Source organism: Budorcas taxicolor, chromosome 3, assembly GCF_023091745.1.
Source record: "Budorcas taxicolor isolate Tak-1 chromosome 3, Takin1.1, whole genome shotgun sequence".
In the NCBI taxonomy this organism is placed as follows: Eukaryota; Metazoa; Chordata; class Mammalia; order Artiodactyla; family Bovidae; genus Budorcas; species Budorcas taxicolor.
Window position 1 is genome coordinate 76,037,140 of NC_068912.1, and position 72,089 is coordinate 76,109,228.

Here is a 72,089-nt window from a genome sequence, read left to right on the forward strand (position 1 = left end):
ACTTGGATTTATCACTGACATCTGAAATCTAGCAGGTCCAAACGCAGGATGCCTCCCATAGCTCTCTTCCCCATTTCATTAAATGGAACCACTGTTCATCCAACTGACCAGGGTTTATACTTCAGAGATGTCCTATGCTCCTTTCTTTTTCTCATCCTTTAAATACAATCTTCACCAAGTCCTAGTTGCAGTCTCACAATATGTCCCTTCCTACCAACTTCATCACTGTTTACCAAGTAAAATGGCCTGAGTTGCTGCTTAATCCTTTCAACTAATGTCCCTGCTTTTGTCCTTGGGATATACTTCCATTCTTACTGTACCAGCAAAGGAATCCATCTTCTAAACATGTAAATCCTATCCTATAACTCCTTAGCACAAAATTCTCCAATACTTTCCTACTATGGTCAAAAAATATCCTTTTCACAGCCCACAACTAAAGTCCATCACCCTTTACCCTCCATCTGGGCAAACTGATTAGCAGGCTTAGCTGCACCTTCCTTTGGTGCAGGTACAAGATTCAAAACACACAATATCCTGACAACATGAGAACTATTGTCCCAAGCCTCCTCCAACCACAATGAAAACACTAAGTCAATTTCCTGTCTTACATTGTCAAGTCATTTTTGAATCAGCTCAGGAAGCCTACCCTGTTCTTCCAAAGAGCTATATGAGGAACAAATCTTCTCATACTCTTTTGGTGTGTGTATGTGGTCATTGGTCTTGACAACCCAAACAAATTTCGAGTGGGGTGGAGTTCCATCCTTGCAGTGCTACTATCTATCAATCTATCTATCATCTATCAATCATCTATTTATCTTCTCTCCTCATCATCTGGAGTTTTTATACGTACCTCATTTACTTTTAGTGGTGTGTATGCCTTTTGTTCCAACTTCTCCATATTTAAAATTCTATAAAAAGACCCCCATCATTTCTACATATAAACTTAGAGTTTAGGCCTTTATTCCTTCTCCTAAGAACTTTCTTTATATCATTTATTACCAATTAATATCACTGACAATGACTCTCTCCTGAACCAAACTCTGATAAGCTCCTCTGAGCCTGACTCAGCCGCATCTTTAACATGTTTTCAAGAACCTGGTTTAGTAAAAATCCTGTGTAATCAGTTTAGCAAGGATTCCCCTTCCCCCGGTGTTTATACTTGGTAGTTTTCTATCCACAGACCCCTACCCTGATCTTTGGCTATAAATTTCTCTTTTTCCTTTATGTCTTTAGAATTGAGCTCAATCCCCCCAATATTGCAAAAATCCATTGCAGTAGTTCCTACACCTACCAAGATAGTTTTGAATAAACTCTGTCTTTCCATTCTAACAAGTGTCAGAATAAATATTTCTTTAGCAACCACCCTTGGATATTTTGAGAAGAGACAGAGACTTCTCTTCCATTTATCAACTTGCTTGTCATTAAGAACAGTTCATTTGCCCTAATGGGAATTTGACTTCTTCTATTTATCTCTGTCAAATTTTCTAGCTTTTGAGAAATTAATTTTAAGTACTGTCATATTACGGTCAGAAAACACAATGTCTGTCACTTTATTACAATCTCTATTTATACAAACTCAATCAATTTTCTTGGTGATCACTTCACACTTTTGATAATACTGACCACCTGTATGAGCACAGATACTCAAATCCAGAGTCTCTAATAGTATTCACCTACAAATAATACTTTAATGCATAGTTTCTTTGATTGTTTTTGTTTATTTCCAAACCTGGACACCAAGAGTAAATGCATTTACTCCACATTCCATACTTTAAGTTGTACACAGAGCAAGTGCTATATTTCCTGGGAAACTTTCCTCATTTGCATTTGTAAGGAGCATATAATCCCAAGTCTTATCCTCATCCCTTCATAATAGCTGTAGTTTCTGTTTAGACATTTTTTATCTTTCTAAAATAAACACAAAAAATATCACTCCCCTCTTGGTTTGGTGGTCAGGGCTTTCCCATCAGTCATGGCAGACTTACTGTCACATGCTTTCCCTTTCTTCATGGTAAATGTCTCTTGTGCTCTGAATAATGCTTCAGAATTCACTCAGAACAGTTTGCCAGGTGGCCATTTCAATATATTTAAATGATCTCAAGAGATAACATCTATTTACCATTCAGTATCATTGTCAAGAACCCTTAACATCATCTCTTATCAAAATATTTCTCTTTTTTCTTCTATCTTTTGTAGTTAATGACTGAGATCTGAGACAGGTATGCTGGGCTACTCAGTCCAGCTTTATGATAGAGCCTGGATCAGAATCCAGGAACCAGTCTTCTGCTTGGTTAGTTGAAGTACTGCTTTATTGATACTCTCAGAACTGAGAAAGCTAAAAATTCCACTGACCAAACTCACAAGAAATTGAAACATAAAACAAAATGTTCCTCTATTAATAAATAAAACATGATAAAACTAACCAAAGGCCAGAATGTTTATACTGTTTGATTAGCACATTCTATTTCTAAAATGAAAACAGCTATATGGGAAATTACAGTGTTTTCATGTGAACCTGATATGACAACAAAGTTATAATTAAGGCTGGTTCAAGAGACCTACCATATTGTGATGAACCATCTCCATGCTCAGGAACAATTCTGACAAGCAGAGATTCAGACCTTCCCTTGAATGGTTTTCTTCTACCCTAGTCTCTAAGCAGACCACTTTCTCTCCATTCACATATTCCTTCATGGGACAATAGCTTCAAAATAATAGCAATCTTATATTAAATGTCTATAATGCTCCTAATGTTTTAAGAAAATAATAATAATGATAATAAACATATTAATTCCAAATTCCAGATGCTGTTTGAAGCAACTTGTTTATCCTCATAGCAACCTTATGAAGCAGAGGCTTCTTACAATCTTTATTTTGAAAACTATATTGGGGAATACATGTTCTTTACAAAAAGTGTATAAAATGTAAATATTGGTAAAAATAAGGGCTTAAAGCTTAACATTCAGAAAACGAAGATCATGGCATCTGGTCCCATCACTTCATGGGAAATAGGGAAACAGTGGAAACAGTGTCAGACTTTATTTTGGGGGGCTCCAAAATCACTGCAGATGTTGACTGCAGCCATGAAATTAAAAGATGCTTACTCCTTGAAGGGAAAGTTATGACCAACCTAGATAGCATATTGAAAAGCAGAGACATTACTTTGCCAGCAAAAGTCCGTCTAGTCAAGGCTATGGTTTTTCCAGTGTTCATGTATGGATGTGAGAGTTGGACTGTGAAGAAAGCTGAGTGCTTAAGAATTGATGCTTTTGAACTGTGGTGTTGAAGAAGACTCTTGGGAGTCCCTTGGACTGTAAGGAGATCCAACCAGTCCATTCTAAAGGAGATCAGCCCTACGATTTCTTTGGAAGGAATGATGCTAAAGCTGAAACTCCAGTACTTTGGCCACCTCATGCAAAGAGTTGACTCACTGGAAAAGACTCTGATGCTGGGAGGGATTGGGGGCAGGAGGAGAAGGGGACGACAGAGGATGAGATGGCTGGATGGCATCACTGACTCGATGGACATGAGTCTGAGTGAATTCAGGGAGTTGGTAATGGATAGGGAGGCCTGGCGTGCTGTGATTCATGGGGTCACAAAGAGTCGGACAAAACTGAGCGACTGAACTGAACTGAACAATCCATTACCCAGCTTAAGAAATAGAGCATGCATCTCCCTCCTTTCCTACATTATCTCAATGGACCAGTATCTTGATTGTGTTGTTAGTAACTCCCTTTCTTCTCTCTGGGCTTATTCGATTAACTTTTTATCTTATTGATTTGGAAGGCTTTTTTCTCCACTGTATTCTGAAAATCAGTATTTTGTTTCCTATAAGATGCTAATATCTTCTCCCAGTTTTTGGTTTTTGTTTTCACCATCTTTACTGTATATTTTGTGATTAATTTTAATGTGATCCAGTTTATCATTGTTTATAATTTAAAATTATTTTTTTCTTGTTGAATAAAAACTCTTTTTAATCCTGAGGTTATAATAATATTATTCAGTATTGCCTTCAAACAATTTGGTAGTTTGGTTTTCACCATTTAGAAATGTTTTTATGAATATTGTAGCAGGGAGGTAATTATTTACATATTCTAGATAAACAGAGGCAAGGACATTGTCTAACTCAAGATTTACAGATGTTAATTTGTAGAGCTAAGATTTAAACCCAAGCAGTCTGCTTTTGAAGTCCATACGTCTATATCTGCCTCTGAGGGTATTATTAGAGAAATTATATAGACATGGGAACTGAGGCCCAGCGAGGTTAGGTGACTTGCTCAAGGTCACAGAGTCAGTAAGGGCTACAGACAGTATGCAAACTTCAACACTCTTTAGACCAGAGTTTGTATATTTCCCTTTATAAGTCCTGTCTTCTAAGGACCACATGCTGGTCTGTGGATTCTATTCCCACAAATGAATGTTTTGCTCCCTGTTTTATTTTGGGAGTCATTTTCTTCTCTTCTGCAAAGAGCTGGCTTTACTTGTACTCTTTGCACTTCACTTGTTTAACCCACAAATTAAAAAAATTATCTCCTGGTTTTGTATTAATCTTATCTCAGCTTTTTCTGATTCATCACATCACTTTATTTCTTAATCTGAATTGATATGTAATTTTCACTTCTTAGAGCCCCATCTGCTGACCTTCTAATATTCTGCATTCAGATTCTATTTATAGAGGATAATCTTACTTTGAGCTTCAGGTTACCACTTTTTCAGTGATTGCAATTAACACTTCAAGGGTTTCTTTGATCTTGCTTCTTCCCTTTATCCTTGGGCTCATCTTTTACTATTTCTTCTTAATTTTGTTTCATTCTTTTCTTCCTTCATTCAACCAGCACACACTCAATTCTACATTCCAAGTCTAAGGCACTGTTCTAGATGCTGAAAAGAAACATGCTCTCACCCTCATAAAGCTTGCATTCTAGTGGAAAGGCAAATAATAAGCAAACAAGTAGATGCATAACATATCAGATGATGTAAAGTGCTATGGGAAAGGAAAGGAAACAGGTCAGCTTGAGTTGTTTTTCTTAATTAATTGATTTATTGGATTGCTATGCAAAAGAACTAACAATTGACAAATATCCTAAGTCCTAGATTTGGCTCACTGTTTTATTTAGAATTTTATTACTTTTCAAATATTTTCATTCAATTTCACTTACACTCAGCTGTTTCTCTAGAGTCATTGACAATAGCTGACTTTTCCTTGTCATGCCTTGCAGGGAAATAGTTAAAGGTAAACTTTTTGGTAAAAGTCAACTACTGTTTCTGACTCTTGAAGATAATATAAATGCTCCCTTTTGTGGTTACTGGGAGTTCAAAGGATGCAAACTTGTCACTTCTGGGTTTTTAGGGGGTCCTTGATTCAGCCTAAATTATCTCAAAGTACAGCCTTTATGTATACAAGTGACTCTTTCTATTTTACTGATATATATTCCTCTGCTCAAAATGCCATTTGTTCTATTGTCACATATTGAAATTCTGCTCATCTTTCAAAATCCAAATCAAATATCATCACCCCATTTCTTGCAATGAATACTTCTCTGACTATCTGAAGCAGAATCCAAGTGCATACCCAAGCATGCTTCATCTCTCTCAGCTCTTTATACCTACTCTTGCAGTATTTTGTATCAAACACATGGAGTCCCTTAGTATATGCAATTGCAATTTCCTTAGGGTATAAAAAGACTGACTTTAGGTAACCTTACTTACAATAATATTTTTTATTTAAGACTAAGTTCTCCAACAATCACAATCTAATAGCCTTATTTTATAAACTTTTAGATGTATTTATTGGACCAAGTTGAATGGCATGATTAGTTGGATTGAATAGTTTTTCCTTCTTCATGAAATCATTTAAGATCTTCTCTATGCCTTGAACTGTGTCATGAAGTAATGATAACATGAATATAACAGAGATCCTGTCTCATAGACTGGTGAGGGAGACAGACGAGATGACAACATTCAGTGTACTGGAAATGCAGAAGCAGAGAGCCAGCACAATTTCTTAGTTACCAGCTTTGACACTTGCTTTTTGTGCAGCTTTGGATATGTCTCTTAATCCATTGGTACCTAAAATTTTTCATTTACAAAATGAGAAGTGTAAATTCCCATCTTTCAAGGAGATTTTTAGGTGTAGAGATAAAGTCCAACATAATTATCAATAAATGGGAGTCATTATCATTGTTGTAGTATGATCTTGCAAAAATGTGAAAGTGTTAGCTGCTCAGTCCTGTCCAACTCTTTGTGACCCCATGGACTGTAGCCCGCCAGGTTTCTCTGTCCATGGAATTCTCCAGGCAAGAATACTGGAGCAGGTAGCCATTCCCTTCTCTTCCTGACCTAGGGATCAAACCTAGTCTTCTGCATTGCAGGTAGATTCTTTGCCATCTGAGCCACCAGGGCATATCAGCTAATTTGAAAGCAGACAAGACTGTTAAACCAGTTCAGGCTGGAGGATAAATCCAGATGATAAAATCAATACCATGGTATGTCCACTCAAACCAGACTTGTTCTTGGGGGCACAACACTGCTTGTAGAGATGACCACTGTCAAAATGACCTCAAAATTCATGTTTAAGAGAGTGAGAAAGCAGGTAACAGTTATTGAAAAATCGTTGTTTGTTAGATTCTTATATTTCATGTACATTATTTCATTTGATCTTCACAATAGCCATTCAAGGAAGTGGGCATTGTTATTCCCTTAGTATAGGCATAGAAAGTGAGATTCAAAGAAGTTAAATGTTTGCATTTCTAACATTATAGTCTAAAAACAGCCAATTATACTTCAACAGATGTGTACATATGTGTATAATGTTTAAAGAAACTATAGCCATTTTACTACAAAGCATGTTATCAAACAGTGATTCTTCAATATCTGCCCTCTAACTGTAATTCAGATGTGTTTATAGAATAATGCAATCTTTTTGCCAAGTCAAATGATACATAAGGTACTGTCTAACAACTAAAACCTAAGGTGTCCTTTGAAAATTTCCCATCTGACTTTTCACGATGTAGGAGACATAGGACTACTGTCCAATAGAAAAGATAGAAGAGTCATCTTTACCCTCTCACATAAGTAGACAGTTACTGTACCTCCTAGGTAGTAAAATAGTAGAACATGATTTCTAGATGGAATCATCTATGTGTTGAGATCATCACTGTTTTACATAGTCTATGTTAATACAAAAAGCATCATTAAACATTGTTATGAATTTTGTCTGTGCCTCCAGTGGCAAATCAGAGGCTGCTCTCTTTGCTTCTTTTTCTTTGAATTACTAGAACATTGTTCACTGTACCTTGTATTTCATATATCCTGAGAGATAGTCAAGCCCTTGATATTGTAGTCCTTTAAGAAAATATTTAAAACTGCTTTTATGAAAGAATATTGCTGTATATTCAAGATTGAACATTAGTGTTCTTCTGCTCTGCCTCAATGATCTTTTTAAACATGTAGATTCATATCTATGTATGATATATATATTTAATGTTGTTTACTGATGTTTTTGAACTTTGGTGCTGGAAAAGACTCTTGAGAGTCCCTTGGACAGCAAGGAGATCAAGCCAGTCAATCCTAAAGGAAATCAATCCTGGATATTCTTGGAAAGACTGATGATAAAGCTAAAGCTCCAATACCTTGGACAGCTGACTCACTGGAAAAGACCCTGATGCTGGGAAAGATTTAATGCAAAAGGAGAAGAAGGCAACAGAGGGTGAGATGGTTGGACGCCTTCCCGATTCAATGGACATGAGTTTGAGCAAACTCTGGGAGATAGTGAAGGACAGGGAAACCTGGCATGCTGCATTTCATGGAATTGTAAAGAGTCAGACGTGACCTAGCAACTGAAGAACAATGTTCTTTATGTTAATAAATACTTTAAGTGTGTATGTGTGAGTGCATCCATCAATGATATTCTTCCCAATAAAACAAACAAGATACTAAAAATGAGGATACTTTTATAAAAAAAATGAGCACAGTGATAAATGCTTACTTGATGATTCAGTGGTAAAGAATCCACCTGCAATGCAGGAGACACAGGGGACATGGATTCAATCCCTGGGTCAGGAAGATACTCTGGAGGAAGAAATGACAACCTACTCCAGGATGTTTGCCTGGAGGATCCTGTGGACAGAGGAGCCTGGTGGACTACAGTCCATAGTTGTGAGGAGTTGGACATGACTGAGCGACTGAGCACACACAGGCGCATGCACGCGCACACACACACACACACACACACACACACACAGAGTGACCAATGTGCCCAGGTCTTCAAATTTAAGGATCATTCAGCTAGCATTTTTAATATCAAAGATAAAAATGACAAGTAAAATAAATATCTTTTTCTACGATAAAAAGTAGATGACTGTTTCAAGTCGAGATCTGTCATAACTGAAGTGGCCTTGTGGTATTGCATCCTTATGCCTTGGCAACAAGGAAGGTGAGAAGAATTTAAAAAGACAGTGCCAGGCTCTGGGAGACTGGCTCTCAGCATTCAAGCCCTAGCATGGTTTGGGCAGACCTCACCAGGCTGTGCTCAGGGGAAGAGGAGGAAGAGGAATGTCCAACCTGGCCTGCGAGGCACAGCATGGCCTCTGAACAGTGTGGGTGGTGGGCACCTAATATCAATTCTGCTGTCAAGATGCGTTAATGACTCTCACCATCTTGGACAGAAAATCAAGGGACCACTAAAGAAAGGAAAACAATCAGCTTGTAAGGGCTGGACAGTTTCAGAGCAGTTCAGGTTATTAAGCAAATGGAGAAGGCTAAGGAACCTTCCTTGTCTTCTGGAGATAAAAGTATTAACACAATATAGAGATTGTGGAGCAGAGAATACTGTGACTCAGAAGCTTTTTGGACTCGACCAGGAGCTTTTCCATGTATGCTGACACTGGGCCCACTGACTTCATAATGCAGTTCAAAGCCCCTCACATGACAGCAAGAAAGCTTCTTCTATAGCCTCTGACTTTGCCACCATTGACTCAGAGAGATAGAGAGGCAGGCAGAGAGCTTGAAAAGGTTAAGTTGAAATTAGATTGACCTGTAATTGTAGTCTTTTACTGACCTATCAGATAGGTCTGCCTTGAGAGGCAGAAGGAATAACTGCTATTCTGCATTAAGACTAAAGGTATGCCCTTTGCAGCTAATATTTCAAAATTCTTCATTAGGGATTTTCCAATTTGAAAAACAAAAATCTTCCTATCCATATGTCCAACTCAGCATTTTGGGGGACCATAGTTACCTGAAGAAAGAATAACAGAGTGACTGTCAAAAACATAATGCCTTAGATTAAAGGGCAAAGGCAAAGACAAACTTCATTTCCGTGATGTTTTTCACATAACTGAATGTCCCCAAATACTTCACAAAGCATTTAATTACATGCTAGCAGCAGAGGAAATGCTGGCATTGCTGTGTGCCAGCTTCAGCCCACGTGAAGCAAGGAATGTCAAGTTAACTCACTAAGTGTAAGGAATTTGCAGAAAGCTCATTCCCAGCCTTTTCTCTTGAAAGCAAAGCACAGCTTCTTATTTCTTATCGCTTACACATTTCATGCGGGATGAAGTAGCCTATATATACTGCTTCCTAGCAGGCAGTCAAGGGATGGTAGTCAAGACAAAGTGGTAAAAGTGGGTGCTATCTGCATCCTAAGATTCCACAGAAAAAGACCTGAACATCTAGGAGTATGTAAGAATGGTGGGGAGGAAAGCATTTGAGAACTTCAGCTGGAGAGAGACAGAGTTGGCAAGGCCGGGTATATATATATACAATAGGCTGGAGACATTTTAGATTTTGCTTTAAAGGTTGGCCTACATTTCAACACACCCACTCTCTTTAGATCCATAGGTAACAAAGAGTTCCCATGAACTCTTTGCAGGAGCCCTTAGGGCAAGGATGGCATGATTGACCAGACCCTGAAATAGTTCAGTTATGGACCTGGGTGACCCATGGCCTTGAAGCCTGAAACTCTAACACCCTTATATAGAAGAACTTCTTATATTTTAGTAGAATGCATGCCTAGTCACTCAGTCATGTCTGACTCTTTGCAACTCCATGGACTGTAGCCCACTAGGCTCCTCTGTTCACGGGATTCTCCAGGCAAGAATACCGGGGTGGGTTGCCATTCCCTTCTTCAGAGAATCTTCCTGATCCAGGGATCAAACCTGTTCTTCCTGTACTGCAGGTGAATTCTTTACTGTCTGAGCCACCAGGGAAGCCCTTAGTAGAATGTGATCATGAATAAATATATAGATAGCAAAGAGTCTAGACTAAGCTAGAACCTTATGAGGAAGAAACTGATATCCCACTGAAATGAGTTCAGGGTTTATTTTGTAGACAAAGGGCATCTATTAAAATATTTTAAGCAAATGACAAGATAATTATGTATTCAATTTCTTAGAAAATATGTACTAAATATCTGCTTGTGTGCCAGACACTGGGGATAAGTGAAAAAGCCTTCATGATAGCAGGCTTCCCTGGTGGCTCAGACCTTAAAGAGTCTGCCTGCAGTGTGGGAGACTATGGTTCAATCCCTGGGTCAGTACAATTTAGTAGAGAAAAATTTTTGTGTAAATAAATATGTATGGTTAGATATCAGTAGTGCTATAGTAATATTATATTTTATGTTTATTTAAGGATTACAATAGTTAGAACTGGACATGGAACAACAGACTGGTTCCAAATAGGAAAAGGAGTACATCAAGGCTGTATATTGTCACCCTGCTTATTAGCTTATATGCAGAGTACATCATGAGAAACGCTGGGCTGGAAGAAGCACAAGCTGGAATCAAGATTGCCGGGAGAAATATCAATAACCTCAGATATGCAGATGACACCACCCTTATGGCAGAAAGTGAAGAGGAGTTAAAAAGCCTCTTGATGAAAGTGAAAGAGGAGAGTGAAAAAGTTGGCTTAAAGCTCAACATTCAGAAAACAAAGATTATGGCATCTGGTCCCATCACTTCATGGGAAATAGATGGGGAAACAGTGGAAACAGTGTCAGACTTTATTTTTGGGGGCTCCAAAATCACTGCAGATGGTGACAGCAGCCATGAAATTAAAAGATGCTTACTCCTTGGAAGAAAAGTTATGACCAACCTAGATAGCATACACGTGTACACCCGTGGTGGATTCATGTTGATGTATGGCAAAACCAATATAATATTGTAAAGTAAAAAAACAAAAACAAAAAGAATGGAATGTCTTCAAATTAAAAAAAAAAAAGCGGAGACATTACTTTGCCAACATAGGTCCGTCTAGTTAAGGCTATGGTTTTTCCAGCAGTCATGTATGGATGTTAGAGTTGGACTGTGAAGAAAGCTGAGTGCTTAAGAATTGATGCTTTTGAACTGTGGTGTTGAAGAAGACTCTTGAGAGTCCCTTGAACTGCAAGGAGATCCAACCAGTCCATCCTAAAGGAGATCAGTCCTGGGCGTTCTTTGGAAGGAATGATGCTAAAGCTGAAACTTCAGTACTTTAGCCACCTCATGTGAAGAGTTGAATTACTGGAAGAGACTCTGATGCTGGGAGGGATTGAGGGCAGGAGGAGAAGGGAACGACAGAGGATGAGATGGCTGGATGGCATCACTGACTCGATGGACATGAGTTTGAGTGAACTTTGGGTGTTGGTGATGGACAGGGAGGCCTGGCGTGCTGAAATTCATGGGGTCGCAAAGAGTCGAACATGACTGAGCTACTGAACTTAACTGAACTGAAGTGAAAAAAGTCAATCTGAAAAGACGGCATATTGTGTTACCCAAATACATGACATTATTAGGAAAGGGGGATGGAAAGGGAGACAGATGACAGAGGATTTCCAGGGCAATGAAACTACTCTGTACAATACTATAATGGTAGATGAATGTCATTTTGATGTTGGGTTCAGTTCAGTTCAGTCACTCAGTCATGTCCTACTCTTTGCAACCCAATAGACTGCAGCACGCCAAGCTTCCCTGTCCCTACTATCTCATGGAGCTTGTTCAAATGCATGTCCATTGAGTCAGTGATGCCATCCAACCATCTCATCCTCTATAATCCCCTTCTTCTCCTGCCCTTAGTCTTTCCCAGCATCAAGGTCTTTTCTAATGAGTCAGTTCTTCACATCAGGTGGTCAAAGTATTGGAGATTCAGCTTTAGCATCAATCCTGCAATGAATATTCAGGACTGATTTCCTTTAAGATGGACTGGTTGGATCTCTTGGCTGTACAAGGGACTCTCAAGAGGCTTCTCCAACACCACAGTTCAAAAACATCAATTCTTTGGTGCTCAGCTTTCTTTTTGGTCAAACGGCTTCCCTTGTAGCTTAGTCTGTAAACAATCTGCCTGCAGTGCAGGAGACCAGGGTTCGATCCCTGGGTCAGGAAGATTCCCTGGATAAAGAAATGGCAACCCATGCCAGTATTCTTGCTGGGAGAATCCCATGGACAGAGGAAACTGGTGGGCTACAGTCCGTGGGGGTCACAAGAGTTGGACATGACTTAGCGACTAAAACCACTAAAACCATCTCACCTCCATACATGACTACTGGAAAAACCATAGCTTTGACTCTATACATCTTTGGCGGCAAAGTAATGCCTCTGCTTTTTAATGTGCTGTCTAGGTTTGTCATAGCTTTCCTTCCGAGAAGCAAGCGTCTTGTAATTTCATGGCTGCAGTCACCATCTGCAGTGATTTTAGGGCCCAAGAAAATAAAGTCTGTCACTGTTTCTATTGTTTCTCCATCTATTTGCCATGAAGTGATGGGACCGGATGTTGGGAAGGGATTGAATATTGTGTCTGTGATTTAAATCTTGAGTATTATGAATATTTTTGAATCCTGAGTAATATGTAATTTAAGTATTATGCCTATAATTTGTATTTGATTCTGATTCACAGTCTAGTGCTTACTGCACTGAACCAAAATTGCCACTTTTTAGACAGAAGGGAAAATAAAGATAACAAGCCATAGTCATGTACCTAGGATTGATTTCATCTAACCACATGTACTCTGGGTCTGTACTTACGAAATGGTAATATCTTTCTCATGAGGCCATTTTATGCTTAAAATGAAATGAGATGATGAAATGTCCCAAAACATAGAAGATATTCAACATGTTAAAGGAATCTGCTTTGATCACATGTTGCCCTAACTTATGGCAATTCTCCACATTTTTCATTCTTACCAGTTGCTACTACTAATGTAGTAGATGACTACTGCAGAATCTAGTCATTGCAGTATTGCTAGATACGATGTGGAATGGCTGTTTAAAACACTCTTCTCTCTTGTACTCCTTAAGCAAACCTGAACATTAACAAGTTACATAAACATGCCTTAGATTAAATTTTGTAACAGATGGTCATCTACTAGCAGGCAGACATGCTGATGGCCACACACGTAATATATGTGAAAGGTAAAAGGAAGTCTCAGGTCTCTATCATTCTAGGTTCTCTAACAGTACCTGAGTAAAAGATAAACTTCAGAGAGTTATGAAAGATCCAGTGGCAGGATTCTAACCTTATTGTTGTAGTCTTGTGTGGGAAAAAATTCATCAGAAAAAGTGGTCTAACAAAGAGTCAGTTATGAATTTTAACCCTTGGCTACTCTTCTGCCTGATATAACTATTGAGTTCAATAGGCATCATACATGTAATTAGGTTTAATATACTTAACATTTAAATTTAAGAAAATCACAGACTACAAAATAAAAGGGAATTTCCATGAAGCAGATGAAAAAAGCTCTGTGGAATTAGAACATGTGGGTTTTGATCTCAGTCCTGCCAAAAAATGGGCAGAATAACTTTGGGTAAACCACATTGCTTCTCTGAGCGTCCATGAATTTTATAGCACATTGCAGTGAGTTATAGAATGTAATATAATATCCTGTGTAAGGGAGCTTTATAGTCTGTAAATTTCAAAGTAGTTAAAGATGCTGTCTTTGTTGTTGTAATAGTCAACATCATCATTATCACCTCAAACTGATTAGATTATTAGTCAAAATTGGAATGTAACTCAACATCAGTAGGGATGGTCTTGAACAACACAGTCCACTAGAAATATTGTGCAAGACACATATAAAATTCTAAATTTTTTGGTGGCTGTAATTAGAAATGTAAAAAAAATTACATTAAACCTTAAAATCTTGTATGTATTTTACACTTTATCCAGTCTCAATTAAATACTAAATATTTCATCAAAAATACTTGATCTGTATTTAGACTTCCTAAAATGTAGAGAAAAGGTAAAATCACATATCCAGCTGGCCCCAAACATAAAGTTTACTTGTAACTGAATTTAGTGTCAGTCTCATAACTACTGAAAACTTATTTTTCAGGGTAGGAGGGAAATCTTAACCTATTTCAAAATGAGAAATTGATTTCAACACTCAGAATGTGCCTGGGCAGGGTCAAAGTCCTTTCGGCTCTGGCAGAGAATTCCCTTAGGAAGAGCCACATCCCATAAGAAGCTTCCCACGTAATGAGCTTTCTCAGTTCCATTGATCACCGCAGCTTATTTTCTTCAAGAACTTGAAGCTATCTTGCTCCATGTTCCTGCTATCAAGCACATCTATTTGCTATCTCTGGGCACATCTGCTCCACTGCTCCAGCTGTCTCGAGTGTCTGATCAAGAGGCAGGTGTGAGTATCAGGACTCTCTTTCTATGGCAGGGAAGGCTTATTCCTGTAGTGGCCATGCTCCTCTCCATCTGACAGCCTGGCCTTGTTGGTTTTGATTCTGTGACCCTCCACATAAATCTAAATCATCATTTCCTTGTTCTGAAATAGCAAAGAGAGAAAAAAAAAAGAGTAGAACGTTTTTCTCATTTCTCCTCTATTTTATATTCATTGGGCTTATCCACATTGCTGTGCTGAAGGTTACACTTAAAATATCGTATAATACAAAGTTTCCTGCCCATTGAGAATGTGTCAAGAATGTTACTTAGGGAAAATAAATTTCTTCTGGGAAAAAATAGATATAGAACTTAAGAAATGAAGTTAAATTAAATGGGGTGGTTTAATTTATACGAAAGTTCAGTTGTGTGATAAAAAAATAAATATTTTGTTCTGAATTTCATCATCATGGTTTGTATCAATTTTTTCTTTGTGTTATATAAGAGGGGGAAAAAAAAAGGACAGACCCAAAAAGGAAAAAAGGATAGGAAAAGAAGAAATAAAAGAACAAAAAAAGTAGTACTTCAGGATCTTAGTTACTTCCATCACGTTTTATTCTAGCACTGCATGTTACTTTTTACAATCAACCTGCCCCTGTTCCATGAGCCTTCATAATATAAAATCAAACATCTAGTACCCCTCATAAGGACCTCATCCTAAGCCTCTTTTCCTGACTTAGGCTGTACATCATACTGAACTTTCTCCAAATGGTCATTTTTGGATGAGATGCTTTAGCAAAACATTTATAACTCATGGTTTCTTCTCAAATTATGAATAAAATAGCCTTCAGACTATAATGCCTCTGCTTCTCTTTATTTCCCCTTCCTTTTACAGCTCTGGACCTGCTCATCTGCAAGGACTGCTCAGTGTAATTATACTGAGAGACCCTCCTCTGGGTCAGGAGATATTCCATTTGTGTGTCCCCAGATAGAGGGAGAGAACACTCTGTGGGAGGTCTTGGTATTGCCAGTGCTTGATGACTAAACGAAGGGTGAATGGATGGAAGGATAGACTGATGCTTGAGTGATAGGATATGCAGATCAGATTGGAAGAATGAAGCAAAACACAAAGTGACTATATGTGCAAGAAGCTCTTTGTTACCCAGTATTCTATTACTTGGCACTTCACCACTTCTGCAACACAGTGATAACTGAAACAGCCAAAAGTAGCCCTGAGGCTCTGAAAAAGCTAAAGTGCTTTCTGAATTCTCAAAAGAAAAGTGCATTCAAAATAATTCCATGCTCAGGATATTGGGTTCAACTCAAAACTGAACTGGTAATCCAAGTAAATATGAGGTATATAACATAGATATGATTTTAAAAATCATAGAAATTAGAGATGAAAAGGTAATTTGAAAATTATTTAGCCCACCAGTCTTATTTAATGAATTATCTATATTTCCTGTGTCTACTTGCTCTTTAATTATTCACAAGAAAGAAAGAGAAGTCGCTTGTGTCCGACTCTTTGTGACCCTATGGACTGTAGTCTACCAGGCTCCTTTGTCCATGGGATTTTCCAGGTAAGAGTACTGGAGTGGGTTGCCATTTCTATCAGCTTTGTCCCCATTACTCCCTCAAGTCACATTTGTCATGGATATCAATACCCTGAACAGTACCCTGAACAGTACTTAATTCTAGGGTAAAGTCTCAGTCCTCATTGTATTCAACCTATTAACAGCTTTTGAAACAACTGATCACTCTTTCCTTGAAACTACTTCTTCACTTGGTTGTTATACCTATTCTGTGGGTCCCTGCTTCTCAGTCTCCTCTGATGGTTTTTCTCTGGCTTGTAAACCTTGCTTAGGACCCTTATCTTCTCTGCCTTCATTTCACTCAACTTTAAACTCTATGGCTGTAAGTTTATCCATGTTTAGGTCATTTGCAGATTTTAATTTCAAACTTTGAGCTCCTCTACTTGTAGACTCAATTATCTTACTGCTGACTTGAGATTTCCACTTGTATCTACCTATGCCTGTATCCACATCTCTATCTATGCCATATATGTGTATCTATGTCTAAGTCTATGTCTGTTTACATCTAAGATGGATCTTTTGTTCTTATGCTTTTCTCAGTGTTTTTCACCTCAGTAAATGGCCAAAATTAAATCATCACAGATTATTCTATTATATATCTCACATCCAATTCATCAGCAAAAAAACTGTGCTATCAAATCTATCTTCAAAATGTATCTGAAATCTATCTGTGCTCTCTGCTTTATGGGCTCCCACCCTAGCCTGAGTCATCAGCAGTGTTTCCCACCTAATCTTGCCTCTAGACTTGTCCCCCTAACAACGTTTACTCCATAGAAGAGTCAGAGTGCTTTAAAAGAGCAATCAGATTGTACCTCAAATCTGCTCAAAATCCTTCAATGGGTTTTTCTGTAACTCAGAATAAAAAGAAAACATCTCACCACTTGCTACTGAATGGCTTGGTCCTGCCAACTCTGACCTTGTCTCTTTTCACAAGCCCCTTCTTCACTCTGCTCTGACCACAATGAGAGTCTTACTGTTTCTGGAACACAATAAACATGATCTTGCCTCAGGCTCCTTGACCTTGCTGTTCCCTTTGCCTGGAATGCTCTTTCTCCAAAAATGCACAGGCTCACTGTTCTCTGCTCAACTCTCACCGTATCTGAAATGCCTTCTCTGACCATCCTATTTAAAACTGTATCCTCTTGCTTCTTTAACCTCCTTATCCTATTTCACTTTTTATAACTTACAGCAACTTGACATATACTATATGCCTATCCATTTGTTTTTGTCATCTCAAATACAATGTGAATTCCATGAGAAAGGGAGTCTGCCTATTTGGGCCAACAAGGGACTTCCTTGGTGACTCAGTGGTAGGGAATCCACCTGCAAATGCAGGAGACGTGGGTTCGATCCCTAGGTTGGGAAGATTCCCTGGAGAAGGAAATGGCAACGCACTCCACTATTATTGCCTGTGAAATCCCATAGACAGAGGAGCCTGGAGGGTTATAGTCCATGGGGCTGCAAAACAGTCAGACATGATTTAATAACTAAGCAACAACAACATCCTCAAAACCTTGAACTGTGTTAGCCCCTAATAGTGACTCAATAAATAAACATTTTAAGGTATGTGAATGAAATAGAGGCTCAGACACTAGCTTGGAAAGTCAATAATAGGAACCTGACTTTCTGACTCTTAGTTTGGTGGTATCGTGCCTGAACACTAATATACCAAAAACCCAATCTCTGACCTGGTGGGATTATAGAAAGGGTATTGTGCACACTCATATACTGAGTGTCGAATATCAACAATTCGTTCAGTAATCATTGTAGCAGATCAGTCCTGGGTGTTCATTGGAAGGACTGATGCTGAAGCTGAAACTCCAATACTATGGCCACCTGATGTGAAGAGTTGACTCATTGGAAAAGACCCTGATGCTGGGAGAGATTGGGGGCAGGAGGAGAAGGGGACGACAGAGGATGAGATGGCTGGATGGCATCACCGACTCGATGGACATGAGTTTGAGTGAACTCCGGGAGTTGGTGATGGACAGGGAGGCCTGGCAAGCCTCGTGGGGTCGCAAAGAGTTGGACACGACTGAGCGACTGAACTGAACTGAATCATTGTTGTGTGCTCACTTTGTGTCAGGCACAGAAGAACTGACATGAATAATACTGAGGCCCTTCCCTCAAACTACAGATTCTCAGCTACTTGTGGTGTAGTTGGAACGCAGGCAAAACATTCTTCCAGACTCATAGGTGTTTGTATCATCAAAAATGATGTCTGGTACGCTGTGCAGAATAAAGAAATAGTGGCCTGGTAGCCAAGGAAAAAAGGTATCCCATTTAGAACAATGACACACATGAACCCCAGAGTCATGAGAGAGCCCAGCACAGTTAGGAAATTATAAGTATGGCTGAAAGGAAAGCTGCAAGGAGAGGAGTGAGACTGAAGAGATAAGTAGGGACCACAGGGTAAAATGCTTGAGGGGATAAATCTACAGCATGTGGACTCTAATGCTAAAGGCTGGTGGAAGACTCTGAAAGGTTTTAAGTAGAAAAACAGCATGCAAAGATTTGCATTACAAAAAGAAAATTCTATTTGCCAATATTGAGGCAGGAAGGCCAGTTAGGAGACCACTGTCATAGTATTGGCACAAAGTAATGGGGATATAAAGCAATGACAGTGAAATTTATTCTATTATACAAATTCTATTGGGATTACAGAATTTCCAGTAAACATCAACATGATTCCTCTATGTTCCTGAAAGGAAGCAAGGATGGCAAATAAGGATCATGATAAAGCATCCTTTATGGCCAGCATCCAAACTTTCTCTCATTCAGAGAGCAGAGACATATATATATATGTATATGATAAAAGATTTATATGATATTAAAAGATTTCATATATATGTATGAAAAGATTAACATCTTGATGATCATCTCTGACAGCAGAGGTTGGTAGCAGTGACAAAAGTAGAAAAGATGAGGAGCTTGTAATGGTATATCTGAGAGAAGCACCTAGGTTTTTTGAAAAGACAGAGACAAGTAGAGGCAATTCAGACACCAGCTTGTAAGATTAGGGTGGACTGAGGTGTGGTAAAAGAGGTGAGACCTTTCCAGGGAGGTTTGAAACAAGACACTGAATATGATATACTTTGGGGGGCTGGAAGCACCCCAAGACCCAGTGAGAATGTTGTCACCATTTGTACCCCCTTGATTTATGAAAACTTTGTATCTTTCTTTCTTTCTTTTTTTTTTTTTTTTTTTTTTGCTGTGCTACATGGCATGCAGGATTTTGACTGGGAGTGAATCCATACCCTCTGCAGTGGAAGCCCAGAGTCTTAACCATTGGACCACCAGGGAAGTCCTCACCTCTACCATTTTTAGCCTTGCATCTTTTTTTTAAAGAAAAATAATTGCAACTGTGAACAAAATCTTACAAGGGGGAAGCAGAAAGATTGACAAAATAATCTTCTGACTGAGAGAATGATTTTCCGTGATGTAAGACTCATTGGCAAGTGGCTTGCTTCTTCCTAATAAAGACCAGATTTTTGAAGCTTGAGTTCTGATGTCTAATGATATATGGGTGAGCACAGGGAGAGAGATTTGAAGAATGTCAGAGAAATTAGAGGATGAAGTTTGAAAGGTTTGTCTTCTAAATCATAAACATCTTTGTTCCTTTTTCATCTCACATCTAAAGTAAGGGTCATAGACTCTACCCTGTCTGCCACAGGGTGTGGGAGAATTAAAAGAAAGATGAAGCCACTTTGCAAAGTGTATATTATTAAATAGCTCCTTTGGGAGATCTTTCTAAATGATAAATAAATCATGCTGTATGTTAAAAATTTAAAGCTCACATTAAGTGATACTTTTTCATTTCGCTTTTGTTGCTCATTTTCCCTCATGAAATGCTAAAGTCATACTGAATTGTAAATGTTCATACACACACACGCATACAGTGAGGATCTGGCTTCCTGGATAAGTTGCTGCTCTATTTTCTCTTATTCTTTTCTTAGCTACTTTAAAACTATTTGTTCAAAGTGATCATCGGCCAGCAGGTACATCTGAATAGGACTTTGTAGCTTCCAAGATGACAGGCACACAAGATGAACAATGAATAAATGTAAAGCAAATGTGAATAAACCTCAAATGTTATCTTTTCTCACAGTCACTGGCTATAGGATTTTCAATATTGACTGGGACAGATGCACACCAGCGACTATACAACTAGGACTCAGATGCTTAGGAAAAAACAGACTGATGCTAAACCCTAGGATTCATGGAAGTATCCTGATTCAGTTTAAAGTTTTAAGTTCAAGAATTCTTAAAAGTTTGCAGGCACTAGTCCCTGCCTGTTCCTGCTTCCTTTACAAGGTGCTATTTCCAAAATATATAAAATATTGGGAAATGTAATTGAGAAGAAACATGTCCCTAATGTCAGGGACAAATATCAAGACTTGGTTAGCAGAGAAAATTGCTGATCCTATAGTCAAATCTCTGGCTGTATAGGTGCAAGGCACCAGGTAAGCTAGTTGGGACATCAGAGCACTGATGAGAAGAAAAGGGTGGACAGTGTATCTTGGGCAGAGATACAGCTGTGCCCTGACAGCACACCTGACAGCTGTGTAAGCAGGTTACTTTGCAGAAATTAAAGCAACTTAGTATGTGTGGAGCCTAGACTAAAAAATAAAGTGTAAGAAATAAAGATGGGACTAGATGTACAAGAGAAGCAAGACAGATGGGCTTTCAATCAGTCTCAATGGTGGCTATGGGCATATGTGTGTGTATGTGTGTGCTCAGTCATATCAAACTCTTTGCAACCCCACGAACTGTAACCTTTAAGGCCATTCTGTCCATGGGATCCTCCAGGCAAAAATACTGGGGTGAATTGCCATTCTCCTCCAGGGGATCTTCCTGACCCAGGAATAGAGCCCACATCTCCTGTAGCTCTTACATTGCAAGCAGATTCTTTACCACTGAGCCACCTGGGAAGCCCTGAAAGTGGAGGCTTGTCCTGACTATTTTGGGGCTGGAGCAATGTGTCGACTGTGGTGTGCAGAGCAGCTCTGGCTTTCAAACACACTGGATCAGGGCCTGAATGGCAGCTGTTTTCAGGATTTGTTGGTGATTGTGACCTGTCACTTAATGGTTAGGAAGCCTTGTGAAAAAGAGATACTTTAGCTTGAAGGTTAAAAATCTAGTTTCTGGAGTCAGATGGCCTGAATCAAAATTTCAGTGAGCTGTGCAGCTTTGAGCAGTTAAGTAGCTTCTTAAGTCTCAATTTCTCAAAATGATGGAAATAATAGTGCCTATTTCATTCAGTAATTGGGGAGGTTACAAGAGTGTTTAGCCCAGTGATTGGAACACATAGGCAAAAAGCAAACATGTTTGCACGTATTGTTACAGTTATTATTTTTGTGACTTCCATAGTTTTCCCATCATAGAACATACTTGTGTGTGTGTGGTTAGTTGCTCAGTCATGTCTGACTCTTTGCGACCCCATGGACTGTAGCCCTCCAGGCTCCTCTGTCCATGGGGATTCTCTAAGCAAGAATACTGGAGTTGGTTGCCATGCCCTCTTCCAGGGGATCTTCCCAACCCAGGGATCAAACCCAGGTGTCCCACATTGAAGGAGGATTCTTTACCATCTGAGCCACCAGGGAAGCCCATAACATACTTATTGAATATCTAAAATGGGTAAGGCCTGCAACACACTGAAAACTACCCACTCGTAGTGTAGAACAGCTATGCAATACAGTCTGCCCTCTGTATTTATGGATTCACATGCAGGGAGTCAACGAAGTATGAATGAAATATGCATATAGCAAACCTGCAGATATGGAAGACCTACTATTCATGGTACTTTGTCATTTTATGTTAGGGACTTGAGCATCTGTGGATTTTGGTTTCAGAGGGGGCTCCCTGTACTTAGGAACAACTGTTCAGGCCTTTGGTTTGAATGGAGCTCAGTATACCGTTGACACTGCTTTTTATCTACAGAGTCTCAGGAAGCTTCTAGGAGTTTTATTTCTGTTTCAGCCAGTCGACAGAAGCTGACTAAAAGAGAAATTAGATTTTGTGCGCCCAGGTACATGGGAATCTAAGGGCAGGGGGACGTGTTTAAGCAGGATCAGGTGGTTTTCAGCTCTGTCTCCATTGGGATCTTAGGCCTTATATTGCGTCTCTCCTGCAGAGTGATCTGAGATTAGTTGCAAACTCTCTTCATTATGCCTGATGGAAGTGTAGGTCCACACTCAAACATTTTCCTGATGACCAAAATATTTAGAAATTTTTTGGAGACAAGTTTGTCTTTTGCAGTAATTATGTGTGTGTGTGTGTGTGTGTGTGTGTGTGTGTTTGTACACACATATATACACATCTGAGAGATTTTGTTTTTCTCTCTGTCGAGTGGATAAAATTAACATTTACTATGCGTCAGGTATTGTGAAAAGTACTTTCTATACATTACCTTATTTTACTCTCAGACTTTTCTGGTCTTCACATTGCTTTTATAAGTGAGATCTCACGGCTTTTAAAGGGTGAAGCCGGATTACAACCTAGACCTGTCTCATTCAAAGTTAAAGCTCCTAACCATTATACTAGAATGCCTACTGTGCAATTTCCTGTTAGGATTATAATTCAGATCCCTATAAAGACTTCTATTTGCATTTCTCTCTTTGGGATTACCATCCCCATAAAATATATGGTACTATATATGCTCATATAAATCTAAATGCATTGTCTTTCAGGAAGAAAGACACCTTTACTGAAGACAATCACAACATACAGTTAAATATCAGTGGTGGTCAATAAACCATGTACATGCAAACTATTAATAATTAATACTAATCATTAGTAGAGTCTTCTATCTACAGTGAATTCACAGGGAAATTCCTTTCATATAGCCATGAGAGGACTTTTTCATTTTATGAGTCTCAATGATTTCTCATAATTTCACATCTTGTCTGTAGAATGATATTAATATCCTCAATAACAATATCAATCAATAATATCAACAACTACAACAATAATAGTACAGATTACTTATTAACATCGATACTGTATGATTTATAAAGCAAGGTATGTAAGATTTATAAAGTAAGGTATGCACTACCTGAGCATATTATATATGTCATTATATATGCATAAATATATATATGTATATAGGTAAAAACTATCTCCATTTACCATATGAGGAAACTAAGATTCAAAGTGCAATGTGCATGGGGTGATACAGGCAGCAAATGGCGAAGTCAGATATCAAATATAAAGGGAAGTGAATCCAAAACTATATGTGTTCTTTCTACTGCCTAGACTCTACCAGAAAGGTTTTATTTTTTTTCATTCAGCATCATTTGCTGTTACTAGTAATCATACCTATTTTACTCTTCAATGTTCTGGAAGTATTTAGAAACATTGTTTTCTTCAATCTCCCTCTTCTATTATAGGACTAAAGGAAGGCATAGCCCACAGGGTTTTATGAGGCTAGAGTTAGAGAAAACCTTGGGCAAGGGGAAGGGAGGGGTGTAGGGGTGCTGAAAATAAATTATAAAATACAGTAGGTTCCAAGTAGAATACCAAAAAAATCAAAACAGTAAGTCTCAAAACTCTGTGAAGATTCGAAGAAATGGAGTCTTTCTTGCCATATCAATAAACAAGACTGTCAGAGTCATCAGTGATTCTGGCCCCCAAATGCGAATTCCTGAGCCCTAAGGGCTCTCAGGAAGGAGAAGAACACCAGTACGATCTGCTGGCCATCAGGCTGCAGTCACTCCTTATGGTGAGGACTGAGGAACTCAGGATATGAAAAGCAAAGGGTACTGGCACCTGATAGCTGAGATGTATACGAAAGGAATGATTTCAGTAAGCTCGGACTCTTACATCTTCCTATACATAGTGCAAGTGTGCATGCTAAATTGCTTTAGTCACGTTTGATTCTGTGTGACCCTATGGACTGTAGCCTGCTAGGCTCCTCTGTCCTTGAGATTCTCCAGGAAAGAATACTGGAGGGGGTTGCCATGCTTCTTCTAGGGGATCTTCCTGACTCAGGGATCTAACCTGCATCTCTTCTGTCTCCCACACTGGAGGGTGAGTTCTTTGCTATTAGCACCACCTGGGAAGCCCTCCCATATGTATAAAAGCCCTGAAGTCCTTAACTTGGGATATCTGATTTTCCTTTAATTCACAATAATCTTTTGAAGTTTAGACTACCTGCCCTTTGTGCAAAACTTCTATGTAACCTGGTTCCTCCCTTCGAATTCTCTGAGAAATTCTCTAAGGGTTAGTTGAGATGCTGTCACCTGGGCTAAAAATTTCCGCTAAATAAAACATAACTCTCAACTTTTAGGTTGTGACTATTTTTTAAGTTGACAATTCAAAAAAGCTGAGAGAGCCAAAAGATTTTGACATCTATTGTATGTATGCAATTTATAAATTTGAAGACAGTATGCGTGTAAGTGCGTGTGTGTGCGTGTGTGTGTGAGATGTATTTGAATTTGTAATCTAGAGGTAGTCATTTCAGGAATTCATAATTCATAGGAATTCAAGAGCAGGAAGGCCTTGCTCCAGAGGTGGTTGTTACATGAGTTAGCTATATTTTCTTTCTGATCAATACCGGAGGATTTGCTAATTAACTTAATAAATATTAAAGAATGGGTTTTAATGGTGACAAATTAGTAGTATTCAAGATCTATGCTTTGTCTAAGAATTTGGAGACATTCCTCACCCTAGCATAAATAGGAAGTCCAGTGAAACCTCTATTCTTTACTCTTCAGGATAGTGCTGGAGGCTAGATTCTGAAATTATAATGTCAGAAAAATCTGTTTACCTGATGGTAATTGTAAAACTAATTGAATCCTGCTTTTGTGTTTCACATCATCTCAGTGAACCCAGAGACAACATGTTATGCTCACAGAATCTAAAGATCAGGGAACTGGTACATCTTTGAATTTACAGAGGAGGGCTGTTGAGCTGTTGTATAGCTTTTTAAACAAATAGCATTTCTAAAAAATGTCTCCAAGTGTGGCTGAATCTTCTTTGATACTTGCTTTTATAAGTGTCAGGTTTTGATGTCAGAGAGTAGCTAACACTCATCTCTAACCATAGCAGCTACCAAAATCTACCACAGAAAATCTAATAAATGTACACGGACAACTGGCTTAGGCTAGTTCCCAACAATAACAAAATTCTAAACCATAGAAATGAGAGCAGGGATAGTGGCTTGAATATAAATAGAGAATGATCTCTGGCAATTTGTCAGAATAGGTATCAATGTCTTCTTTTTGCAATTTTGGCACCAGCTGCCCGTAAACACCTGAGCTATAAAAAGTGGGGTAAAGTTGATACCTGCTTATAGCCAAGATTTCCTTATTGATAATCTCAATTTGCTGAATAATTATAAGAAAAATGAATTATCAGCAGCTGTTATCTCTGTCATATGTCAAATGCCTGGTTATTTCCAAGAACCCAACGTTTTGTCTCCTTGCTGACCTAACAAGCAAGCTGCCGATTCTTCACCTTAATATCTCCCTAGACCAGCTTCACTTCCTTTCATTAAACTTATCAAGTACCTAGTTATGCTGTATGTGTATCACTGATTTCCTTAGTGAAAAGCCTCAATAAACTTAGCGTGGTTCTACAGCTTGTTCAGATCAGATCAAATGATCATTTAAAACAGAGTTTAGTTCACTGTAGAAGTTGATGCTGTGCTCAAACTTCATGCTGACTTTCCATTTCCCTAAATACAAGTCACATTTTGGATTCCCTTTTCCATGTCCTTTTCCATTAATGTCATCAAAGATTACAAACTTTCTAGAGAAAACCAAAATCTATGTGAGACTTTCTGTAACGAATGTTGGTGAAACGTGCTCTCACTCTCAACTCTTAAGATTGCTATAAACACATCAACACCTAAAGGAACCATTTTTCCTTTCCATTTTTTTTTCTTTCCCTCATAAAGCAAAAATAAAGCAAATGAACAAACAAACAACACACAGACAATACACACAAGCAAAAACAAAGAATCTTTTCTTAACGACTTTCTCTGAAATGCTAGAGATCTTTTGCTATAATATTGAGAGAGGGCTAGAAACTGATCAGCTTCATGGCCCTTTATTGTACTGTTCAGCAGGTATAAGTCATACTGCATAAATCTGATCCTCTTTCTTTAGTATCTCTAAAAAAAGAAGCAGTAAAACTCATTAAAGTATGTTCTAAAGACAGCCAGTTTTCTGTTACGGTTCTACCTGTTTGTGCCTGTGCTTACCTTTGCATTCAGCACAGAAAGGTCAATATTTGGAAGAGAACAAGAAGGATATTTATGAAACTATAAAAACACACATTTCATTTAGAAGTGCTAGTTGTGCCTTCCATACTTTTCTGAGTCATCGCCATAGGAAGCCAGCATAAATGCTACCTATTATTTTTGGGAATTGAGCTCCTAATTTGCATCTGTTTTCTATTGGATCACTCCAGGAAATTGAGATCACAAAGTTTAAAAAGGAGAATACCTGTTTAATGTTCCATGGCAGTCAGATTTTGTGCTTGATGCTTGCTCACAGCAAAAGCCTTGCAGGCAAGAAGCAGAATGAGCAATTTAACCAATCATTGACTGCTCAGAGTCCATTATGTAAATGGAAAATAAGGCCATTGTATTAATGGGGAAAAATGGAAAAATAAAGTCCTATCTTAGCAGTTCATTGTTTAAAGAGGGACTTATTTTAATATCTGTCATATAAAATGGGTCTTCACATAGCTAGTATAAAAATGCAAAAAGGAAGTCTACTCTGGAATTATAAACATACATGAATCTAAAGTTAAGTTTCTAATACAGCATTTCTAGTTTTCTTTGTTGTATCTAATAAATACTGTAGCAATCACAAATATTAAAAAATATTGCATTTTGAAAAGTTTATAGACCTTTATTGAAAGTTGACTTCTTCAGTCTCAAAAACCAGCCCTTAGTAAGTGCTGCTATAATGCCAGGTGCTTTGTATGTTTGTTTTAATCCTTGCAATAACCTTGTGAGGCAGTACTTTCTTTCTCTCCTGGTGAGGGCATGTTATAACTATCTGATGATCTTTTGGTTACCTGTTGTTGAGTAACAAATAACCACAGCTCTCCGTGATATACAAAACAGTTGATAACAGACGCATCAGGAGCAGCTCTCCAGATCTTGGCTGGCTTTCCACACAGGTATAGAGGTGCCTGGCTGTCAGCTAAGGTAACTGGAGCAGTTTGGCTCTGCTCCACGTGTCTCTCAAACGGCCACAGGCTGCCCAGACATGTCCTTCTCATGGCAATAGCAGCGATATAAGAGGCCCAGACTAGTGGAAATGTGCAGTTCTCGTATAAGCTTCTGTTGGCTCATTCCTATTAACCTCTCATTGGCCACAGTGATGCAGAGAGAAAATCTATTCTGGCTCTCGATAAGAGGTGCTCCGAAGTCCCAGGGCAAGCGGTAAAAAATTGAGTCCATTAAAACAATCAATCTTAAGTAAAGCAATCAGTCTCAAACAGATGACAATGGCTTAGTATTTGTTTATTTAATCAAATTGCTGTTCATGTTCTATTGATTTAACTCTGAAGATACCTGTAATACTTGCAACTTTTCTACACAAACTAAAAAGCTAGAAACCAAACCAGACTCGAAACAGTTATTTCAAGGATCATTTCATTTTTCCAAAGCTTTCCCAACCCACTTATTATTTTTCTTAGTAATCAAGATGATGGTAGTGGCCATCACCATTTATTGACATTTACTATATGCCAGACAGTAAGTAAACACTTATAAATCTTACAGTGATCCTACTGAATGGGCACTATGATCCCAGTTTTATAGATGAGGAGGAAAATGAGCTGTAAAGAGATTGAGGAATTTGTAGAAGTTTGTCCTAATAGTAAGTACTGAAACTTAGATTGAAGTCCGGGTCTGTTGGATGTCAATACTCAGGCTTTCAACAGCCAGTCTACCACATTTTAATCTATCCAAATGCTAATAGTTGGAATTGTCTACATATTGTTATCACCTGTCATCCCTCTGTTAGTATGATTATAAATATTTCTGTTTGCTTCTGGACTATTGAAAAAAGGCTATGTTGTTCTAGTGACACACAAATTCAAACATATTCTGGGCATAATAGTATCAGAAATTTTTTCTCAACAGACAGCATTTGTTCTAATTATGCAAAGCACTCAACTGTGACCTGCAGAAGTTTCCTCCTTCCTTCTTTCCTGTCTTTGTTCAGATTGGCTTGGGCCCTTTCTAAGAGTATGGCCATTTAACCATCTGCCTTCAAGATATCTCTCATTCAAGGAATCAAAATGTCTACTCCAGTTAAATGACACTTTCAGTTTGTAAAGCCATTAAGGAGTTTACAGAATGATTTTACATTTATATATATATATTACTCACTTCACTTTTTTTCACACATTTTTCAATTCTTAGAACAAGTATAAGGGCAGATAAAAATAAAACAATAATAGGCTTAATTCTCTCTATTGAAAATAAGGGAGGATATCCTTCCCTTCTTTTATTCAGACTGTTTACTTCAGAAAACTTAAACTTATAAGTACTTTCTCTTCTTTTTGAAATGCATATAAACTCTTTGAAAAAATAGATAGGTCCTTTGTCAGCTTGATGACCAGGAATGTCTTTCTCAAATACCTGGGAACCATTTACTTGGAATGAAAACATCAAGGGAGATGGCACCACTACCCCTTGGTTTCAGTGGTAGGGTAGGAACCCAACTTCCTGGGTTGCTCCAAGTTGCATAACTGCTTCCTTTATTACAGATATGAAACATTTGTTTTTCTTCTGCATAAAGTCAATTAACTAATACAGATGGTTACTCCAACTGTGAAGTGAAATTGGGATGAACTATGTGTGGCAAATTGTATTGTGAAGTCTTCTTACTTGAGGACTATTTATTCTTTATCTCAAACACGGGTATGTAAGATGAAAGGGTGAGATTTCTTTCTGTCTTTGCAGTCTCTTAGCATACTGTCTGTGATGTGCAAAACTCTGTTTAATGTGTTTTTTTTTTTTTTTTTTTTTAATAACAAAACTGTTTTCTTTCCCTCCTAACTTTGTAGAGAGGATTTTTAAGTTGGGAGAAAATTTTGTCTTTAATTATATTTCTCCAGCACAATCTGCAAGCTAAGTATTACTATGGTCATTTTACAGGTTAGGAAACCAAGGTTTCAAGAGATAAAGTAACTTGCCTATACAGACAGTCCTACAACTTATTATATTGCAGAACTAATGGGTTTATAAATTCATGAAGATTGGAATCATGTCTATCTTGCTGATAATTTTATTCCCAGTGCTCCATGAAAATTTGGCAATATGAATGCACACTTAGTCTTTTTGGAAGAATAAATATCCCTAAATCCCAAGAGCCTTCCAGTATTATATTTGATACTAATTTGTAGCAATTTAGAGTTACAGTGTGGTATCATCAACAGTTAGGAAATTAAAAAGAAAGATTATTATCTGACTGGGAACTAGTGAGAATGAAATATAATTGATCAAAGTAGAGATATTCTAAAGCTCTCAAAGAGAATACTTTAACACCTAGAACTAAACTATACCTTAAATATAAAAAAAGATATAAAGAAATAATGCAATAACATTTGGGGATGGGTTGTGCTCAGCCATGGGATCACTGAAAGACAATAGATGCCAGTTTTAACAGCACCCATCCTATTTTTGGTCACATTGGTGAAAGCAACTTCAGCCAACAGTCCCACTGGCAAGTTCACCCCTAATGTGAAATGAGAGGATAAGATGATCTTGTCTTGATTCTGTTAAATTATGTTACTAATCCCTGTAGTGCCATTAAATGGATTAATCAATAAATTTCAAATTCTTTTAGTCTCTATTATTTTATTTTCTTATAGTAAGTCAGTTAGTAGTTTCCAGTTCATATCTGCTTTCTCATCAGGTGTGACTAGCATAAGATAATATTTGACATGTCATTTTTATGTTGTCTCAGAACCATTCTAGTTTCACTAGCCCAGCTTAGCCAATCACTCTGGACCTAACCCCTTCTGGGCACTGACATGAGTGAATTTCTGGGACTTCAAAGAGGAGAACCAGATTAGAGGGGCCCTCTCTTACACCACCAGGTCTCAGTCCATTCTATGAAAGACATACATGGCGAGATGGGCCAGGCACCTGAAACCCCATCTCCAGGAACCATTCCCTTGCCTCTCCCTTTCTCGCCCACTTGAGAAAGTTAATGGGAACATAAATAAGAGAATATCACAACTCAGAGCAGACTTTCACAAGGACATGCCCCATAGAAAATTTCCACACTTAACCGATAAGCATGCTATTAGACAAAAGATGGGGAAAGCTGAATAAGCTTAGAAAATTGTGGTATGACAAAGCAGTAGTTTGTTGGAGTTGGTTCATACTAACTCACAAGAGCTAAAACTGATTTGTCTGTTTCTGTCTCTGCACTCAGTAATGTCATATGGATTCTTTGAAATAGGCCAAGGCATGAGGGTATCTGACATCATAAAAATCTGCAGATACAACAAATTGGAGATTTTTTTTCCAGAGAGCAGTTTATCAGCATACGTTAGGATGATAAATTTTTATGCAATTCCTTGGATGAGAGATTTTTTAATCATAATACCCCTGATGTCTTTAAGATACTTGGCCATGAAATACTTTCGGCAGCAATGCCATGTTGAGACAAAATTAGACCCTTCATAAACTATAAGAAAAATGAATTAACTTAAAAATTATATTATCAAATATTTACCGGTTAATTTTATGTGACATACATACCACCCTTCTGATCATATCTTCATTTATTGATGTATTTATTCAATATTTATTCAAGAGCTTCCTAAGCAACAGATACTATAGCACCGAGATACAATAGCTGAATACTGTCCCCTGATGCCACTTCTAGCTGTTAGAATATTCTGAGTTTTACTGTTTCACTGTTGAGATACTCATTCACATGTACCTGAAAGCACATCCCCTTTTAGGCATGGGCAAACAGTGGGATACTCTATGACCTCCCACAGGACTTAGTATCCTAAGCATCATGTTAAGTTCTTTATATGCATTATCATGTCCCTTCCTTGGGTTTCCCTGGTGGCTCAGATAGTAAAGAATCTGCCTGCCATGTGGAAGACGGGTTCAATCCCTAGATTGGGAAGATCTCCTGGAGAAAGGAATGGCTACCCACTCCAGTATTCTTGCCTAGAGCATTTCATCCAATCCTTATCCTTTGACGGCTCTGTATTTTATTATCCCGACTATTACAGCTGAGGAAACTCAGTTACATAGAGATTGAATAATCTGTTTAAGGTCACATGAGAACAAATGCTAAATGTAAAAATTCAAATAAAAAAAAAGAAAGATAGCTCATAGGTATACTTAACACTATGCTTTGTCACCTCTTGACAAGACATTTAAGTTTATATTTCAACACCTCCACACACTTAGAGGGGAGGAACAGGCTGAATATGCATTTACCCAGTTCATTAAGCATTTACCCAGTACTTACCTTGAGTTATGTTAATCGTGTTTTTCAAAATACATTGTATATACCAGGCATGCTCAGAAGTGTTCCATGGGGGCTCCATGCAGAGTCTCAGAAGAAATACAGCTCATCTTCCCAGAATTCCAAATTTCTAAGGAATGGAGAATATATTCTCATGTTAAAACCAATGAAAGATGCATTGGGAAAAGAATGCAGAGTTTATATAAGTTTTAGGAACACTAGAAAATTCTTAGATTTTACATTTTGGAGTAGCAGCTACTTGGTCTGTGTCAGAATTTTTGTGGTCCACTACTGAGCTGAGAACACTTTGTGACTGAAAATCTAACTGTTATGAATGTAACAAAAGAGAAACATAGATATAGAGAAGAAACCAGTGGTTACAAGTAGGGAGAAGGAAGGAAGAGAGGCAAGATTGGAGTAAGGGATTACAAGACACAATCTATTATGTATAATATAAGATACAAGGACATATTGTAAGAACAGGGAAAGCAGTTACTATTTTATGACTTTAATCATAGTATTATCTATACAAATATTGAATCACTACTGCTGCTGCTGCTCCTGCTAAGTCGCTTCAGTTGTGCCCGACTCTGTGTGACCCCAGAGATGGCAGCCCACCAGGCTCCCCTGTCCCTGGGATTCTCCAGGCAAGAACACTGGAGTGGGTTGCCATTTCCTTCTCCAATGCATGAAAGTGAAAAGTGAAAGTGAAGTCGCTCAGTCATGTCCGACTCTTAGCGACCCCATGGACTGCAGCCTTCCAGCCTCCTCCATCCATGGGATTTGCCAGGCAAGAGTATTGGAGTGGGGTGCCATTGCCTAAAACTAATACATGGGTCAGTGGTAAAGAATTTGCTGCCAACGTAGGAGTGATTTCAATCCCTGGGTAGAGAAGATCCCCTGGAAAAGGAAATGGCAAGTCACTCCAGTATTCTTGCCTGGGAAATCCTATATATAGAAGAGCCTGGCAGGCTACATTCCATGGGGTCGCAAAGAATCAGACACAACTTAGTGACTAAACAACAAAATTAACTATACTTCAATAAAAAATAATTTAAAATAAACTCGCACTCTATTACCATATCTATGTAGTTTAGAGCTATATATATATATATATAAATTATCTCATTCATTTTATAATTGTTTTTGTTTTTCGTCTCTATATCTTAAAGGAATTTAAGCATTCTAAGACTGAGAACTTGTCTGTTTGTCCAGTTTTATTCCTAATCCCCAAAACAATGCCTAGTATAAAAAGGTATTTAATGCTGCTTGTTAAATGAGTGGATAAATGATGAAGTGTATAAACATTTGCTACTTAATTAACTCTTTTCCCTCAGTTTCTATATCTATTAAAAGAGGTAAAGTATGACATTTTTCATAGCGTCATCATGAAGATTTACAAAATATATAAATCATGCCTATAATCATGACCAGCATATAGCAAGCACTTAAAAAATTTAAGTTATTGTAACTGAAAGACACATAAGGATCAATGTGTGTACAACAAAGAAAATCACTTTTCTATAGTTTCTGTATTTCATTGGGACTGTATTGAAGAGACATTCTAAATAAAAATACTCAGATTCTTTAAACCCACTTCTTCAAAACACAACTAAGCATCAGGTAGATTTATGTCCGTCTTGTCACCATAGACATAAACTGCATTATTGCCAAAGAGTAGTGCAAATCATAAGATTCTTCCCTCAAAAAAGGCTATAAAGTGTTAGCAATAACATAAAAGATGATGGCCATAGTGATTCATTGCAAGGGCATGGGCAGAAAGCTGTGTCATCTGGTTAGTATGTTTTAAATGTTTATGAGTTGTGGATGTATTTGTTTATGCTTTTATGTATTTGGTGCTGACCACTCACATAGAAAAAAATGACAATGATGCTTGTCCTTTTTAAAATTTGAAATCACAAAAATTTTCATTTAGGCTGCTTTACTGATATAAAAACTAGCCTGTGTTTTCATTCTAAAAATCTTTCATTTTTAGATTATCTTCCATGTTAATAGAAACATTTTGGTGTAAAGTAGGCATTTTACCCTAAAATCCTATTTTACAAAATCTATCCAAAAATTGGGGTTTATTTAACTGTTATAATTTAAGAGTTACAGGTTAAGTTGGGATTCTTTTTCACAAGTTGATAAACAGTCATATCTAGTTCATTTGTGAGCATTAAAAAATGCTGTTGATTAACCTATATAGATAGGGGAGGGGGAAGCTGCTTATATGGTAAGCCAAGTCCTGTCAATAATGTTTACATTCTAGTGTTTGAGAGAGGGACAAAAGAAAGTAAGTGTCCAGAGCATTCTGAATTTCATCTCTGGGTCAAGTGGTCTGGTAGATCTGAGGGACAGTTTTGAAGTTTTGGCATCTGAACTGATATGCAGCCAGAGTAATTGCCAGGTTATCAAGCACTGCTTTCTAAAGGTAAGTTAAAGAAGCTTCTGTCTTAACACAGTCCACCAGCTACTGAGTAGCTGGTACTAATTAACTCTGTGTATTTGTCTTTCATTCAGTAGTAACAAGAGTCCTGACTGCCATTTTTCAGCTATCTCCCCGGCTCTCGCACCTGCTATTCTTGTTGTCATATTATTTCTTTTCTATGTATGCGGTTCAGTCTTTTCCTACTTCACCATCTCTGTGCTCTGTATACACCTACTTTACTGTGAACAAATTGACTTTAATTTTTACAATATCTTTTTCAGATCATGAAAGAAATACATATTCAATATAAGATACTTATAAAATTATATATATATATTAAAAGGAACATTAGCACTGACCCAAAAGCACAACCCACATGTAACATTTTTGGTATGCTGTGTTTGTCTACAATCTTTTCCCCCACATGTATATCATTACTAGGTAAATGATCTTTTTGAAATTGCTTATGTTTTCTAAATTGTTGAGGAAGCCAATTACTATATCACTCTGTTTCTTTATTTATCTATACACTGGTTCTCACTCTTCTTAAAGGAGGAAAAACCAGATCAGAGAGTTTAGAAGAGGAAACTGATACATGAGTTGTCCAGCCCCTTCCTCTTTTCCTCCTCTTGGGACCCAGTGGCCTAGAAAGGAACACACCGCTTTATTCCTCCATGCGGTAAGTCTTTGGGATTCCCTGGTGGCTCAGATGGTAAAGAATCTGCCTGCAGTGCAGGAGACCTGGGTTTGATCCCTGTGTTGGGAAGATTCCCTGGAGAAGGGAATGGCAACCCACTCACAGTACTCTTGCCTGGAGAAACCCAAGTCTTGGTGAGGTGGTTATTCAGTGGGAGGCCTGTCCTAGCCCAACTCTGCTGAAAACTGAAAGGGAGACTCTGTCTAATTCTAGAGTGTTATAAAGACTACATGCCATTTTCTTCAATAGCATTTTTTTTTTTTTTTGGTAATAAAGATGTTATTTTAACCTTGATCATGGGGAGCCTTTAATCTTCCTTTTTTAGTTTGCTCAGTACCTACACAGGAAAGAAGGATGTTGCTTTATTCTTCACACAGAGACCAAACACACATGCTCTATGATGGATGCTGTGATGTGCCATCTAGATGTCTCTTTCATGAAGCCTTATTCTCTCAACTTTTGGAATTAGCACCAGCATAGGATGGAGAGCCCCTTCAGGGACTATCTCAGGTGCAAAGAGCATCCCATCCAAGGTTGTGAACTTGCTTTGGAAGCCTACATTCAATAACTGATTGATGTGTGTGTGTGTGTGTGTGTGTGTGTGTGTGTGTGTTAGTTGCTCAGTTGCGTACAACTCTTTGCGACCCTATGGACAATAGCCCACTAGGCTCCTCTGTCCATAGCATTCTCCAGGCAAGAATACTGGAGCGAGTTGCCACCCTTTTCTCCAGGGGATGTTCCCAGCCCTGGGATCAAACAGGGGTATAAAGTCCCGGCCCATCCTTTGAGACATTAATGATCATTCTAGCTCCAGAGCTCCCTGAGCATCAAAAAGACTATCACTGGGCATAAGCCAGTGGTATTTGGCTTGGCTTTTCCTTTTCCTCACAGCTGCTTCCTTTTTCTCTATTATGATGTTCCCAAGGGCTCTCCATAACAAATATGCCAATTTTGTCTCTGAGACTATTGAGTCTGCTTACTGAGAAACTTAACCTCTCACATTTATACACAAATACACGCATATCATTCTATTAAAGGTATTTGTTGTAATAACCACATATTGTTAAAGAGACAGTCTAATAATAGAGGAATAATATTGTATTCAATAATGATTCCATAATTATTCTAACTCTTGTTCTTGGACATTCATTGTATTTCCAATTCCTACTGTTTTAAACATCACATCACACAAAAAAAAATTGTTTACAAATATTTTTGCACATATCTAATTAATTGTGAAGGATAAATACATTCAAGAAAGAATGAAATTACTGGGTAAAAGAAGATGCACATTAAAAAAAAATTGACATTATTGTCAATTTACTCTCTGAAAAAATCTCACACCAATATACACTCTCACCATCAAGGAATGGGAAAATATATTTCAAAGCACACTTACTAACATTGATGTTTTAAATTATATATTTTCTAGTTATTTAATTATGTTTTTATTTTCCTTATTAATGAAGTAGAAAATTCATTTATGTATTTATTAGCCAATTACTATTATTTCTTTCTTTATGGATTATGTGTCTACAAACTTGTTTATTCTTCTAGATTGTTTTTTTCCTTAAAAAAACTTTCTAAAACTTTTCAAAACTGAAGAGTATTGACATTTGTATAGTATGAGCTTATCATGAAAGAAATTGACCGTGCTCTCCATTTAAGAGGGTTCGTTCATGATATAGTGTATAACAATGATTCTCACCTCCTGCCAATTTTGCCTCCCAGGGCATCTGGCAATGTCTGGAGACAATTTTGATTGTCATCAGTTTGGTGGGAGGGGAGGAAAAGGAGGTACTACTGAAATATAGTTAAAACCTAGTGAGTAAAGGCTAGGGAAGCTGCTAAACATCTTACAGGAGGGGAGTCCACTAAAACAAATACTTATCCAGCCCAAAATGTGAATCGTGCCAAGACTGAGAAACCCTAGTCTGGTATATACAGAGAGTTCTGCAAACTTCCTGCATGAGTTTATTCATGGGTTTGTCTGTGTGTGTGTGTGTGTGTGTGTGCATGCGTGCATGCACAAGTACAGACGTATACATTTTTTTTCAAGTATATTTTCTGACTTGTTAATGTTGGTTGAAATAAATCACTTTTTATGGGTATGTTTTGAAACTCTAAATCTTTTTTTGGTATTTTCACACTTTTTTTTTTTTTTTTTTTAGTCTGCTGGGTTTTCTATCTAATGATTTTGTCCTTGATAGTAATATAGGTGTTGCAATTTTGAAATTATTTTGTCTATAATTTAGGTAAGAAAAATAACTAGGTGTATTGACATTATTGGAAATCAGAGTTTTCAATTTCTCTAGGACCCTACATTCTGTAAAGCACAATTGCTACTTTATATATAGTATAGCGCTATTTATTTCTCATATAAAGGCTTTTCTGGTGGCTCAGATGGTAAAGAATCTGCCTGAAATGCAGGAGACCCAGGTTCAATCCCTGGGTCAGGAAGATCCCCTGGAGAAGGGAATGGCTACCCACTGCAGTATTCTTGCCTGGTGAATTCCATGGACAGAGGAGTCTGGTGGGCTACAGTCCATGGAGTCACAAACAGTTGGACACGACTGAGCGACTAACGTTTTCACTTTCTAATATAATGGTATCGCTAATAACAGCTGCTATTTATTGAGTCTCTCTGATGTCTGCCTGGTGGTGTCACTCTACTCACTGATACACATGCAATATTCCATTTGTTCCTCATAATAATTCTATGAAGCGGTTATTACTTCCCCTACTTTACCAAAGAAGTTCAGGGATTATAAAAACTGTATCAAATGCTTGTGCTCAATTCCTAGGCTATGATCTTTCTATTTAAATATCAAAAGTGAAGTTAAAATAGCTTAGTATTCAGATCCTTAGTGTATAGCTGATACTATTTGTTCTTGCACAGGAAATTTGAGGATCCTTTTGCCAGATAGTGTATACCTCTGAGACTTTGATCAGAATTGGACAAAGTATATTTATTTTCAATTATCCATTGATCTAAACAATAAATGTTTCCTGTCAGATCAGTAATAAGAGACACTGATTCTTATCTTTCAACAGCTTCATGTTGAAAGGACAACAACTGATATTGATCATCAGTGTGAACATTACTTCAAAGTCACAAATTTCTCAATAGTTTTTTGGGTTTTATTGGCATGGATTGTTTGTTTACATATATCATTCTTATACAAGATGTCAATTTCTAGCATATTTATTTTTCTCTTAATCTTCCTCAACATACATAAAATGTCAGTCTGGAATAATTATAAGTAGAGCAAATTACAAGTCACTGTAAGTGACAGGCACCTAACGGCTTCTAGGACCTGGTCATGTCATAATCCTTCTCTGTTGATGTGCTTTTCAGCTTCCAGGGAAAGTTCTGTGAGGCTGAAGCCGTTCTCTCTTCCCAGTTTGAGAGACAGCAATGAGAAGGTTAACTACTACAATTATTTGCAAGTATAATTGTTCATTATTTGAATAAAGCAAATATCCTGCTTTCTGAAGCTTATAGGAAAGAGAGGAAAGATTAACTAAGAGAGGTGAATGGGCTTCCCAGGTGGCACTAGTGGTAAAGAACCCGCCTGCCAATGTAGGAGACATAAGAGACGTGAGCTTGATCCCTGGGTTTGGAGGACACCCTGGAGGAGGAAATGGCAACCCAACTCCAGTATTCTTGCCTGGAGAATCCCATGGACAGAAGAGCCTGGTAGGCTGCAGTCCATGGGGTTGCAAAGAGTTGGACACAACTGAAGCGACTTAGCACAGCACACAGCACAAGAGAGATGAAAGGAGAAGAGGATGAGGTGATTACACAGCCTCACCAACTCAGTGGACACGAATTGGAGCAAATTTTAGGAGATAGTGAAGGACAGGGAAGCCTGGTGTGCTGCAGTCTATGGCGTCACAGAGAGTCGGATACACCTCAGGGAGTGAACAACAGCAGCAAAGGGAGGTGAGCTTCCTTTGTCATTTCTCTTTCAAGGGAGCTTCACACTTAGCACTGAGGGGAAACAGAGGTGTTAGACCATTAGAAAAATAATTGCAGAATTGAAGCTAAGGACTGTCGTGAATAGTGGCAAGTGGAGAGAACTGATAGAGGCTCAGGACGTTCAGCAATGGGGTCCTGTCTTGACCAGTTTATAATGAGCCATGTTAAACCCTAAGCAACTCTCGAAGTCAACTGGACTGCATGGTCTCAGTTTCTGTGAACTACCCCTAGAATCTCATCATAAATTCTGTTTCACTTCAGCTAGTTCAAATGGGTTTATTTCATTGAAACTAATTAAAGACTACAGTAACCAACTCAGATACTGGATCCTCTGGGAAAAGGTAAATTCCCTGGTTTGAATATTAAACCTTAGGCTCTGGGAGACAGGCAAAACATACATGTTCCCTCAAATGAAAAACTCAGCTTCTCCAAGAAATCTATCTGGTTAGCTGTAGAGTTCCTTTGCCAATCAGTATACTGAACAGCTAGAATCTATGAGCCTTTTTCATGGGGCAGGTTGCATTTCTCAATAGGTCAATTAGACAATGAAAAATCACTTCTCAAATCTAATTCAACACACCCCACTGTCCTGATGTTGGTTTCAGCAGAATGTCTAAGATATATATTTATATGCCTTGAACAAAAGGGTTCAGTAATTTGTCTTCAGCTGTTGGTCGCTATTCATTCAGTTCAATTCATTTTAAGTGTGAATGTATACAGACTATTGTGTGATCTGATTAAGGAACCAAAAAAGACATGTAACTTCCCTTGGGAAATTTGCATTTTCGGGGTTTACATTTCTGCTCTGAACTAAATCAATAGGTATTTGGTTACTTCACACCTTTATTTTCATTGAATGAATCATATTTTGGAGTCACAGCCTTTAAATTCCAGGTGATACTGCCTAGGTAAGTAAAAGCCATGTGGCTAGTTCAGTGATCCAGAGAAAATCAATTTACCTTCCAAACTGAGAGATCTCAAAAGAAAACAAAGCAAAAAATGGATGACTATAAATGAATCAGACTTTTAAAGATGTTTTCATCTCTAATAGCTATAACTCAGTGACCTCAAAAGATAAATGTATGAAAACAAGAAAGAACGACTTCACCTGAATGAAAAAAAGTCATCCCCTGAAGATGAATGATTCATGAAATATTTTCCCTATTTCTATCTTTAAATACTGGTCTTCAGTAAAAATCTTTCTGAATGAAAAACTACAGTTGGCAGATCTTCTTTATGGACTCTAATATCTTTTTTCCCTCTTATTTTGGTTCTTTGCAAATGGGTCTAATCCAGGTAACTTCTCCAAAAGGTAGCTTGAATAATATTAAAATGATGGGTGCATCAATAATGCAGCTAGTGGGTAGTCATTAAGAGTTGGGTTTTGGAGTTGGTTTGGTTTGATTTCATTTCAAAAAACTGTGTAATATTAGGCAAGTAACTGGAAAATTCAGATTTCTTATCTGTAGAATAGGAATGAAGTTAAGTGAAAGTCATTCGGTCGTGTCGACTCTTTGTGATCCGATGGACTATATAGTCCATGAATTCTCCAGGCCAGAATACTGGGGTGGGTAGCTGTTGCCTTCTCCAGGGGATCTTCCCAACCCAGGGATTGAACCCAGGTCTGCAGCATTGCAGGCAGATTCTTTACTAACTGAGCCACTAGAGAAGCCCAGAATGGGAATAACAGTACTTATATCTTAGGGCTCATGTGAGAAGCAAAGGAAATAATTCATGTAAAAATATTTGAAGTTATAACCATTTTTATTAATATATGTTCATTTATTCATTCAGCAAGTATCAATATTTACTGAGACAGCCCTATGTGTCAGGCACTGTTCTGGGTTTCTAGGTTTGTCAGGCACTGTTCTAGGTTTTGGAGATGTAACAGTGAGCAAGATAAGATCCATTACTTCAGAGATCTTACCTACTAGTGAGAGACAGATATTAAAAATAAATAAGTATATGTTATAATATTTAAAAATGATTTTTCCTATGAAGAAAAATCTTCATTTTAGTAGACCTCTTTAACCAAAAGCCTTGACATATCAATAGGATTTCATTAACAGGAAGGATTAACAGATATAGACGGCAGGGTAGAATGATCCTAATGGAATCATGATGTTATCCCACTAACCAACAAACTTGAAGTTGAAGAAGACAGTGGAAGTCAAACTACTAAGGGTTAACTATATTGTGAGTTTTGAAATCTTTATCAAAGTAAAAACTGAAAAACAGGTAAATTGTTTATCTATTGTTTTTTAAAGAAAGGTTGTGAATTCTTGACTTGGTAATCTTTTTGAAGTAGGTTAAGGAAAAGAAAATGTAATTGGCCAATATTTCTGAAACTCAATATTCTTTCTGTCTCTAAAGCACATATTAAAGTAGCAATTATAATAGTGATAATGGTTAATACTTATAAGAGAAGTAACAATTGTTAACATTTATCAAAAGCTTACAATGTATCACATTTTTGCAAAGCCCTTCAAGAGCATAATCTCATTGAATCTTTAAAACACTGTGAGAAAACAGAATCACAGATGTAGAAAACAAAATTATGGTTACTACAGGAGAAAGGGGTAGGAAATAAATTAGGAGTTTGGGATTAGCAGATAAGACTACTATATATAAAATAAACAACAAGGTTCTAGTGTATAGCACAAGGAACTATATTCAGTATCTTATAATGAACTAAAATGTAAAACAGTATATATATATATACATACACACATATATATGTATAACTAAATCACTTTACTATACATTAGAAACTAACACATTGTAAGATAACTACATTTCAATAAAAGAAAACACTATGCATTATGTGCCATTATCTCCCTCAATTTACAGGTAAAGAATCCAAGACTTACAGAAGTTAGGCCTTCTTAAGGATACATAGTTGGTAGAGAAGCATGTCATAGGCTGCTCTATTGATTTCAGAGCTCTAAAAGAACTTTGCCAATACCTTTTGTTCTTACTGGGTTATGAACTTTTCCATCATTACCTATTCTGTATAATTCATTTGGCATCCTTCTGTATTGCTTCCTTATATGTCATTATTTCTTAATTATCTAAAAAATATGATAAGGTATATTTTAGCCATTTGTATATAGCAAATCATCCCAAAAATGAGTGGTGAAAACAGTAAGCATTTTTTTTTTTTTCTCACTCATGGATTTTTGAGACAGACTGGGAGCCAGCTAATCTAGCTTGGGCTCAGCTAGAATTGGCTCCAAGTCATGGATCACCCAGATACGCTCTACATGCCTTTCATTTTCTTTGGACCATTCAGCTAACATGAGTATACGTTTCACACAGGTATGAGAGAAACATAAGAGAGAAAATCCCACCAACCTAGGCAAGCAAATGTCAAGCCTCTATTCTCATCATATCCAATAAAACTTCTTTGGTCAAAGTAAGTTACATGGGTAAGGCCTACATCAACAGAGTGGGAGAATACACTTGGACTTAGGGGAAGTAATTGCAGAGGCATACGAAAAAGACATGGATACAAAGATGATAAAGATTTGGTGACTTGGTGATAATGATGTAATCTACCACAAGTGTCTACAATATTACCTACTACATATTAATATCTAAATAGAGTCATATTGCATATAAATAACATTACAATATAATATTTACAGATATTATTAGAGATGAAGGATTAGAGACTTAGGTTGCTTAACAAACTTGACTTTGGTTCACTAGCTCTTAACTGAAATAGTAAGCTTTTTATTCCCATTCTCAAAGAAAACCTGCTTTCCAGTAATGAAAGATGTTAAGAAAAAAGAACTTAGGTGAATTTATGGCATATGCCTCTATTCATTGTCTGTCCCTTGCAATACCTAACCTTGTTCCTGACCCACAATGCATGGTCAATAAATGTGTGATAATCAAAAAGTAGCCATCAAAGACTCCAATTAAACCAGAGCCAAATGCACAAAAGTGATAGTGTTGAGTGGGACATTTTTATATGTTCCTTTTCTATATTAATGGTGTTCATAAACAGGAATTTTAAAGTAATGCAAAAGTAGAGTAGGGCTTTGAGCAAAGAAATAAATATATTTTAAGACAGATAATCAAAATGAAACACTGGCATTACTTAAGTAGCATTATTAAAACAAGCTATTTAGCAAAACTATTATCCTCCCCAGTTTTTACTAGGAAAAAAAAAAAAAAGCAAAACAAAAACAGATAAAACCTGATTATAGAACTTGTGCTTCCCAAATGGAGGTAAATTTGGTTCTTTGTTTCCTCATTTCTCTAGTGATGCAAATTTGTGCCTTTTAATAGATAGTATTAACTTGATATGCTTCCAACTCAGTAGTTTTAAGTTTAATTGATGTCAAGAAAACAAATGTTGCAGGGCAGGTACAATTCTTTTACAATTAAGAGATCACTTGGGTCCACTGCACTGTAAACACATTGAAATTAGTGATGATATATAAAGCATGTTAACTCTTCTAAAGTAAATGAGAAGCCAGAGATGCCCTATGAAGAATGTGCCAATGACTACAATAATAAGAGGTAAAATTTATAAAATGCTTGCTATGAAGCAGTCAATAATGCACTATCATAATCTGTGTTATCATTTTCAGTCCTAATAAGAAGTCTTCCTTTTTTCAGGCATTCAATAAATACATGGTGACCATCTATTATTTACTAGAACTTATGTTGGCTGGTGGCAATAGAGTGAGGGAAAAAAATAATCATGGCTCTGTCCTTGTATGACTTATAGTGATTATAAATAATCACAAAAATAATTATAACACTGAAACTGTGTCAAGTGCTATACAGATGAATTTAATCAGTAATTTAACCTGACTGAAGAGGTCAAAGAATGCTTCTTTGAGGAAATAATTTGAGTTGAGATCTGAAGGACAAGGATGACTTAGTTACAGAGAAGAATAGCATTTGGTCAGAGGGAAAAACAAAGATGAGGCAGGGAGCAGAGATGAGCTGACCTCTAGAATGCAGAGTGAAGAAAAGCAGAGAAGGATGAGAAGAAAAGCAGATGAGGCTGGAGAAGAGATGTGGGCCTGACCATGCAAGATGTGGTTGATAGAGAAGTTTTGTCTTTATTCTAAATATGATGGGAAGCTATTGAAGGGAACCAGAGGAAGAAACCTAGCACTAGTGACATTATTGGGCTTCCTGTTAATGTCTAACCTCTGGTGGCTCAGAGGTTAAAGCGTCTGCCAGCGATGCGGGAGACCCGGGTTCAATCTTTGGGTCGGGAAGATCCCCTGGAGAAAGAAATGGCAACCCACTCCAATACTCTTGCCTGGAGAGTCCCACGGACGGAGAAGCCTGGTAGGCTACAGTCCATGGGGTCGCAGAGTTGGACACGACTAAGCGACTTCACTTTCTTTCACTTTCAGTGACATTATCAGATTTTCAAACTGTCTGGCTACTAGGTGGAGATAGGATTGGATAGAAGGCAGGCAGGATGAATACAGATAGACTGCTTCTATAACTATTGAGATTGTATAAGAAATGATGACAGTTAAGACTATTGTGATGGCAATGGAGATAACAAGAAATACTATCTTTTGAAATTCTAAGGCACACTCGAAAACACTTTAACATCTCTGAAATTAGGACGCTTCTTATAGTCTCTGTGCCATATTAATTATCCAATTGCCATTGCCTGTGTAAGTGCATGGAAATTTGCAAAATCAAAAAGATAATAGAGATATTCTCTTAGAAAGGATATATAGTGAAATTTTGTGATGGCAATAATGTGTATAAACACCTGGTGCTCCAGATCTAAGTCAAACAATGTGTCGATGCATTCACTGGCAGCAGTTTTTCTTTGATATGGGTACTTAAAGTAACGGTGCATGTTACAATTGATGGGTTGTTATGGCTAGTTATGGATTGACTATGGACATGACTCAAAATCACTGCAGATGGTGATTGCAGCCATGAAATTAAAAGACGCTTATTCCTTGGAAGAAAAGTTATGACCAATCTAGATAGCATATTCAAAAGCAGAGACATTACTTGCCGACTAAGTTCCGTCTAGTCAAGGCTATGGCTTTTCCTGTGGTCATGTATGGATGTGAGGGTTGGACTGTGAAGAAGGCTGAGCTTCCAAAAAATTGATGCTTTTGAACTGTGGTGTTGGAGAAGACTCTTGAGAGTCCCATGGACTGTAAGGAGATCCAACCAGTCCATTTTAAAGGAGATCAGCCCTGGGTGTTCTTTGGAAGGAATGATGCTAAAGCTGAAACTCCAGTACTTTGGCCACCTCATGCGAAGAGTTGACTCATTGGAAAAGACTCTGATGCTGGGAGGGATTGAGGGCAGGAGGAGAAGGGGACGATGGAGGATGAGATGGCTGCATGACATCACCGACTTGATGCACATGAGTCTGAGTGAACTCCAGGAGTTGGTGATGGACAGGGAGGCCTGGCGTGCTGCGATTCATGCGGTTGCAAAGAGTCGGACACGACTGAGTGACTGAACTGAGGCAACTGAACAACAACAACAACGGAAAATAAAGGAGATAGAAGACTCAAGTTCCTGTTTGGTTAAAAATGCATATAACATTATGAATAAAGAGGTGTGTATGTGTGTGTTAGTTGCTCAGTCGTGTACCACTCTGTGTGACCCCAAGGACTATAGCCTACCAGGCTCCTTTGTCCATGGGATTCTCTAGGCAAGAGTACTAGAGTGGGTTGCCATTTCCTTCTTCAGTGAATAAAGAGGTACATAATACCATACCAATATTATTCCCATTTAACTGGAAAAGTAATTGAAAAAAAGGAATTAAGAAAACTGTCAAAGGCTATACCATTTACAGTTGGCAGAAATTAGATAGGTCTGACTGCAGTGCCTGATATCCTAAGACAGGTACGAAAAAAAACCTCGACCAACAAATATCATCAAAGAGTAAATGGTTGATTAGCTAACATATGGAAGTATATTAAATGTTACTTGATCTCTCAAATAATTAAAGAAATATAAACTAAAATAATGATGGACCATTATGTTGTATGCTATTCAAAACAAAACAATAAATTATTAATTTAATAAATTAAGTCATCATCAATAATTGTCAATATTGAGTATAAATTCCTTTTTATAATGTAAGTGAAGACAAATTAATGTTTAAGAACAATAAAACTAAGGTAAGTGTGACAGAAAGGAATGCATAGGTAAAAAATATGCAAATAATTAGTAATTATACATTGCTAAGTCACTTCAGTCATGTCCGACTCTGTGTGACCCCATACATCAGGCTCCTCCGTTCCTGGGATCCTCCAGGCAAGAACACTGGAGTGGGTTGTCATTTCCTTCTCCAATGCATGAAAGTGAAAAGTGAAAGTGAAGTCGCTCAGTCATGTCCGACTTAGCGACCCCATGGACTGCAGCCTTCCGGGCTCCTCCGTAGGCAAGTGCTATTTTGACATTTTCTAGCCTTGGGTAGCATCCTACATTTTTTTCTTCTTTTTTTATTCTTTCCCTTTTTCTTCATTTCTTTTCACATTTCTTTTTTGAGAGGGAGTAGACAGTGGGAAGAGAACACTAGTTGTCTTTTACGACAATATTTTCCTAAACACTGCTTTTGGCTCATGTTCAGGATCTTTGGATCAGTGTCTAATGCAGATATCCTCAACTATCTCTCATGTCAAGAGCCAATTGAGATGACATCTATCAATGCCCAGCATAAACACTGTCATCCCAGTGAGCTTCAGCCTGTCTGAACAGATGGGGCTTGGATCTCTGGACTCATTATTTACCTTCCCAGCTCTTCCTCTCCTCTGGCAAAGTGCTTGGACCCAGTTACACATAAAGCCAAATGGCTTGTATTTTTGTTCACAGATTGTACATTGTCCTTTTCTTCCTCTTGGCACCTTTAGCCATTTGTTATCTTTATAGAACTGATTCAAGAACATTTGTGTGACTAATCCACATCCCTAAATAATCTGCTATGGTGTTAATCCTTGGCAATGCTGAATTTCATCTGGAATTGATGAGAAAGAAGAGTGGCATTGGCTTTAAATCCATGTCAAGTAACCCTAATTCCATGCTACCTGACTGAAATAAACTAAAATGTTGATTTTTGGGTTTTTGTGATGACTTTGGTCAAAGAGGGAAAGAGTAGTTGAATCAAAGTATTGAACATCTCATGACATGGACAGAGTAGACATAAATTGCCAATCCCACAAAGTGATTGAAAAGTATCATTTGGGGGGTTAGAACTAATAATAACTAAGTAAACTTGTCCTTGTTTATCCCTTTCATCATTATTAAACTATCAGCTGTTTTTAAGAAGAAATTTTACTTTATTTCTCTCACTCTTGAAGTCAATGCAATGCCACTCTCTTTGAAGTTGAAAATAGAATATTTAGAGCTCCAAGTAATTAATATAAGTATTCTTAGAATAAAGATGTTAGGGTACAAGAGAGGCTGATTATTTTTATGACAATGTTGTGATATTTTACCTAACATGCTTGACATTTATGCTAAAAATTGGGACTGCAATCTTAGGCAATCTTATACTCTACAAGTTACAAATTGGTGACATACAGGTTGGATTCAGCTTTTAAATGTCTTTTGTCTACTATTAATGTTTTTAAAAATAGTTACCATGATAAAAACCTGTGAAAATTTAAATAGAATTCAAAACATTCTGCCATGGAAACAATCAACCATGTTTGATCCATGTTAATATAGGATTTCTTCTAAGTTTCCAAGCTCATAGTATATTTTTAAATTAATCAAAGAAGTTATTTTTCTCATAATACCAGCTTTTAGATTTTTTGAAAAATCTTTTTCTCTATTTTTTCCATTATATTAATATGAAAAATTTCCCTCTAAGTTTCATCTTCAAACTTATTTTCATTTACTGGGAATGTCTAATTCCTTAGGATAAATACCAAATTCCTTTATTTTTCATCATTTCCTAAAAATGTGGGCACTTAAGGCTATACATTTTTCAACATGAATTACTCTTTCTGTATCATATGTTTTGATATAAGACGTTGTTTTTTGCTTTGTAGATAATTTTAATTTCACTTCTGTGTTTTCCTTGTTAATCTAAGTTATTTACTGTTGTTGTTGTTTAATCACTATGTCATATCCCAGTCTTTTGTAACCCCATGGACTGTAGCCCACCAGGCTTCTCTGTCCATGGGATTTCTCCAGGAAAGAATACTGGAGTAGGTTGCCATTTCTTCCTCCAGAGGATCTTCCTGACGCAGGGATCCCCCAAACCTGAGTCTCCTGTATTGGTAGGTGGATTCTTTAACACTGAGCCACCATGGAAGCCTATGTTATCTATTTGTGTCTTGCAAAGTTGCTAAAAATTTTAGTTATATTGATTAGCTCACAATCAGAAAATCCACCCTTAAAATTCAAGATTTAAAAAAAATTTAGGACATTTTTATACAGATACACATTAAATAAATTCTGGATTAGATGAAATTAGAATTAAATAAAATTCTTTATTAGATGGCTCTATTTTAAGTGTTTATTAAGTCAAGCTTATTGATCACATCATTAAAGTCTTCACAGTCTTTACTTTTAAAGATTTTGTCTGCTGAATCATTTCAGTTCTAGAGAGGTACTTTGCCATCTTCACTTATAAATCATGATTCTACCTTTCTTCCACTTTATTCTTATATTTATTTCATATTTGTTTAATTTGTGTTCTAAAATAGCTCTTTATCTTCTATCACATCCACATTGCAGCTAATGGAATTGTGCCCTTAAACCCAAGTGTGGCTAATTTTAGGTACTCTACTGCACTACTACCCCTCTGCTGTTGTTGTTTAGTTGCTAAGTCATGTCTGACTCTTTTGTGAGCCCATGCAGTGTAGCCCACCAGGCTCCTCTGTCCATGGGGATTCTCAGGTGAAAATACGGGAGTGGGTTGTCATTTCCTTCTCCAGGGAATCTTCCCAACTCAGAGTTCAAACCTGTGTCTCCTACTTTGTTAGGTGGGTTCTTTAACACAGAGCCACCGGGGAAAACACTTACTCTACTCAAAGCTAAGAATATAAGAATACAACTACTATACTCTCATAACCTCTTCCCTTACAGATGAAGCAACAAGAATACCTTATTCTTCCCTTTTCAGATCAGTTCAGTTCAGTCGCTCAGTCAGGTCCGACTCTTTGCAACCCCATGAACTGCAGCATGCCAGGCCTCCCTGTCCATCACCAACTCCACGAGTTCACTCAGATTCACGTCCATCGAGTCAGTGATGCCATCCAGCCATCTCATCCTGGGTCGTCCCCTTCTCCTCCTGCCCCCAATCCCTCCCAGCATCAAAGTCTTTTCCAATGAGTCAACTCTTCGCACGAGGTGGCCAAAGTACTGGAGCTTCAGCTTCAGCATCAGTCTTTCCAAAGAAATCCGAGGGCTGATCCCCTTCAGAATGGGCTGGTTGGATCTCCTTGCAGTCCAAGGGACTGTCAAGAGGCTTCTCCAACACCACAGTTCAAAAGCATCAATTCTTCGGCGCTCAGCCTTCTTCACAGTCCAACTCTCACATCCATACATGACCACAGGGAAAACCATAGCCTTGACTAGATGGACCTTAGTTGGCAAAGTAATGTCTCTGCTTTTCAATATGCTATCTAGGTTGGTCATAACTTTTCTTCCAAGGAATAAGCGTCTTTTAATGTCATGGCTGCAGTCACCATCTGCAGTGATTTTGGAGTCCCCAAAAATAAAGTCTGACACTGTTTCCACTGTTTCCCAATCTATTGCCATGAAGTGATGGGACTGGATGCCATGATCTTCGTTTTCTGAATGTTGAGCTTTAAGCCAACTTTTTCACTCTCCTCTTTCACTTTCATCAAGAGGCTTTTTAGTTCCTCTTCACTTTCTGCCATAAGGGTGGTGTCATCTGCATATCTGAGGTGATTGGTATTTCTCCCAGCAATCTTGATTCCAGCTTGTGTTTCTTCCAGTCCAGCATTTCTCATGATGTACTCTGCATATAAGTTAAATAAGCAGGTGACAATACACAGCCTCGATGTACTCCTTTTCCTATTTGGAACCAGTCTGTTGTGCCATGTCCAGTTCTAACTGTTGCTTCCTGGCCTGCATACAGATTTCTCAAGAGGCAGGTTAGGTGGTCTGGTATTCCCATATCTCTCGGAATTTTCCACAGTTTATTGTGATCCACACAGTCAAAGGCTTTGGCATAGTCAATAAAGCAGAGATAGATGTTTTTCTGGAACTCTCTTGCTTTTTCCATGATCCAGCGGATGTTGGCAATTTGATTTCTGATTCCTCTGCCTTTTCTAAAACCAGCTTGAACATCAGGAAGTTCACGGTTCACATATTGCTGAAGCCTGGCTTGAAGAATTTTGAGCATTACTTTCCTAGCATGTGAGATGAGTGCAATTATGCAGTAGTTTGAGCATTCTTTGGCATTGCCTTTATTTGGGATTAGAGTGAAAACTGACCTTTTCCAGTCCTGTGGCCACTGCTGAGTTTTCCATATTTGCTGGCATATTGAGTGCAGCACTTTCACAGTATCATCTTTCAGGATTTGAGATAGCTTTACTGGAATGCCATCACCTCCACTAGCTTTGTTCATAGTGATGCTTTCTAAGGCCCACTTGACTTCACATTCCAGGATGTCTGGCTCTAGATTAGTGATCACACCATCATGATTATCCAGGTCGTGAAGATCTTTTTTGTACTGCTCTTCTGTGTATTCTTGCCACCTCTTCTTAATATCTTCTGCTTCTGTCCATTCTGTTTCTGCCCTTTATCGAGCCCATCTTTGCATGAAATGTTCCCTTGGTAGCTCTCATTTTCTTGAAGAGATCTCTAGTCTTTCCCATTCTGTTCTTTTCCTCTATTTTTTTGCATTGATCGCTGAAGAAGGCTTTCTTATCTCTTCTTGCTATTCTTTGGAATTCTGCATTCAGATGCTTATATCTTTCCTTTTCTCGTTTGCTTTTCACTTCTCTTCTTTTCACAGCTGTTTGTAAGGCCTCCCCAGACAGCCACTTTGCTTTTTTGGATTTCTTTTCCATGGGGATGGTCTTGATCCCTGTCTCCTGTACAATGCCACAGACCTCATTCCATAGTTCATCAGGCACTCTATCTATCAGATCTAGACCCTTAAATCTATTTCTCACTTCCACTGTATAATCGTAAGGGATTTGATTTAGGTCATACCTGAATGGTCTAGTGGTTTTCCCTACTTTCTTCAATTTAAGTCTGAAACTGGTAATAAGGAGTTCATGATCTGAGCCACAGTCAGCTCCTGGTCTTGTTTTTGTTGACTGTATAGAGCTTCTCCATATTTGGCTGCAGAAAATATAATCAATCTGATTTCTGTGTTGACCATCTGGTGATGTCCATGTGTAGAGTCTTCTCTTGTGTTGTTGGAAGAGGGTGTTTGCTATGACCAGTGCAGTTTCTTGGCAAAACTCTATTAGTCTTTGCCCTGCTTCATTCCGCACTCCAAGGCCAAATTTGCCTGTTACTCTAGGTGTTTCTTGACTTCCTACTTTTGCATTCTAGTCCCCTATAATGAAAAGGACATTTTTTGGGGGTGTTAGTTCTAAAAGGTCTTCGTAGGTCTTCGTAGAACCATTCAACTTCAGCTTCTTAAGCGTTAGTGGTTGGGGCACTTCAGTATTCTTGTCTTGAGAACCCCATGAACAGTATGAAAAGGTAAAAGGATAGGATACTGAAAGAGGAACTCCCCAGCTTAGTTGGTGCCCAATATGCTACTGGAGATCAGTAGAGAAATAACTCCAGAAAGAATGAAGGGATGGAGCCAAAGCAAAAACAATACCCAGTTGTGGATGTGTCTGGTGATAAAAGCAAGGTCCAATGCTGTAAAGAGCAATATTGCATAGGAACCTGGAATGTCAGGTCCATGAATCAAGGCAAATTGGAAGTGGTCAAACAAGAGATGGGAAGAGTGAACGTCGACATTCTAGGAATCAGCGACCTAAAATGGGCTGGAATGGGTGAATTTAACTCAGATGACCATTATATCTACTACTGCGGGCAGGAATCCTTCAGAAGAAATGGAGTAGCCATCATGGTCAACAAAAGAGTCTGAAATGCAGTACTTGGATGCAGTCTCAAAAACGACAGGATGATCTCTGTTCGTCTCCAAGGGAAACCGTTCAATATCACAGTTATCCAAGTCTTCTGTTTTAGCTACTCTTATTCCAACTCTTGTTGACATGCTATTACTCTTGTTTCTGTACTATTATTAGAATTTATCTTGCATATGCTTCCTATATTTCAGTAACTTTATTTAGCATTGCATTTATTTTCTCAAATGATCTGTCTCTATTTATTTTAAAAAGGTGAAAGGTTTATATGATCTGTCTGAAGAGAAACCAGAGTATGTCACTGTTTATTTAACTGTTAGTTTTACTGCTTATCACTTGTTTCCTCATAAATCATTTTTCCCAAGCTGAGTTCCAAGCTTTTCCTCTCTCTCTTTTTTTAAATGGGTCCAGTTCTTCACAGTTTTTCTCAAGTGTGGTATAAGTGTAGTGACCCTATTCATCTCCATTTTCCTAGGAAGTCCTACCTATTTGGTAGAAGTAGTGATAGTGCCATCTTTCACTTTCAGTTAGGATGATAAATTACATGCTAATCCAGCCTTCCTAACAAGTCTTATTTTATGCCTGTTATTATGGAATAATTAATAATGACACCTTTCACTCTCAATTGGAATGATAAATTACATATTACTGTATGTACAGGTACACACATTCTGAATTCTAGAGTATCTCTGTATATCTTACTCATATATTAACATCTTGGTCAGATATATGTTTCTAAGGTTTTAATTCTTATTTCTCACTCATTTAGATGTATTATTCTGCATCTTCTAGCTTATTTTTTCTTTTGCAAGCAGTTTAATCTTTCTGTTTGAAATGTTAAGCGTTTTTTATCTTTAAATTTAGAAATTTTAATGCCTAGGTACATGTCCTTTTTAATCACTTATACCAGGAATTCAGTGCATCTTTTAAAATGATAAAATCTGGTACTTCTTTAGCCTGGGGATATTTGTGGTGAATAATTGTTAAACTAGTATAACCCCTATATCTGTTCCTTTCTCTTTTTTTTGGAAGTTCTATTATTGGCATGTATATCCTGGATCTATCCTCAGGACCTCTCTTCCATCCATATCTCCACTTCAAAATATTAGCTTTGAGCTTTTCTTTCCTTCTTCTACCTGATCTTCTAGGATGCTAATTCAGGTCTCAACAAAGGTCATACTTTCTTCATTTTACTTATGAAATTTTTAGTTGGAAATCATGCTTTAAAGGTGAAAATTTTATTTCTAAAAACTAACTTCTGTTTTTAATCTGAATATTCTTATGTTTCTATTATTTTTCTATTTACAATGACATTTTTCTCATCCAGCAAGTATATTTTGTTAGCCAGATGATCTTTTGGTGTCCTCTCTCTGCAGATATGGGACTGCCCCTTTAATATGTTATGGTTTTTCTGTCAGCTTATTAGAGACAAGTTCTGAAATTCCCTAACTAGCAACCGGCTCACAAATTGTGGGAGAAGAAACATTTTCTAACCCTGTGAGCTAGTGTATTCAGAAGAGAACCTGAACTGATGGTGCTCTGAATGGTCAATGCCAGAACTCTTTCAAATCCTCCTAAATTTTAAACTTAAAAAGTTTTTTATCTTCATCCCCCCCAAAAAAAACACCTCACTTCCCTAGACTACTGACACTGTAGGAAGGATGCCCAGAAGAGAGACAAGTAAACAGGTTTATCTTGAAAGGGAGAGCTCTATCTCACTTTTTGTTCCAGGTACATGATAGGAAGAAGCAGAAAAGAAAATATATGTGGCCATGCCGACTTTAATGGAGTCGGTCATCAAACTACATCTAACTAATGAGATTAGTGATACTCGTCCTTCAAGATTAGTGAGAAAGAGTCAAGACAATGAAGAAACTATCCTTGGAACTGAGAGAAACACCAGATCCTTCTTTTCCTCTAAAGACGTATATTAATTTCCACAAGTAAGGAGGGAGGTGAAAAAAATAAATAAAACATATTTTTTTTTTTTTTTCCCATCAAACAGCTCAGTGACTAGTGGAGAAAAAAAAAAATGAGACAAGTAGAAATATAGTGTAAATTTCCTCAAGATGATATAAAACCCAGAGGAGAATATTGTGAACCCTGTGAGGTTTCTTAATAATATCCCAATGGAGGTAGTATTATAGTAGAATCTCAAAGGCACCTTGGAAAGTTAGCAATTTGCTAGATGCAAGAAAATTTACCTAATACAGAGGATAAAGCTGTCCAAATTCATCAAGATATGAAATCAAAAAAATTCCTTGTATTAACTAGAGTTTCAGATCCAAGTATACAGCATTGAGAGATTAGGCTAAAAGAACAATAAGAATCAGAAAATGAAAGTCATAGGAAGTCATATAATGCTGTTTGAGCTTTGTCCTAACTGTAATGAGCTGTCAGTGGTAAATCTGACTCTTCTAATTTAGATGGGAAAGTCTACTCCAACAGGTCTTAAGAGAAGGTAACAATTTCAGGAAGTCATAAAGTATTGAAAGAGTAAAATACAATGAAAATTTTATTGTAATGTATCATAAATTGCCACAAATATGATAGTACCACTAACTGCCATCTATATAGTACTAGGGACTTACTGATATAAAAATTAGCAATTAAGGTTACAAGTTCAAATCAAAGTTTTTAAGTCACAGCTTATAGACTTGATATCAGACAAAGTTATATACAAATTTGAAGCTTTGATTTGCACTGCAAAATTGAGTATTTCTGCTATCAAAAAGATTTGCCATCACAGTAATGTTACCAATTTGGAAAGCACAAGGAAAACGTAAATTGGTGATAATCAGAACATCAAAGCATCTAAGGTGGAAAATCAGAGGAAAATTACTTTTTATGTCTTATTTCAATAACAACACAACTTTATTTTTTATTCAAAACTGTATTTTACTGTAACAGTTACAGTAGTCTTTTCTTTTGAGATGATGGTTTTGATAATTGAAGACAATATCTAAGGATTAGTAAAAATGTAAAATTCAGGATAAATTTATCCAATCTTCATGAATCAATGGTAAAAATATTGATGATGGTGGGCACATGTATGCTATAAGGATGAAAAGTAATTTTAATTAATTAGCATTTGATTTGGGTGTTAATTTTCTCTAACTATCCTTTGTTTTTCTTATTTCCACCATATGTTTATTATCTTATAAATAAATTGTCTTTAGTAAACTTTAATTAACTGATATTTGTAAAGCTGTCTAAGGATGAGCTTTGTATAATTGCTAAGAGCTTTTTCTTTTAATTACTAAGCATCAATATTTTCTCTGTGTGGTTGCTGAATATAAAGAAAACTAATTTTTAAACCTTCAGTAGAATCTTTCATTTGACATAGCTTTATAGAAAGAATTAGGGGGCTCTGAATGTCTAAAGAAACAGTCTTAAGGAATTAGTTTCTAGCTTACAAAACTATTTACAGAGCTCAGATACATGTCCAAAAAACTTCAGGACCCTGAAAAAATCATGCTCTAATCACCAAGTCACTGTCCTCAATATTAGGACAAACACCAGTATTCAAGAAAGGACGTTCCATGGTTTTCATGAGAAAATACACAAATGATTGAGTACTGACAAATCTGGTCATGGATAAAAGTAGCAGCTGGTAAAGTGAGAGGTGGCTAGTGTTTGTTACTCTCATAACCTAACTGCTAGTTTATACAGAAAATAAGTTGTGAATTATTCCTCAACTCTGTTCCCCTGCTGGCACAGATAGTAAAGAATCTGTCTACAAAGCAGAAGAACTAGGTTTGATTCCTGGGTCCAAAAGATCCCCTGGAGAAGGGAATGGCAACCTACTCCAGTATTCCTGCCTGGAAAATTCCATGCACAGAGGAGCCTGGCAGGCTACAGTCCATCAGGTTGCAAAGAACGAGAAAACTGAGCAAATAACATACTTCTGTCCCTTATATGGATATTTATTAGATTACTACTTATCCATAACTAAATAGTAAAGTGATGGAAGTAAAGTCTGATGCTGTAAAGAGGAATAGTGCATAGGAACCTGGAATGTTAGGTCCATGAATCAAGGCAAATTTGAAGTGGTCAAACAGGAGATGGCAAGAGTGAACATCAACATTTTAGGAATCAGCGAACTAAAATGGACTGGAATGGGTGAATTTAACTCAAATGACCATTATATCTACTACTGTGGGCAAGAATCCCTTAGAAGAAATGGAGAAGCCATCATAGTCAACAACAGAGTCCAAAATGCAGTACTTGGAGGAATCTCAAAAACAACAGAATGATTTCTGTTTGTTTCCAAGGCAAACCATTCAATATCACAGTAATCCAAGTTTATGCTCTGACCAGTAATGCTGAAGAAGCTGAAGATGAATGGTCCTATGAAGACCTACAAGACCTTCTAGAACTCACACCCAAAAAAGATGTCCTTTTCATTATAGGGGACTGGAATGCAAAAGTAGGAAGTCAAGAAATACCTGGAGTAACACGCAAATTTGCTCTTAGAGTACAGAATGAAGCAGGGCAAAGGCTAACAGACTTTTGCCAAGAGAATGCACTGGTCATAGCAACACCCTCTTCCAACAACACAAGAGAAAACACTACATATGGACATCACCAGATGGTCAATATGGAAATCAGGTTGATTATAGTCTTTGCAGCCAAAAATGGAGAATTTCTATACAATCAGCAAAAACAAGACCAGGGGCTGACTGTGGCACAGACTATAAACTCCTTATGGGCAAATTCAGACTTCAGTTGAAGAAAGTAGTGAAAACCACTAGACCACTGAGGTGTGACCTAAATCAAATCCCTTACAATTATACAGTGGAAGTGACAAATAGATTCAAGGGATTAGATCTATTAGACAGAGTGACTGAAGAACTATGAATGGAAGTTCATGACATTGTACACGAGGCAGGGATCAAGATCATCCTCAAGGAAAAGAAATAAAAAAAGGTAAAATGGTTGTCCGAGGAAGCCTTACAAACAGCTGTGAATAGAAGAGAAGTGAAAGGCAAAGGAGAAAAGGAAAGATATACCATTTAAATGCAGAGTTCCAAAGAATAGCAATGAGACATAAGAAAACTTTCCTCAGCAAGCAATGCAAAGAAATAGAGGAAAACAATTGAACAGGAAAGACTAGAGATCTCTTCAGGAAAATTCAAGATGCCAAGGGAATATTTCATGCAAAGATGGGCACAATAAAGGACAGAAATGGTATGGATCTAACAGAAGCAGACGATATTAAGAAGAGGTGGCAAGAATACACAGAAGAACTATACAAAAAAGATCTTCATGACCCAGATAATCATGATGGTGTGATCACTCACCTAGACCAGGCATCCTGGAATGTGAAGTCAAGTGGGCCTTAGGAAGCATAACTATGAACAAAGCTAGTGGAGGTGGAATTCCAATTGAGCTATTTCAAATCTTAAAAGATGATGCTGTGAAAGTGCTGCACTCAATATGCCAGGAAATTTGGAAAATTCAGTAGTGATCACAGGACTGGAAAAGGTCAGTTTTCATTCCAATCCCAAAGAAAGGCAATGCCAAAGAATGCTCAAACTACCACACAATTGCACTTATCTCATACACCAGCAAAGTAATACTCGAAATTCTCCAGGCCAGACTTCAACAGTACATGAACCATGAAATTCCAGATGTTCAACCTGGTTTTACAAAAGGCAGAGGAACCAGAGATCAAATTGTCAACATCCATGGGGTCATCAGGACTTCCCTGGTGGCTGAGACGGTAAAGCGTCTCTACAATGCAGGAGACCCGGGTTCAATCCCTCGGTCAGGAAGATCCCCTGGAGAAGGAAATGGCAATCCACTCCAGTACTATTGACTGGAAAATCCCATGGACAGAGGAGCCTGGTAGGCTACATTCCATGGGGTCACAAACAGTCGGACACGACTGAGTAACTTCACTTTCATGGGATCATCAAAAAAGCAAGAGAGTTCCAAAAAACATCTGAAGCAGCTGTAGCCTGCTTTATTGGCTACGCCAAAGTCTTTGACTGTGTGGACCACAACAAACTCTGGAAAATTCTTCAAGAGATGGGAATACCAGACCACCTGACCTGCCTCTTGAGAAATCTGTATGCAGGTAAAGAAGCAACGGTTAGAACTGGGCATGGAAAAACAGACTAGTTTCAAATAGGGAAAGAAGCATGTCAAGGCTGTATATTGTCACCCTGCTTACTATGCAGAGTATATACATCATGAGAATGCTGGGCTGGAGGAAGCACAGCTGGAATAAATATTGCTGGGAGAAATATCAATAACCTCAAATAGGCAGATGACATCACCCTCATGGCAGAAAGCAAAGAAAAACTGAAGAGCCTCTTGATGAAAGAGAAAGAGGAGAGTGGAAAAGTTGGCTTAAAGCTCAACATTCAGAAAACTAAGATCATGGCATCTGGTCTTATCACTTCATGGCAAATAGATGGGGAAACCGTGACAGACTTTATTTTGGGGGGCTCCAAAATCACTGCAGAAGGTGACTGCAGCCATGAAATTAAAAGATGCTTGCTCCTTGGAAGAAAAGTTATGACAAACCTAGACAGCATATTAAAAAACAGAGGCATTACTTTGCCAACAAATGTCTGTCTATCAAAGCTATGGTTTTTCCAGGAGTCATGTATGTATGTGAGAGTTGGACTATAAAGAAAGCTGAGCACCAAAGAATTGATGCTTTTGAACTGTGGTGTTGTAGAGGACTCTTGAGAGTCCCTTGGACTGCAAGGAGATCCAACCAGTCTATCCTAAAGGAGATCAGTCCTGAATATTCATTGGAAGGACTGACGCTGAAGCTGAAACTGCAAATCTTTGGTCACCTGATGCAAAAAACTGACTCACTAAAAAAGTCCCTGATGCTGGGAAAGATTGAAGGCAGGAGGAGAAGGGGACAACAGAGGATGAGATGGTTGAACGGCATCACTGACTCAATGGACATGAGTTTGAGTAAACTCCAGGAGTTGATGATAGACAGATAGGCCTGGCATGCTGCAGTCTATGGGGTCACAAAGAGTCGGACATGACTAAGTGACTGAACTGAACTGAACTGGGCTCCTCTTGTGGTTCAGTTGGTAAAGAATATGCCTGCAATGTGGGAGACCTGGGTTCAATCCCTGGTTTAGGAAGATGCTCTAGAGAATGGAAAGGCTACCCACTCCAGTATTCTCGCCTGGAGAATTCCACGGACTGTATAGTCCACGGGGTTGCAAAGAGTCAGACATGACTGAGCGACTTTACATAAAGTTGGTTTAGAATGGGTTAATACAATCTGTCTCCTAGACCTGAAGAATCCCCAGTTCTATGTTGTCTAGGCATTTCAATCAGTTTAAGTGGTTTTGATAAGGACATGGATAAATTCCTGAGAGAAGGAATCCATCTAATTGGCATAATACAATCAAGACATTCTTCTGAAACCAATAAAGGGGTACAGGCCAATTACAGAATCAAAAGCACGGTTATTATCTCTGAGAGGAGAAAAGAACAAGCAAAGATGGTTTAGCCAAATCACATATCTTGAATATTTTCAATTTTTCAAATAAGTCTCCCATAAATGATCATCAGGGACTCCACTCACCATCCAGTGGTTTGTAATTTGGGGAAGGTTGGTTCAATCCTCAGTTGGGGAATGATGATCCTGCATGCCTTTGGGCAACTAAGCCCACAAGCAGCAAGGAGAGAACCTACACTCTAGAGTTCAGGAGCCACAGCTAGAGAGTCCATAAGCCTCAATGAAAGATCTCGAGTACTGCAACTAAGACTCAATGCAGCCAAATAAATAAACACATATTAAATAAAAAATTAATTTTTTAAAAATAAATAAGTGGTGATAACACCAATTTCATCAATAAAACCCTTTTTTAAACATTTAAATTTATTCATTTTAATTGGAGGCTAATTACTTTACAATATTGTATTAGTTTTGCCATACATCAACATGAATTTGCCACAGGAGTACATGTGTTTCCCATCCTGAACCCCTCTCCCACCTTCCTCCTCATACCATCTCTCTGGGTCATCCCAGTGCACCAGCCCTAAGCATCCTGTATCCTGCATTGAACCTGAACTGGCGATTAGTTTCTTATATGATATTATATATGTTTCAATGCCATTCTCCCAAATTATCCTACCCTCTCCCTCTCCTAGAGTCCAAAAGACTGTTCTATACATCTGTGTCTCTTTTGCTGTCTTGCATCTTTCTAAATTCCATATATATGTGTTAGTATACTGTATTGGTGTTTTTCTTTCTGGCTTACTTAAGTAAAAAATTAATTTTTAAAAAATAAATAAATGATGATAACACCAATTTAATCATTAAAATCCCATTTTATACCGACTGTCACAAACAAAGTATCAGTTGTGAATTAGGTATTGATAGCAGAAGGATGTGTTTCTTTTCCTATCTCAGGAGTACAACCCTTTATCATGTTGCTAGTTGACCAGCTCTAGACTCCAAAATCCTCACAGCATGATACCATCTAATCATCCCTAGAACTAAAACTGACTGATACATGTTAACTATACTGAGGTGTTTTAAAGTAAATTATAGGTATTATAAAAAAATGTGCTGGAAGAAATATAGGATTTTGAACAAAGGTCCCTTTAGTAAATACTTGCTGAAGTATGTGACGTTTCAAAAGTTATTCAACTACTTGCAGTCCCAATATATTCGTCCATAAGGAAGGGAATGTAGTAATACATATTTCATAGGATTATAATGAGAATTAATTGAATTTCTGAAAAGTGCTTTATAAATGGTAAAGCATTAATTCTAGGTTTAATAAAGGTTAAATGCTCCTTAAGGGCAGCTGGAAGTATATTCATAGGCAGAGAAGGAGGATTTTCTTAGTACTACTTTATTCCAGGGATTTTGCTAGTTGCTTTACTGAGAAGATAGAAATATATAATCTCTATAATCTTTAATGACAAAATGGAAAACCTATAAGCTCCATACTCTTTAATTCAGTCTTATCTAATAAAAATCATGCTGATACCAGAGGCTATAATGGATCTTATTAGCAAATGTTAATGAAAATTGAGGGAGAATAAAAGATTGTGGACTCAGGTACACTGCAGGAAGCAGACTTCTGACCTCTAAAATAATTTACTGCTCATCGATAAAGATAAAATTTTGGAATGTTTGCAAGGCATTTGATTTAGTGCTATCACAAATACACACCCTATTTCTTATTAGAGTAAGATCTGTGTCAGATTTATACCTGTTCTTTATATTCTCATCATAAAATGCATGCTTAGTTTTGAAGAATTTCCTTTAATATTAGGAACTCCAAAAGTTTAAAGGCCTTCTTATGAAATGTAACCAATAATTCTGAAGCAATTCTAGTTGTTTGCATGGAACAAGTATATTATGATTCACAATTGTTTGCTGCCCCTCCCTGGAGGACCATTATAATTTCAAGACCAGTTGATGACAGAATCAGCCAATTAAGTGAGAATAGAAATGACTGAATTCCACTTCAAGCAGAAATTTTAAGTACCAGCATACATTTTCCCTTTGCAATTAATTCAACAATGGATACTTTGGATACTGCACAGGGCCTAGAGGGGATGTCCCATGAAGAAGAGCCATAGACCACTCCATGACGGACACATAGCATTAGTGGCAGATGAATCTTTGCTGTTGCAGGCCACTAAGATTTTACAGTCATTTGTTACTGCAGTCTATCCTGCAGTGTTCCATTCACAATCTGTAACTTCATTTGTATATAAGACATTTAAAATCCACTGTTACTTTATTAATCAGAGAACATCATATTTTGTGTTTGACTCTTTTTGCTTTAAGACATATGGTGACTGACACTGATTATTTTGAAAAGTAATGTAAAGGAGTTTTTTCCTTCAACAGCAGCTCTATGTGCTAAGTCATTTCAATCATTTCCAACTCTTTACAACACTTTGGACAGTAACCCACAAAGCTCCTCTGTCCATGGGATTCTCCAGGCAAGAACACTGGAGTGGGTTGCCATTCTCCTCTCCAGGAGAGATTCCCTACCCAGGGATCGAATCTCTGTATCTTATGTCTCCTGCATTGGCAGGTGGGTTCTTTACCACTAGCACCTTTTTCTTCAACAGCAGCTCTACCTGAATCTAAATTAAATAGGAAGGCAGCAAGGCATTTTTCTTGTGCCCTATATAAAAAAAGTGAAGAAATATCACTGGCAATAGAAAAGTACTAATACTGCCTAGAGTGATTCCAGGCATGTAAGAGTCATTCAAACAATATTTGTCATATGAATGGATAACATATAATACCAATTAATTCAACTAACAGTAACATGTAAATTGGTCTTTTCCCCTGCAGTATTAGTCTGCTCTTGTTGTAAAATAATTGCATAAGAAACAATCTCAGAATTTTAGGGGCTTAGGAAATTAATAAATTTCCTTTTTCATATGTCTGTGGGACAGTTGGTATGGCTCTATTTATAACTAGAAGTCCAGTTTAGGTGTGTTCTACATGTTTCACATTCTGAAACAATGGTTATTCAGTGAATTCTGTCCTCACACAGAACAATAGAAGCTCAACAGAGTAAGTCAAACCATGCAACTATACTTTCTGCTTGCATGTCTGTGCAGATTTAATTACTCAAAACAAGGCATAATCAATCTCAGAATAATCTCAGAATAATCAAGCTCAGAATCAATAAAGAGGAGATATAGTTTCTATCTACTTTCCTGGAAGGCACATAGCAAAATATAAGGGCATAAATTTTTAGGATAAGGAGAGTGTAAAAAATTGGAACAAAAATACTAACTTATCCACCAAAGATGACATTTTTTAATACAAATTTAAAAGTGGCAATAATAAACAGCAATAAACTCCTCTATAGTACTAAGTACCTCTGCTGAGAATTTTACAGCAACCTTTAGATGGGTACACCTAGGAGTGCTTAAACTCAACTGCTATAATCAGTTGAAATTCTGAAATTTACTACTGCATGATATGAGAATATCTGCTAGAAATAAATCATTAAAAAAATTTACTAGAGCTAATCAATGAATATAGTAAAGTTGCAGGATATAAAATCAACACACAGAAATCCCTTGCATTCCTATACATTAATAATGAGAAAGTAGAAAAATAAATTAAGGAAACAATTCCATTCACCATTGCAACGAAAATAATAAAATACTTAGGAATATATCTACCTAAAGAAACTAAAGACCTATATATAGAAAACTGTAAAACACTGATGAAAGAAATCAAAGAGGACACTGATAGATGGAGAAATATACCATGTTCATGGATCGGAAGAATCAATATAGTGAAAATGAGTATACTACCCAAAGCAATTTACAAATTCAATGCAATCCCTATCAAGCTACCAGCCATATTTCTCACAGAACTAGAACAAATAATTTCAAGATTTGTATGGAAATACAAAAAAAACTCGAATAGCCAAAGCAATCTTGAGAAAGAAGAATGGAACTGGAGGAATCAACTTGCCTGACTTCAGGCTCTACTACAAAGCCACAGTCATCAACACAGTATGCTACTGGCACAAAGACAGAAATATAGATCAATGGAACAAAATAGAAAGCCCATAGATAAATCCACACACCTATGGACACCTTATCTTTGACAAAGGAGGCAAGAATATACAATGGAGTAAAGACAATCTCTTGAACAAGTGGTGCTGGGAAAACTGGTAAACCACTTCTAAAAGAATGAAACTAGATCACTTTCTAACACCGCACACAAAAATAAACTCAAAATGGATCAAAGATCTAAATGTAAGACCAGAAACTATAAAACTCCTAGAGGAGAACATAGGCAAAACAGTCTCCGACTTAAATCACAGCAGGATCCTCTATGATCCACCTCCCAGAATTCTGGAAATAAAAGTAAAAATAAACAAATGGGATCTAATTAAAATTAAAAGCTTCTGAACAACAAAGGAAAATATAAGCAAAGTGAAAAGACAGCCTTCTGAATGGGAGAAAATAGTAGCAAATGAAGCAAATGACAAACAACTAATCTCAAAAATATACAAGCACTTATGCAGCTCAATTCCAGAAAAATAAATGACACAATCAAAAATTGGGCCAAAGAACTAAATAGACATTTCTCCAAAGAAGACATACGGATGGCTAACAAACACATGAAAAGATGCTCAACATCATTCATTATCAGAGAAATGCAAATCAAATCCACAATGAGGTACCACTTCACACCAGTCAGAATGTCTGTGATCCAAAGATCTGCAAGCAATAAATGCTGGAGAGGGTGTGGAGAAAAGGGAACCCTCCTACACTGTTGGTGGGAATGCAAACTAGTACAGCCACTATGGAGAACAGTGTGGAGATTCCTTAAAAAATTGCAAATAGAACTGCCTTATGACCCAGCAGTCCCACTGCTGGGCATACACACTGAGGAAACCAGAATTGAAAGAGACACATGTACCCCAATGTTCATCGCAGCACTATTTATAATAGCCAGGACATGGAAACAACCTAGATGTCCATCAGCAGATGAATGGATAAGAAAGCAGTGGTACATATACACAATGGAGTATTACTCAGCCATTAAAAAGAATATATTTGAATCAGTTCTGATGAGATGGATGAAACTGGAGCCAATTATACAGAGTGAAGTAAGCCAGAAAGAAAAACACCAATACGGTATACTAACACATATATATGGAATTTAGAAAGATGGCAATGATGACCCTGTATGCCAGACAGCAAAAAAGACACAGATGTGTATAGCGGACTTTTGGACTCAGAGGGAGAGGGAGAGGGTGGGATGATGGGGGAGAATGGCATTGAAACATGTATACTATCATGTAAGAATCGAATCGCCAGTCTATGTCCGATGCAGGACACAGCATGCCTGGGGCTGGTGCACAAGGATGACCCAGAGAGATGTTATGGGGAGGGAGGTGGGAGGGGGGGTTCATGTTTGGGAACGCATGTACACCCGTGGTGGATTCATGTCAATGTATGGCAAAACCAATACAGTATTGCAAAGTAAAATAAAGTAAAAATAAAAATTAAAAAAATTAAATTCAAGAAGTATTTATGAACTTTTAAAATGCATTTTGAGTAAAGTTTTGTAATGATACACAGTGCATACACATGTGCTCAGTTATATCCAACTCTTTGCGACCCCATGGATTGTAGCCCACCAGGTTCCTCTGTCCCTGGAATTTGCCGGGCAAGAACACTGGAGTTGACTTCATTTCCTACTCCAGGGGCTCTTCCCAACCCAGGGGTTGAACCCACATCTCTTGAATTGGCAAGCGAATTCTTTACCAGTGTGCCACATGGAAAGCCATGTAACTGTAATTTGTATGTTACTAAATATTTATGATGGTGATGGTTAATTATATGGGCAAACTTGGCTGGACCACACTACTAAGACATTTGGTCAAACACCCTGTCTGGAGGTTTCTGTGAAGGTATTTTAAAAGATGAGATTGACATTTAAGTTGGTAGACTTTGAGTAAAACAGATTATCCTCTAGAATGTGGATGGGCCTCTTTAAATTAACTAAAAGCCATAAGAGAAAAAGACTGAAGTTCCCCCAGGAGGACAGAATACTACCTCCAGACTATGTTTAGACTCAAGCTGAAACATTAAACCTTTCCTGGGTCTCCAACCTACTGGCCTGACTTGCAGATTTTCAACTTGCCAGCCCCTACAACTGTTGAGCTAATTTCTTAAAATAAGTCTCTGTCTGTCTGTCTGTCTGTCTCTCTCTCTCTCTTTCTCTCTCTCTCTCTCTATATATATACACACACACACATATATCTTATTGGTTCTGTTTCTCTGGAGAACCCTGACTAACACAATGACTAACATTACCTCTGAATGACAGAAAGGTATGAATTTAGATATAATTATGAATTTTATAAAGTTATAAATGATTAATACATATAAAAGATCTCTCATTTTCAACATGAAGCAAAAGTATCCACTCGATTAATTGATTATAGTAAGGACAAGATTAGGAGTATAGATATAGCACCATCATCAAATCTATTTTCTGCACCAAATCCTTTAAAAATTACAGAAAAATATGTTTTAAGTATAACAAGCACAGAATATAATGGAAAATAAGATAGTGTCATCAGCAGAACAGAAATTTTGAGAACCACCTTAAAGCCGAATTACAGACATATTTAGCCAAAACAAAATTAAAAAACCATAGCCCTGCAGAGTCCAAAAGACTGTTCTTTACATCTGTGTCTCTTTTGATGTCTCTCATATCAGGTCATTGTTACCATCTTTCTAAATTCCACATATATGTGTTAGTATACTGTGTTGGTGTTTTTCTTTCTGACTTACTTTACTCTGTATAATAGGACTCTGTGGGAGAAGGTGAGGGTGGGATGACTTGAGAGAATAGCATTGAAACATGTATTATTCTCATATGTGAAACAGATTGCCAGCCCAGGTTTGATGCATGAGACAGGATGCTCAGGGCTGGAGCACTGGATTGACCCTGAGGGATGGGATGGGCAGGGTGGTGGGAAGCGGGTGCAAGATGCAGAACACATGTATACCCGTGGCTGATTCATGTCAATGAATGGCAAAAACCACTACAATGTTGTAAAGTAATTAGCCTCCAATTAAAATAAATAAATTAAGTTAAAAAAACATAGCACCCAAAATATGAAGAAAAGCTGGACTGTAAATTCAAACAATTTCAATGACTCTGAAAATGCAGAGTTAGACTGTACAGAGTCAGAGAGGCTCCTGGAGATTTTACCTAACTAGGACTAAATTTTTGGAATGCTGAGCTCTTTCTCTTCCCTTGTTCTGACTGAACAAGAAGCAGCAGGGACATTTCTGAGGCTCTTAGGGTGTTGCTGGTGATCTGAGAGAAAAGCAGAGCAAAGCCTGAGCTAATTCCATTTTGCAACCTAAGTTAGGCTAAAGGGATAGGGGAAGAGTAGAAAGGAAAGAGAGGAAAGGAAAATGATTTGTGGTGTTTCCAAGTCAAGGCAAAACTATTTATTCTGGTAATTGGTGAGAGCATGGGTTTTTCAGGTTGTGCGAGTGGTAAAGAATCGCCCTGTGAGTGCAAGAGATGTAAGAGACGAGGGTTTGATCCCTGGGTTGGGATGATCCCCTGGAGGAGGAAATGGCAGCCCACTCCAGTATTTTTGCCTGGGAAATCCCATGGACAGAGGAGCCTGGAGGACTGACGTCCATGGACTCGCAGAGTCAGACACGAGTGAGCCACCAAGCGCACACCATGCCCAAAGAGGACAAGATGACAAGTCTGTTAGTCTTTTTCTTAACACACCCCAAAGTAAAGCTTGCCTGTGGCATCCCGCACGTAAACATGAACCTCACAGCCAACCCAGACAGTCAGAGAGGGCTATTGGTGACAGAGATTTTCGTATGTGGAAATAAACTGTTTCTCAATACCCTGATTAATCTGCTTAGTCCTTTGCTCCAAACTCAGATTGGCAAACCACAGATCACCAGACATCTGGAGAAAGACAATGAACTGAAAGAGAATGAATAAGATAAACAAGATATCCTGTATTTATTATGTTTGAGACAAATTTTTCTGTAAATGTTAGATGATCTGATGCAGAAGGTAGAATTGATGGTGGTTCTATATTTGCATTTTTCATCTAGTCCATGTGATTGTCAATTAAAAGTGGATAATTTTACTTCATGTTTAAAATGAAAGATCATGTACATACATTGATTATTCCATAACTCTGTAAGCAAAGAACAGTTGACTTTAGAAAAAAATCTGAAAAATCCAAAAATAAATAGAATTTTTTAAAAAATTAACATTCTCCAAAAAACAGAGTAGCTCTTGCAATAACAAATATTAATAATCTGCACTATAAAAATTGCTAAAATGAAAAACCATAGTAAAAATTTGAGAAAAATCAGAAGAATTGTGAAATAGAAAAGAGAAATGACTAAAGAATCTCTTTCTATTCTATGCACACACACAGAGAGTAAGCTATATACATGTATGCATGTATGCGTGCTAAGTTGCTTCAGTTCTGTCTGACTCTTTGCAGCTCTGTGGACTGCAGCCCACCAGGCTCCTCTATCCAAGGGACTCTCCAGGCAAGAATACTGTAATGGGCTTCCATGACCTTCTCCAGGGGCTTTTCCCAACCCAGAGGTCGAACCTGTGTCTCTTTAGGCCTTCTGCATTGGCAGGTGTGTTCTATACCACTAGCGTCACTTGGGAAGCCATATATATATATATATATATAAATTATGTATATTAAATATAATTATAATATAATTATATATTATATATATATATTAGACAGGTATAGTGATAAAAAATACATAGTTCAATGCTTCATAGCTTTTATATTCAAAAGACAGGCAGGGTACCAATATGTGCCAACATCATTAAGTTTTCAGAATATGTAAAATGATGAAATGATTCCAAGATAATTCCACAAGTTAGCATAAGTTCTAACAACAAAATTAGATGAGGAATACATTCTAATCAAAAAGGATTTCTTTCTACTAAATATAAGGAGGGTTTAGTATTAGGGAAATCATATATTATGATTCACTACATTAGTAGATTAAGAAAAAATAATTTTGACCATCCTATAGATGTGAAAAGCATTGGATATAATTTTTGTTTAAAAATATCTTAGCAAGTTAGAACTAGAAGGAATCTTCTTTTATTTGATAACATCTGTATGCCAGAGCTTTCCAGTTAAACTTATATTTAAGAGTAAGTAGTTTTAAAAATTACACTGAACTAAGGAAATAATTATATATACCAACTACTACTGTCATTAGTCAATATCTTGCTGGAGATTCTAGGCAAAATAGTAAATTTAGAAAAATAAATACATCTTTACATATTTAAAAAAGAGAAAACTGTCAGATTTTATAGATGAGATCATTCTCCTCCAATATAATCCAGGAAAAATTACTTGAAACTTTCATAAAGTTAAAAATTATTTTTAGTAATATTACTGGATAAAATATCTATATATAAAAAATCACTATTTTATACAATAGAAATAAATAAGAAGAAAAAGGGGAAAATATTACTTTGACTAGCACCCAAACCACAAACATTTAGGAATATACCTAATATAACTGTGTGTGTCACTCAGTCACTCAGTCGTATCTCTTTGTGACCCTATGGACAGTAGCCTGGCAGGCTCCCCTGTCCATGGAATTTTCCAGGCAAGAATACTGGAGTGGGTTGCCATTTCTTACTCCAGAGAATCTTCCTGACCTAGGAATCGAACCCTCATCTCTTGTGTCACCTACATTGGCAGGTGGATTCTTTATCACTGTGCCACCTGGGAAGCCCATCCTATTATAACTATTACCTATTTAAACAAAAGTAAATGCTAATAAACCAAAAAGAATAAATAGACATATAAAATTCACAAAATGTAAAATCTAAATATTCCCCAAAAATAATCTCATGTTAATCAAATTCAAAGCTATCCTAAACATATATTCTCAGATGATTCTGACAAGTTAATTCTTTAACTCAAAATGGAAAGAAAAAACATAGATAGTGAATAAACTTATGGAAAAATAGAAGAAACTAGAACCTTGTATATATCTAAACTTAACCTTTAGGTCCTTGTTTACATGTACCTGAAGTTATTTCAACAGTGAGGTTTGAGGGCACAGTACCCCACAAAACCATCCTCACTTTGGATACCAGGTCCAAGTTCTATGGGTTCCTCAAACCATTCAACAATTAACTAAAAGGAGTATGAAACTCACTGAAAGCTGTTACACTCACATTACACTTTGTTGAATGATAAAAGATAGAGATTAAAATAAGCCAAGAGACTAGAAACATAGAGTAGAATCCACAAAGGTCCAAACATGTAGCTTCCAGTTGTCCTCTCTCCACCAAGTCATGGATGGTTTGGTCATGCTGAGACAGTCTGCACAAACGGCTGCTCACCAAGGAAGCTCACCTTTGGTGTCCAAAGTTTTTACTGGGGCTTTAACACGTACTGTCTGCATAGTCTCAAGCCCCTCCTAAAAGTTAAGCTAATGCCTTTAGTCATCAGGTCTTATGGAAGTTGGAATTGCTATGTTGCAGCTCAGACTGCCCATCATAAATCACACTGTTAGAATGTCCAGTGGCCAAAGCCCCCATACACACAAAGACAGTGCTGTCAGGCAGGATATTCCAAGGCCTTAGAGCTCATTCTTCAGTAATCAAGGAAAAAGCCCAGACTTCTCTTCGGGTAAGATTAATTCTTCACTACACAATATGAAAATTTAATGTATAGCATAGAATTCAAATTGGAAATGATTTGCACACTTTCATATAAAAGTATTGGAAAATATCTAGGGAAATATATACTAAACTGTAAACTACAACATATGCCAACTTAGGAAGAAAGCAGAGGAATATTGGGGGTCAGGGGTGTAAGGAGATTTTCATTTTTTGCTCTTTGTACTTCTAAAGTATTTGGATATTTTTAACAGTAAGAATCAATTAATATATATTGTATATGATTTAAGTAACTAGTTTTTAAAAATCCAATTGTCCCCATTTCTACTAAATAAATATGAACATAAACCTATACAATATCAAGTTTAAGAAGAGTCCCATGTTTTAGCCCACTGGAGATGCTCATATGCATTATCTGGGTTTACTGGCTCTCCTGTTCACCTCTCAGAAGGTGGTGGTTGAAATGAGCTGATAGAAACTCTACAATAATCTATGAACATTGCTGGTATATGTGGAGTCATTTCCTTTTCTCTTATTATTTTTTTTTTCTAAATCATTATTCCCAGTCAAATTGCACAGATGTGAGAACAGAGACAGAGACCGCACACCTGCTCACCCTCAAAGTCTCCTTTGTGAACTACTCTTCCTAAATCCACCCTTTAAAGTCAGTGTTTCTCTCGCTTCCATCCTTGCTCTCCTTTTCTAGCCAGACTGCAAAGCCTCAGAGGGTGAACTCATCCACCTTGAACTTGTCTCTTATCATTTGTGGTGATTCATGAATTTTATTCCCTGTCTCAATTCTTTGGACTTCAATTTCTGTATTTGATATCTTTAACCTATCTGTAGTCTTTTTGCTGCTTTAATCCTAAATTTAGATCTTTATCATTTCATTTCTCACTACCATAAATGTTAATTAAGGGACCAGCTTGGTAACATAAATAAGTGAAGCAGACAGCTCTAAAAAACTCTGGAGTAGTGAGTACTATGAGAAGCTGGAGAATTTTTGTCGCATTTGAAAATATTCACATTCAAAGTTTTGCTTGCTGCATATATGTCTTGTTTTGTTTTCCATTATTGTGGGTAAACACTTCTGTGACCATATTCGAGCTAGTATGCAAACTCTGTGAACAGGGTCTCTACACCATATACCTTACAAATTTATTTGGCTACTGGAATGATCTGTCTAGATATATAAATCTAATAATGTCATTCCTTCATTCAAAATTTTTCTAATATTTAATTCTACAGTAAAACCAAAACATCTTACTCTGGCAGTCAATCTTTTAATTTTCTGACTTCTGATTATCTTCAGCTATATTCCTTACCATTCCCATATCACGGTGTGATTTTGTGATTCTAAAATTCTGCCAGATCCATACAAAGTACTGTGCTCTATATTGTTTCTATGACATTCACTTTTTAGAAGAATTTCCTGGCCTTACTTACTTCACTTATTTCACCTTCCCTTATTTCACTTTGATAAAAGCCTCTTGTCTGTTGTTTCTTCACAGCCACTGACCTAGTCCCCACAAAGCAATTTTCACAGACTTCATGAAATAGTATATGCTTGCTCTCTGCCTCTTTCACTAAAGTGTATGCTCTTTAAGGTGGGCTTGATGTTATGTTTTTCTCTGTAGAAGTGGCATTTGGAACTTAACAGCGACTACATCAATATCTGTTTTCTTCCTAAATGGATTTTTCTTCTTCTAACTACAAAGTTAGCCTTTATGAACACAGAGTTTGACAACAGACAGGATTCAAGTCCTTGCTCTATTATGTGTGTGACATTAGGTAAGTTATATAATCTCTCTAAGCCTTGGTTTTTTCATAGTGCCTACCCCATAGGATGACCATAAATATTGAAGTCATATAATTCATTAGTACACAGCCTAGCACTTTGGAGATGTTCAAAACTGCAGGCTATGGTCATGATAACCATACAGATCTTCCTCTACTTGTGATGGGGTTACATCATGATAAAACCATCATAAATTGAAAATGGATGTAACATGCTTAATTTACCAAACATCATAGCTTAGCTTTCCCTACCTCAAACATGCTTGCACATTTACATTAGGCTACAGCTAACACAAAGCCTATTTTATATTAAAATGTTGGGTAT